The 62,797-nt window shown below is 37.0% G+C and overlaps 2 long non-coding RNA genes across 2 annotated transcripts; both read left to right on the top strand.

The window, feature by feature from the left end:
* The first annotated feature begins 12,549 nt into the window (after positions 1–12,549).
* Positions 12,550–14,493, top strand: LOC122015975. Its single transcript, XR_006121029.1, has 2 exons — positions 12,550–12,683; positions 13,934–14,493. It is a non-coding gene; the product is annotated as an uncharacterized LOC122015975 (long non-coding RNA).
* Positions 14,494–24,841: 10,348 nt separating this feature from the next.
* LOC122014932 lies at positions 24,842–32,742 on the top strand. The gene is made up of 2 exons (XR_006120794.1): positions 24,842–25,366; positions 32,269–32,742. It is a non-coding gene; the product is annotated as an uncharacterized LOC122014932 (long non-coding RNA).
* The last annotated feature ends 30,055 nt before the right edge of the window (positions 32,743–62,797 follow it).

Here is a 62,797-nt window from a genome sequence, read left to right as displayed (position 1 = left end):
GATGATGATGGTGCTCGTATCATGATTATATATATATATATATATATATATATATATATATATATATATATATATATAATCATGATACGAGCACCATCATCATCTATGCAAACTCTAAATCCGCCTAAGTACCTATATATATCATGTTCATCATTCATTGCATACTGACAATTATCGTCTCCCTCGTGGTTGAGAGGGTTGTCAGTCTTTTATGTTAGGACCAAAAGTAGCTAGAGGGGGGGGTGAATAGCTCGTCGCGTGCTCGTTGCTCGGTGTTGCTTGTTTCTTCAAGAATGTGCAGCGGAAATACAGAGAAACAATCACACAACGCTAACACGGTTGGTTTACTTGGTATCCACCTCACAAGAGGTGACTAATCCAAGGATCCACACCAACACACACACCCTCCACTAATAAAACTCTCCTTTATGGTAACTACCAAGGGCGGAGAAGCCCTACAAGACTCAATACAAGAAGAGAGGGAAAGGATACAAGAAATACAAGCTTACAAGCTTACAATGAGTATAAACCCTAACCCTAGCTTCCCTTCTTGGCTTTGATCCGCCTCTTGACTTGGAGAACTTCCAAGATCCTTCAAGAACTGGCGATCTGAGCTTTGTGAGTGCTGTGGAGGAGCTGTCGAGAAATCTGGAGTGAATCGAAGAAGAGATGCCGCAGCCATCGCACGCCTGCAGCTTAAATCGACGCCAACGGTCGGAACCCGATCGATTCAAATGTTCCCAATCGATCGGGGAGGCTTTGGATCAATCCACGGATCGATCTAGAGCGCCTCTGTGCTCTAGGAAAAACGCCTGGATCGATCCACGGATTGATCCAGCGCTTATCGCGCGAAGCAGCCGCGTCCCAATCGATCCACTGATCGATTGGGACATCTGGATCGATCCAGAGGCTTTCTGTTCGCTGGGAAAAGCCTGGATCGATCCACTGATCGATCCAGATCCTGGATCGATCCCCTGATCGATCCAGAACTTGGTTTTTGCCCAAAACCAAGTTCCAAGACTCCCAAACCAACATCCGGTCATCCTTGACCTGTTGGTACATCATGCCTAGCATCTAGTCACTCCCTTGACCTGCCAGGACTTCCCACCAAGTGTCTGGTCAATTCTTTGACCCACTTGAACTTTTCTCGTCATGCCAAGTATCTGGTCACTCCCTTGACCTACTTGGACTTTTCTATATTTCCTCGTGCCAAGTATCCAGTCAATCCTTTGACCTACTTGGACTTCCCAACACCAGATGTCCGATCATCCTTGATCCATCTGGATTTTCCCTTGCCTGGCTTCACTCACCAGGACTTTCACCTAGCTTCACTCACTAGGGTTTTCCATCTGCCTAGCTTCACTCACTAGGGCTTTCACCTGGCTTCACTCACCAGGACTTTCACCTAGCTTCACTCACTAGGGTTTTCAATCTGCCTAGCTTCACTCACTAGGACTTTCATTCTACCTAACATCCCAGTTAGGACTTCCCAGTCAAGTATCCGGTCAACCTTGACCTACTTGACTTCTTCTTCAATCAATATCTTATTGTCAAACATCTAAACTCAAACCAAGACTCAGCTTGGTCAACCAGGTCAACCTTGACCTGAGGGATGTTGCACCAACAATCTCCCCCTTTCTGATGTTTGACAATACCACAATAACACTTACAATACCACATGTAAGTTAGGCTAATCCCATAGCCTCATTCTTCATGCCACTAGGTAATGAAAGCATAAGTTAAGCTCTTCATTCTCCCCCTAAGAGGGCAAGCTCCCTCTTAGATAATGAAAGCCTAACTTACTCCCTTTCACTAGTCTTTTCATTCTCCCCCTATTGGCACACATCAAACTCCCCTGTAGGGCACACTCAACCCATCTTTAGGCACACATCAACCCATGCCTCAATTTCGGGTATACTTCAACAAATCCATTGTTGAAAGACTCTCCCCCTGAAGAGTTGCTCATCGTTGTTCACAACATCACTCGTTGTGATCAACACGATAAAGAAGATCCCATACCCTTCATTTATCCTTAACTTCTCCCTCATTGTAGACAAATACTCAACCCTGAGTATTTTCTAACCACGTGAGTTCCCACTTGAACTAATGAGGATATCCACTCCCCATTTCAAGTTCAAAAGCTCATACATGAGCATTTTCTTTAAAAGAAGGTTAACCACCTTCCAAGGTTCATGAAAAAATAATTTTTCATGTCTTTAAAGAGTCCCTCCCCCTAAAGACATGGTGGTAACTTCTGTCATTGCACCAACAATGACTTGGAATCCCTAAACCTTTAGGAAACCCAAATTTAGAAGTTTTGAGGTTCAAATATTCAAAATTTGAAACAAACCTCAACCTAAACTTCAACTTAGCCTTCCTTAACCAATCCATCCTTGTTTTCCACACGAAAACACCTGTTTTATGTATACAAATGTATTTTTAGGGGTTTGAAATGGTTACCTAGACTCAATTAGGTTTAGAGTGCTGAAATCAGACCTTCCTAGCCAAAATCAGCATCCTGGATCGATTGGAGTTGGGTTCCAATCGATTCAACCTATTTGAATCGATCCACTGATCGATTCAGGATGTGTGGATCGATCGGCTGATCGATCCAGCGAGCTTCTGCTCGCAAGAGTTGCCTTCTGAATCGATCCACGGATCGATTCAGGAACTCCAATCGATCCACGGATCGATCGGAGCCTCTGATAGTTGCTGAATTTCAAATTCAGCCAACTTCAGAAACCCCTAGAAAATTCTACAAAAATCCAAAAATCATGAAATTTTGTGTAGACATTATTTAGGGCATACTTAATCATGAAAAAAATAGTTTTCTATGAAAATACATCATATTTTCAAAGATTGACACAAACTTGAAAACTTACAAAAACTTTAGTGTTTTCTTCAAGTTTGTGTCTAACTATTCAATGGTGATTACTATCAAAAGACAGCCTTCACCAAGGTTTTCCAAAAACATTTAAAAACATTTTCAAAACCAATATCCCATCATGTTCCTTGGGCATAATGCACATGACTTGTACATTAGCTTTCCCAATGATGGGAAAACACATAACTATGTGTTTTGATGAAACTAAAACTCAAAAGAATGCACTAAATCAACATCTTGAGTTTTGTTCATCTTCCTAACATCTCACTTGTATCTAATGTACACTAAAACACGTACAAGTCACCTTATAGTCCTTGTGAGATGTGAGATTTTGGTTTTGCCCTAATCTAGAGATCATGCATATCTATCTAGGCATTCTAGAGATATTAGACATCCATCTAGGATGTCACTTGTCAATAATTGTTGTTAAATGCCATTTGTCCTTAATTACAAGGAAATAAACTAATGCATGATAATGTTATGGCATACATCAAAATAAAATAACTTTCAAAAGAAAGATTCCTATAACTACATGATGTATGAATGTCATGACATGGTATTTTTGGATTTTGCATAATAAAACATGAATGCAAAAATAGACATGATGTCATGGCATATGATGGGCAAACAATCATGGCAAGATTTAGCATAAATAAAGTATTCCTAGATTAACTATCTAAGTATCCTTAAAATCTTAGCTAAACTTACAACTTAAACCTAGATTACCCTAAAGTGCTTCAAGAAAATGCCAAAGCCTAAATTGGCATTTCTAATTCCCTTGATTAATGTATGCCAATTGAAAGTAAGCATATCCTCAAATGTTGGCATATTTCATTTTTCCACAAGAGTAGCACTTTTAAATTAAGGCCCGGATTGCCTTAAATTTCCTAAGAACATACCAAAATCCCAACTTGGTAGTTCTTATGAATTTCCCAATATGTGCCATTTAAGACTAAAATCAATTCTTCCACCATTAGGCACATTTTACTCTTTCAAGGAGTAAATAATAATTCCATTTCATTTTCAAAGGTTAACAAAACCTTGAAAATGCTCCTTGAGTGTCAATTTCCTCAAAGTTGGGTTAACTACCCTTCTAATTGGAGTTGACACTCTCTAACCCATTTATGGGGTAGAGAAAATGCTCCTAGGAACCCAACACCTATTGGTGCTCCTTGGATGCTCTAGGTACTCACTAGGGATAACTTCCCTAGATACCTTCCTAGTGACCTTGTTGGGCTTCTTAGAAGCCTTGGTCACATTTTCTAGGTCAACTCTAGGGATAGCCTCCCTTGTGACCTTGTTTGTGACTTTCTTAGACTTCTTAGAAGCCTTAGTCACATTTGTTGCAAAAACACTCTTAGGGATGACCTCCTTAGTATTTTTGACTTGCCCACTAGACCTAGGGTTTGTTCCATAACTATATGGAACCCTATGATAACTAGGCACATCCTTCTTAGCATTTGGTTTGTATCCCAAACCTCTATTGCTATTGGATGGCTTTGATTTTCCTAACCCTAAGTTATGCTCATTTTGCCCTAATAGGATATTTTTCATCCTTTTTAGGGTCTTTTCCATTTTATCAAGTCTTGACCTTAAGACTTGATTTTCTATCATTAAGTCCTTAGGTCTTGACCCATGAGCATTTTTGTTTCTAGGCTTGTATCTAAAATCCTTAGAATTATTGCCTAGATTTTTACCTACATCCCTCACCTTAGGTGTAGTAGTCTTGGCATGTAGGGCCACATGCTTTTCCTTAAAGCCCTCATGCTTCCTATTCTTATGGTAAATTGCATTAAAATGATAAAACTTAGAACTATCATGCTTTTTACCATAATGTAAAGGGGTAGGCTCAATAAAAGATACCTTCTTCTTTACCTTGGAGGCTCCCCCTTGACTAGTGCCTCCTTGAGCCTTGACCACCTTCTTCCCCTTGGGGCATTGACTTCGGTAATGCCCCTTTTGATTGCAAGAGAAGCATATAATATGCTCCTTGCTCTTCTTTGTGTTAGGGGTGATCTCCTTGGGCTTCACCTTGCCTCTTTGTGCCACTTGGCCCTTCTTCTTGGCCAATTTAGGGCACTTGCTCTTGTAGTGCCCATGTTCCCTATACTCAAAGCATATAATATGATTTTTATTATTAATTGAAATATTTATACCTTTGCTTGTAGGGGTGGCATCTTTTCCTTTGGATCCGGAGGTAGAAGCTTCCTCTTGATCGGACCTTGATTCTCCTCCATTTGATTTTTCTTGACTTGTGGAGGTAGAATCTTCTTCCTCCTCTTCGTCTCTTGACCCGGATGTAGAAGCTTCTCCTTCTTCTTGATCCGGCGTCACCAAGGATTGCTCCCCCTCAATCCTAGAGGTGGAGGCTTCATCATCTTGAACATGAAACAAGGAGTATGCTCCCTCCTTGTTCCCTTCGTTGCATTCCCTTGAGGATGAAGCTTCTTGGATTTCCTCTTCTTCGGAGGTTGAGCATCTCTCAACCTCGGAGTCCTCCTCTTGGTCTTGCTCCAAAGAGTCACCCTCTCTGGATTCTTCATGATCTTGTACAGTGGAGGGGATCTCTTCATGAAGCTTGGCCAATTTGCTCCATAGCTCCTTTGCATCTTCAAACTCTCCAATTTTGCAAAGGATGGTGCTTGGCAATAAATTGACCAAAAGCTTGGTCACTTTGTCATTGGCCTCGCACCTTTGGACTTGCTCCGGACTCCATTTGCTTTTCTTTAGAACTTTGCCCTTTGAATTTCTTGGAGCCTTGAAGCCTTCCATTAAAGCAAACCATTGCTCTATCTCCATCATAAGAAAATTTTCGATTCTTGATTTCCAAGAATCAAAACTAGTAGAAGTGTATGGTGGAGCCACCCTTGTGTCAAATCCAAGCCCATCTTGGAATTGCATCTTGAAGTTGAGCTTGATAAAGTCTTGAACTTGAAGAATTTGCTCCAACTTCTTCACCCTCTAGCTTTTCTTGATATACTTGACCCTTCCGGCGATGATTCCGGTGAAGAGCGGCCTCGCTCTGATACCACTTGTTAGGACCAAAAGTAGCTAGAGGGGGGGTGAATAGCTCGTCGCGTGCTCGTTGCTCGGTGTTGCTTGTTTCTTCAAGAATGTGCAGCGGAAATACAGAGAAACAATCACACAACGCTAACACGGTTGGTTTACTTGGTATCCACCTCACAAGAGGTGACTAATCCAAGGATCCACACCAACACACACACCCTCCACTAATAAAACTCTCCTTTATGGTAACTACCAAGGGCGGAGAAGCCCTACAAGACTCAATACAAGAAGAGAGGGAAAGGATACAAGAAATACAAGCTTACAAGCTTACAATGAGTATAAACCCTAACCCTAGCTTCCCTTCTTGGCTTTGATCCGCCTCTTGACTTGGAGAACTTCCAAGATCCTTCAAGAACTGGCGATCTGAGCTTTGTGAGTGCTGTGGAGGAGCTGGCGAGAAATCTGGAGTGAATCGAAGAAGAGATGCCGCAGCCATCGCACGCCTGCAGCTTAAATCGACGCCAACGGTCGGAACCCGATCGATTCAAATGTTCCCAATCGATCGGGGAGGCTTTGGATCGATCCACGGATCGATCCAGAGCGCCTCTGTGCTCTAGGAAAAACGCCTGGATCGATCCACGGATCGATCCAGCGCTTATCGCGCGAAGCAGCCGCGTCCCAATCGATCCACTGATCGATTGGGACATCTGGATCGATCTAGAGGCTTTCTGTTCGCTGGGAAAAGCCTGGATCGATCCACTGATCGATCCAGCTCCTGGATCGATCCAGCACTTGGTTTTTGCCCAAAACCAAGTTCCAAGACTCCCAAACCAACATCCGGTCATCCTTGACCTGTTGGTACATCATGCCTAGCATCTAGTCACTCCCTTGACCTGCCAGGACTTCCCACCAAGTGTCTGGTCAATTCTTTGACCCACTTGAACTTTTCTCGTCATGCCAAGTATCTGGTCACTCCCTTGACCTACTTGGACTTTTCTATATTTCCTCGTGCCAAGTATCCAGTCAATCCTTTGACCTACTTGGACTTCCCAACACCAGATGTCCGATCATCCTTGATCCATCTGGATTTTCCCTTGCCTGGCTTCACTCACCAGGACTTTCACCTAGCTTCACTCACTAGGGTTTTCCATCTGCCTAGCTTCACTCACTAGGGCTTTCACCTGGCTTCACTCACCAGGACTTTCACCTAGCTTCACTCACTAGGGTTTTCAATCTGCCTAGCTTCACTCACTAGGACTTTCATTCTACCTAACATCCCAGTTAGGACTTCCCAGTCAAGTATCCGGTCAACCTTGACCTACTTGACTTCTTCTTCAATCAATATCTTATTGTCAAACATCTAAACTCAAACCAAGACTCAGCTTGGTCAACCAGGTCAACCTTGACCTGAGGGATGTTGCACCAACATTTTATAGTTGTCCATTCGGCCACTATTGAAGAGTGGTAGCTTGGAGCTAGTCCTGTCGCGCTTACTCAGCCGCTCAGTGTTCTATCAGTCTCGACCACTCTGGAGTAGTGAGTCTTGAGGGTACAGTAGTCAGAGGGCTAGAGATGTGAGTGGTCAGGGACCCTTAGCTATGTAGTTAGATAACTACTTAGCTGACCATCCGCTTCTGCCACCTATAGCGGTGCATGTATTGGAGGCTAGTACGGTTTGTCACGGACCCAAGCCTCTCGGCCATACAGGGGTCGTGGTGTCTAGAGAAGTGGCGGGGTGACCATGGAGTATGCATACACATTTTTACATATGATGCGTAGTGCATCTTTGGAGATATTTTTGCATACATGTCTAGTAGATACTAGATGCATGTGATTGTGGGTGTTGCACTTGTTTTAGATATGCTTGTTGCATATGGTTGTCATGCTGCATACATGTCATTTATTTTACATGTATATGTAGTTGTATTTATATTGCACAGGTGTCATGAGTGAGGTTGTTGCAGATCCGATGAGTTTACTGTTCATTGTATCATGTGTCGATTCCAGATTGAGTATGTATCTATCATTGTGTTAGTTGTGGTTTGTACAGTTTATATGTCAGGTTATTATGTCAGATATGTTTAGGTGTATTGATTATGATAGTATGATCAGTTCTTTATTCCCTATTGAGACTGTATACTTGTGATCTCCATGTTTGTTTATGGACCATGCACTATCTTGTCTATTACCCGTTGAGTTACCTATACTCACCACCGCATGTATATATTTATGTTTTCAGGTAGCTTGTAGATGGTTGGTGTCGCTCGGAGTATCTTGTCTACCGGGTCCTACGTCACATCCGAAGACAGTTTCACCTAATGTTTATTTTCTTTTGTATATCCTTTTATTATTTTTGGCATTGTATTTGTGTTTAGCCATGTGACTATCTTATGATTTTGGTGTTGTATTTGTGTTTAATCCGTGCCGGCATGCATTGTATTTATTTGGTTTGTGTGGGCTTTCCTTCATTTTTCCGCTGTGATTTTAGTACAGCCGTGTAGGCTGCTTTGTATATAACTGCGTGGTTGTGATTGTTTCATTCTAGCCGAGTGAACTATGATTATAACTGCGTGGTTGTGTACATATTCCAGTCGTATGTGACTGATGTATATTTTGTATGTATTTATGTTTCAAATTGTCACGGTACAGGGGAGGTGCTGCCGAAATTTTTTGGTAGGGACTCCTTTGGGGGCGTGACAATTTAGAGGCGCTCACTTGGCTATCAAGATTCATAAACTCTAGTACTTAGCCTGGAGGTCTAGAGTTTGAATCCCGGGGAAGGTAAAAATCCACTAGCCAGGGGTGGGAAGACCTAGTGAGTAACGGCACGGTCGAGGGTCGTCGGTCGACGACATAAGGGGTCGCCAGTTGGGCCGCCTAAGGAGTCGAGGGGCCGGGTCGTTACAATAAAATACACCTTTTTTATTGTAACGACCCTACCCCTTGGGCGACCCATTTGGCGGTCCCTTGGGCGGCCAGTTGGGCCACCCAAGACCCTCAAGCGTTACTCACAGGTCTTGCTGGATTTTTGCCTTCCACAGGATTCGAATTCTAGACCTCAAGGATAATACTAGAGTTTATGAATCCTGGTAGCCAAGTGAGTGTATCTCACTTGGCTACCAGGATTCATAAACTCTAGTACTTATCCCGGAGGTCTAGAGTTCGAATCTTGGGGAAGGCAAAAATCCACTGGCCAGGGGCGGGAAGACCTTGTGAGTAACGACACATGCCCAAGGGTCGTCCGTCGACGACATAAGGAGTCGCCAGTTGGGCCGCCCAAGAGACCTCCAAGGGGCCGCCAAATGGGCCGGGTCGTTACAGTGGAAGTCCCGATGAGTGAAGTCGGGCTCTAGTGAGTGAAGTTAGGTGGAGGAAGTCTTGGTGAGTGAAGTTAGGTAGAGGAAGTCCTGGTGAGTGAAGTCAGGCAATGGAAGTCCCAGTGAGTGAAGCTATGCAACCCTGGGTTATACTTGAATTCTGTTAATACTGTGCTAACTTAGTGTTGCAGGGAAGCTCAGCTAGGTCGACGGGCTGACTAGGTAGCTGACACGAAGTCCAGATGGGTCGAAGGGCTGACCGAACATCTGGCAGGTAAGTTAAGGTAAGCCACTAAAGGGGAGTGACTATGAGGACGCATTCCTGAGAAGGAAACATTAGGCGACGATCCGACTTAGATCCATTTCGGATATCTAAGTCAAGATCGTGACTAGATTCCGGTCTCGAGGAGACGGAATCTAATTACTATTATGTTTTATTATAAACTATGCTAACATTCTGTTTTGTAGGATATATAATTTACATTGCCTCGGACTAACGTTTTCTTGCAGGAAGGAGATTTCTGGAAAACAAGGGTCCGGGCGTCCAGAGGTAAGTTTTATCCCTAAACTAGCTTCGCCACATGAAACACCCTGGTTGACTTGACTACGTCACATTCAGGGCGCCCTGAAGGTATACAGGCGCCCCAAACCTCCTATATAAAGAGGGTGAAGGTTGAAGCAAAAGAACAACTCACGATCTACGCTTCTATACTCCTGCGACGTTGCGAAGGCTCTCCGACAAATTTCTTTTCTGTCTTATTCTCTTATTGTCGGGTTTTCTTTTACTAAATAATTCCTGTACTGCATTTGTAAAAAGCTTTCGAATTATTAGTGATTGCCCAACGAAAGCACTCAACGAGTGCGGACCTTGGAGTAGGAGTCGATAAAGGCTCCGAATCAAGTAAAACGACTTTGTTAGCATTGTGTTTTCATTTTTCCACTGCCTACTCTATACGCCGATATTTTTAAATCGTTATTCCCCCCCCCCCCCCCCCCTCCTCCCCTCTAGCGAATTCTCGATTTAACAACTTTTGACCTGTTTAGGGCCTCCCCTCGAGCATCAGGTCACTCTTGACCTGCTCAGGGCCTCTCCTCAAGTATCGAGCCACTCTTGACCTACTCAGGACTTTCCTTACTTTGTTCAATGTTTCACCCACATGGTTTAATCTTAGATCATGGCTCTGACTCGTGCTTCTTCCGGCGGTTAGTCCGGTGAAGAGCGACCTCGCTCTGATACCAATTGTTAGATCAAAAAGGATTTAGATATCTCTACAATGGTATGATATTATCCACTTTGGGCCTAAGCCCTCATAGTTTTGCTCTTGGGCTCTCTCCAAAAGGTCTTATGCCAATGGAGATATCTTTTTCTTATAAACCCATGATATTTCCCATGTGTTTTCAATGTGGGAATATGTTTGCAACCTTGCAACCCCAACACTACGTTCCCACAGACAGCACCAAAATGATTCTGTCCGAAAGCGTGAAGCTGGAAAGTCGGGGAGGTGACAGTTCCGCTGACTGGATGATGACCTCGCTCTTCTCTATAAAACAAAACCAAAACCAATGAAGGGGGTCCCTGGCGTTGACCCTCCGACGCTCTAAATTAGAAACAGAGGAAGGAAAGTGGAAAATGATAGAGACCGAGACTTATTTTTCTTGTCTTTTCCTCATACATGACATGTCATTTTATACCTTTCTTAGTGACCTTCTATCTTCCTCGATTTAATGATATTGATTATCTATAGAAGATATTTTTGTCTTGACTTCTATACATTTAATGACAGATGTAGTGTTCTCCTTTACTTTCTCTTTCTCAAGACCTTTAGTCTTCTCCTTTATTACTTCGCCTAACTGATGCTGGTGCCATATCCGACTGGACGGGTGGTCCGCTCGGACTGATTTCCTGCTCGACCAGGCAACATCATTCTGATCGGCTGATGTAGTCACTCCTGCTCGGATTAGCCTTGCTTGAACCCTGATGTTGATCACTTGGACTTTAACCTACACCGTTGCTATTGACTTGTGCCACGTAAACTCTTATCTCCACATCAATGCTATCCCCATTTCCAAATTTGCAATAATAATAATAATAATAATAATAATAGAATTTAATCTTTATATTTACTAAATATGGATTATTAATATTATTATATATGTATTAATTAATATTAATATTTATATGTTATTGGATTTTTAATTAATGTTTTTCTAAAAAGTGTGTGGGGGGGGGGGGGGTAAATTAATGATAATGATGATTTTGAATTGGGATGAGGATTAGGGAGGTAAACGAGTCGAACCGAGCCGAACAATATTAGGCTCGAGCTCGAATCGAGTTTTTATCACAAGGCTCGAGCTCGGTTCGTTTTAGAATTATCAAGCTCGCGAACAGTTCGAGCTTGCTCGTTATTAGCTCGATTATCAAAGTTAACGAGACTAACTCGTTAAGCAAGCTCGGGCTCGTTTTCGGACTCGTTTAGAGCTCGTTTTCGGACTCGTTTAGAGTTCGTTTTTGGCTCGTTTTAGAATTCATTTTTTGGCTCATTTTAGAATTCATTTTTTGGCTCATTTTAAAGCTCATTTTAAGACTCGTTTTAGAGCTCGTTTTTTTGGCTCGTTTTAGAGCTCGTTTTTTTGACTCGTTTCAGAACTCGTTTTTTGGCTCGGTTTAAGACTCGTTTTAGAGCTCGTTTTTTGGCTTGGTTTAAGGCTCGTTTTTTTTGGCTCGCGAGCCTATAAACGAACATATTCGTGAACTCACGAGCCGAATATCTTTAAGCTTGAGCTCGACTCGATAAAACTGTCGAGCTCGAGCTCGGCTCGATAAGATTAACGAATGAACTCGAATGAGTTTTTTTATTGAATCGAGATTCGAATAGCTCGCGAACCGTTTGATTCATTTACATCCCTGATGAGGATGAAGATGAAAATTTAATTCTTTCAGGATTGGGATGAGGATTTTTAATTAGATATAATCAGAGATAGGAACGGGATTGGGATGATAAATCTCTCCCTACTCGGTTCTATTATCATCTCTGACTAATCCAATAATATATTTTTTCTCAATTTAATAGAATTCACTCGTTCCAATATCTCTTTCATTCGAGACACTATTAGATGGAATATTTGAGGAACTTGAAGACAACCCAACCGAGTTGGGTTAATTAACGGACAGAGTCGATTTCTAATAATTATTCAGAGTCAATTTTATTTCTCTGCGGTTTTTTATTCTTTCTTCCGTTTTTACCATCCTCTCTTTTAAATCAACGGACAGGATTAGTTAGGTCAACTCTGGGATTATCCCAACTACTAATAATTATTAATAAAAAAATAGATTACATATTTCTTAACTCCTTCCGCCCTTTCGGCGTTTTGGGCACCGCTCGCTCTCGCGAGGGCAAATCCGGCGATTGATCGGAGAACGATCGAGCTTACGGTACCTTCCTCGTCTCACTGCCTCTCTTCTTCCGCTCTTCGAGGTGATGGATCCCTTCTCTATTTTCTGTTCACTGGTTTCGTCGCAAAAGAATTTGTTCTTCATTGGATGATAAATGAGATTGTTTACCTTTTTATGTAGTCCTAATATCGGAATCTGGACTTGGTTTGTTGAATGTCTGGGTGAGCTCACGATCTGGATCGAGCTCCCCAGTGAAGCTTATGCTTCTGGATCAACCTCAATGACATGAAATTGTCCACATTGTCAACTGCAAACTTTTGTTGTTGTTGTTGTTGTTCTGCAATATGTCAAGAAAAACCTTGTATACGGTATTATTCATTTAGAGAAGTTGCTTTAACTCATTTTAAATGAAGCATTTTGATTTTATGGAAATTATATTGTGGCTGGAATCAAACTCTTTCTTTGTTCTGAACTTTTGAATACCTTTTCTCTCTGCTAATCCAATGGTATAGTTTTGTTTGACAATATCATGTTGTCTCTTTCAATATGTTGACATGTGGGTCTTTTGGTTTTTCTTTTTCTCTCTTGGAAATGTAGAGGACATCCGGCTTGTTATTAATGTCTGTGCTCTTCATATTTTGTATGTATCACCTTGAATTGAAACTGATACAGATAATGATGATTCATTGTTGTCTTGGTTGCTACATATATATGACTTGTAGAAACTTTATGTTATTTGACATGTTGGTCCATCATCATTATTTTCCTTTCCTTTTCCTAATCACAATTAAAAAATGACCTTTGAGTGTGATATGTTATGTTCTACTGCTGTGGCCAGAAAGACTTGAGATTATAATTTATAGGATGTCAGTACTTGTATGTTCTGATAATTCCTTGTTCATAATTGCAATCACAAGGCTAACATGCTCTGAAACAAAAAAGGAACAATACACAATGAAAGTGCTATTTGAATTTGTGATCAAATGTCAATGCCTGGATTCTGGAATATGTGAATTGTTTACTACCGAATGGTAATATGGATCTATATTTTATGTGAGAATTTGATGATAATTTTATGTCTAAGAAAATGTTAAACTACTAAAAGTCGTATTCTTTTGATGAACTTAATTAGAAATTATATTGCTTGTGAAATTAAATCCATTAAAATATGTTTTATTACATTGATTAGTATTCCCTTGGTTTTTTCTCTTACATTTGCCACTCTAATTGTTTTTTACTTACAAAATCTATTGTGTGCTTTTAAATATATGAATAACATCTCAATTTATTTTTCTCATTAATTAGTATCTCAATTTATTTTTTTTGTTTTAGGTTGACATGTTGCCCGCTCGTTGTTGTGTTCCGTCGCCTCCTTGGCTCGTAGTCATAGCCCTTAGCTAACATCACCAATCCATTCTTGTTTTTCGCCCAAGGCATTAGGCGCAGAAAGCATGAGGTGATCCTCGCCACGGTATGACTACCACCTTTACATCCTTCTCCTAATTCAAATGATATGGCTCAATCCATTAGTGTGATTCTGTGTCCATCAAACAATCGACAAGTTGGGGAAAACTAGGTACGGTGAAGGTGGCGCCAGGGCATTTCCGTAACCACCTGATGCCTGGTTACTTGATGCCTAAGCTGCTTGCGGTCACAAACATAGAGAAGTATGCTTTCCTCATGCGGGAGCAACGTGAGGTTTGCTCCTTGTCTTTCTCTTTTGTGTTCTCTGATTGAATATCCGTTGACTATGTAGGAGTTTAAGGTACAATATCAATTCCTTTGGTTGTGACATAAGCATGTTGCCTTTGGTCAATTAATGTAAGAAAACCTAACCATGATGATGTTTCCATCCTCCCATCTAACATTGGTGAACATTCAATATTTCGATCTGTGTGGTAGGAAGAATAATCTTAAAATAAAAATACAACAACAACTATAGCTATGTATTTATAAAAAATCAACAAAACATACATGTTGTTTGTCGGTGCTACGAACTATTGATGGCGTTGGTGCTACAAATTGTTACACCGTGAAGATTTCTAAATTTTTTTGGCAGGAAAGACATAGACGGTGATGCTACAGAAATTGTCCTAAGGAGAAAATTTTTGCGGTTAGAATAAGATATAGGGCGAAAAAGTAGTAATGGTTGCATGTTTACCAAAAACTTTTTGGGATGTGTGTATACTTTCGATCAAAATTAAGTGTCACTAGGATGCAAGCGATGGTTCAGATAATACGTGTTTTATGCGTGTACAGGATCCATGGTATTATGGGAATGTGATCTGCGAATTGATAAATACAAAAGTAAGATGCACGTTTTAAGTTTTTTTTCGTTAATCCAGGTATCCAACTCTCTCAAGAAATTAATTTAGAATGATCAGTTCAGCCTCAAGAAACTTTTTCACCGACCATTGAAATAAATTCAAAATATACAAATAGATTCTTGGTGGAGGATCTAGCATAGTAGTTTGAACACCGCGGGCGTATGATATACATTGCAAGAAAATTAAATTCTCGTTGCATGAGAATCCGTCCTATCATTTATCATCACATCGTGCTTCGGGGGATGTATTAGATAATCTTAAAACTTGAATACGTTGAGTAAAAATTATTATTATTAAATTAATATGAATCTACCGAGTTGAAAAGATGACCTTCTAACAAAGTTGTAAGAGAACATCTCTTTATTTAGGAAAAGAATAATCTCTTGCCTCCTAAGCAGTTGACTTATCAAAAAATTAATAAATGTTTCAAAGTCAGATAGATAGTTGACCGAAGTCAACTGTGCTATAAAGAGTTGCTCAATTGAATTTGGCTTCTCAAGCCATAACCATGGTTGAACAAACCACAACAATCCAATTCTCATTAGTGTTCATATCAATTATATTCGTGTACTATAATATTTTAAAAGATATATTATTTACATATCAGATTGCAGTATTAATCAACTATAATGGAAGCCTAACGCCGCCCTTTGAAAATAACTATTTAGTTCGGCCACAAAACAATTACGGTCAACCAAACACACACTTATCAGCGAGGTAGGCAACAATAATAGATCACAACTCAAGTTACTAGAATTGGTCGATAAAATATCATTGATGAATAGTAATTGTTGATCAAGATTGCTCGATTAGTAGAATGACAAGACCAAGAGGAATAGTCACCGATAAGATACACCTTAGGAGTTATCCAGGATAGTCAACCATATGAATAGTACACCACATAATGAGTCAATAGCAAAAAGATAAATTGTTCAATAAATTATATCTGAATTGGTCCACTGAAATATGTAAGATGGTCGATAAGAGTTTAGTTAACTACCTTAACGAATAATACTAATGATCTTGGGATAGGCTGGTGGACCACATGAATAATAGTGGCTAATGAGATCATACAAAATCAAGACTTTAAATAAAGGTCGACATTGTTGTTTGTCTAGAATATCAATAACAATCAAGAATGAAAAGGCATTCATACAAGCTCCCTTTCTTTGCGCTCAAAAGTTCCTAGTCAATAAAGTGCTAGAACAGCTCGGTATTCTTATTTCTAGCATAATTTTCTTAAGTTATCATTATTACTGATTGCTTGCCTTTCTTATTATTCTGGCGCTCTATACATCATTTGACCTATCAATTGTTTGATCTTTTTCCGCTAGTCGACCGATCCAACACAAATATCCCAACCAAACTCAGCTTAGGTATTATATCATTTGTTGCTGATCCCAATTCATAAAATCCAAAAACACATGGGGTATTGAATCTCAGTCACTAGTAGTGACCGATATTAATCGATTAGTCAAATCATAAAACCTCTTATGTACTCGGGGTGTGGTTTTCGCAGTCATTAGTCGATTGGTTCCCCTAACTTGGACAACATCTAAGGTTGAGTTCGATTAAGTTGTTGTCTACCTTCGTCTCCAGTATACAAGTCACTCCATTCATATCTTGTGAGCTTTTTTCCAAGCTTGTATTAAGACCAAAAGAATTCACATATCTCCACAATGGTATGGTATTGTCCATTTTATGTTTAAGTCCTCATGGATTTGCTTTTTAGCTCTATCCAAAATGCCTTATACCAATGGAGATATTTTCATTTTTTTTAAACCCATAATCTTTTGCATGAATTTTCAATGTGAGACTTTAATTATATTCCCAACAATCCTCCCCTCAAATGAAGGACCACCATTACTCTCATGTTTCGGGCCTCTCTACTGGCATCCAATCACTCTTGACCTACTTCCGACCTTCCCTCAATTTTGTTTAAGTCCACTCCACATGGCGTCTGGACCATGACTCTGGCTTATGCTTCATCCGGTGGTTAGTTCGGTGAAGAGCAACCTTGTTCTGATACCACTTGCTAGGACTTGTGCGAGCTAGAGGGGAGTGAATAACCTCGATCGCTTCTCATCGTTGAATGTGCAGCGAAAACCTTGCTTCAATCTATACTCCACAAGCATAATACCTTGGTTTATTTGGTATCTACTTCCTTGAGGTGATTAATCCAAGGGTCCACACTAGCAAACACAGCTTCTACTATTAACTCTCTCCTTTTTAGAAACTTTCCGGAGGCATAAAACTCTCTCCTTGATGTGACTAATCCAAGGGTTGACACTAGGGCATTTCCGCAACCACCTGATGCCTAAGCTGCTTGCCATCCCAGACATAGAGAAGTATGCTTTCCTCATGTGGGAGCAATGCAAGGTTTTCTCCTTGTCTTTCTTTTTTGTGTTCTCGGATGAAATATCCTTTGACTATGTAGGAGCTTAAGGTACAATATCAATTCCTTTGGTTGCGACATAAGCATGTTGCCTTTGGTCAATTAATGTAAGAAAATCTAACCATGATGATGTTTCCATCCTCCCATCTCACACCGGTGAACATTAAATATTTCGATCCGTGTGGTACGAAGAATAATCTTAAAATAAAAATATAACAACAACTATAGTTATATATTTATAAAAAATCAACAAAACATACATATTGTCTGTTGATGCTATGAACTATTGATGGCATTGGTGCTACAGATTGTTACACTCTGTGAAGATTGCTAAACTTTTTTGGCAGGAAAGATATAGATGATGATGTTATAGAATTGTCCTTGGGAGAAAATTTTAGCAGTTATAATAAGATATGGGGCCAAAAATAGTAATGATTGCATGTTTACCAAATTTTTTTTTTGATGTGTGTATACTTTCTGTCAAAATTAATGTCACTAAGATGCACAATACGTCTAGTTGCTCATGACGATGTGCGTTCCCACTACTTACATAAATATACTTTCAAACTGTCTATGCTTTTCTATCTACAATGTTATTGCCTAGTAACATCAAGATAGTATGGATGAAATTTAAAAGGATGCATAAAGCATCAACAAATGAAACCTTTAATGCTTATACAAAATATGAAAAAAAAAATTCAATTAGGATGGTTTAGAGCATCCCTCCTCCTTACGTGCCATAAAAAAAATTGAGAGTGCTCCAATATTTTTTTTTTTAAAAAAATAAAAATCTTGATGGCAATGGTGAGGTCCATAAAAATCTTAAGCATGGTTTCCCACTAAATTTGCAATAGGAAAAATCTTGCTTTGTATAACATGACATCTATCGTACCCGAGGCATGGTTTCCCGCTCGGTTTGCTTCTTCATACCACACGGATCAAAATTTCAATGTCCACCAGTGGTAAGAGGGGAGGATGGAAAATTTTAATAATTTTCTAATAACGTCTCATCATATATGCTCAGGCCATCTAAACATTAAATACTGACGAACATACGTGTTAGATGCGTTCCAGAGATAGCATGTATTAATTGCCAAAGCGATGTCCATGGTCTTTCATGCTTCCTTCTTCTCTACTTACCTTCTTCCATCTGCGATGTCTCTTTGTGCTGTTGGACGAAGGTGAAGGGACGATGACAGACCTCCACTGTCAGTACTTCGATGACGGAGGAAAGGGAGATGAAAGAGGAGCATAAGGAGATTATTTTAAAAAAAAAATAAAAAAGGAGGTTATTATAGGAAAGAAAATGAGGAGCTACGTGATTTAGACAATTTAAAAAAAATGGACTGTGGACAATATGCAAAACGACAACACTATTGTTTTTTAAAAAAATGTATAAAAACAAACGCTTTTTTATATATAACAATGTATTTTCATGGGTATTTATTAATTGTAATTGTTCACTGTCCTTGTTTTTTTTATACATGATTACTCTATTAAATTATTACCAAAAAGAATTAAGGATGACAACATATAAAACATGTATTGTACATATCCGTATCACATTTATTAATCGTATTTATTTGATACTCGAGCATATCCAACTAGATAGAATGAATATCACGTCAAGAACAATTAAAATTTTGATGAAAAGACATTTTATCCTCTAATCCACAAAACTTCCTCGACAAATATCTATTTTCCAAGTATGAACATTCATACTTTTATTTGTTTCAATACTCCATGTCCAAGTAAACATGATGAATAGTATATAAGAAAAACCTAGACCTTGATAAATTACCTTTCTAACCATTCACCTACAACATTCATATTTGCAACAGTGAAATTTGTCACCTTGGCGGCCTCCCATGATTGTTCCACACCATTGGGAGAAAATAAATAAGGTACCAAACAAACCCCCATGTGGGAGGGTATTTTCATGGCTTTGCCGGGATTCGACCCTTGCTCAATTTTACAAATCTACTACATAATTATTGGTTCGGTTACATCATGGGAGCACCTAGAGCATTCATATTGCAAATATATTAGAAGATTAAGGGGTTAATTTATGATTATATTTTCTTTTAATCTAAAGACAAATACATTAAAGGGTTGACTTGAGGGATTAATTCATAGTTATTTTTTTTTTAATTTAAAGAAAATTATCATTTTATCCTCTCATAAATAAAAGGAATAAGTAAGGATTCGACACTTGTCAAATTTTTCATATTTATAGCATAGTCATTCACAAGGTCAAACCTTCACTTTGGTTCCTCGCACCTTAGCTTTCTTGATCAAAATTTATGTATATTTGGATCAGTTTTTGAGTTCTTGCTCTTCAATAAAGTCGGATCATGGAAAAATAAATCGGTAGTTAATTTGAATGTCAACAATTACATCGAGTTGCTCCCTAATCCTAAAATCTAAAATATAGGTAACAAAATATATTTAATGAGAAGGTAGGAATACAAACATCAGGTGAAATATACGGTGACTCTAAGACGACATGTGAAAAGATGGTATCAAAGTTGAAAATAGTAGCTAAAAATATACTTGGTAAGTCAAAGGGACATGCACCACTAAATAAGGAATCTTGGCGGTGGAATGAGAAATACAAAAGAAAGTGAAGGAAAAACATACAACTTATAAAACACTATATATTTATAAAAATGAGGAAAATTTTAAAAAATATATAATAGTTAAGAAAGAGACTAAGAAAGTAGTGAATAAAAAAAAATAAAACTTTTGAATGATTATATAAAAAATTAGATACAAAAGAAGGGGAAAAAGACATTTTAAAGTGAGAGAAAGAAAGATAAAAGATCTTATCCAAATAAAATGTATTAAAGATGAATGCAATAGGGTACTAGTAAACGATGGAGAAACAAAAGAGCGGTGGAAGAGGTATTTTTATTAACTTTTTAATAAAGACTTAGGTGACCAACTTAAGTTAGGTAATTTAAGTTGGTCAAATGAGTATAGATTTTTTTTTTTTTTGTAGAATTCAAACTAGAACAAGCTTAAATGGGATGCACAATGGAAACGCCGTTGAATCAGATGATATTCCAATAAAGGTATGGAAGTACTTAGGAAAACAAGGTATTGAATGACTTATAAAATTATTTAACATGATATTGAAAATGAAAAAATACCATATCAATGGAGGGTAATTACTCTAGTTCCCTTATATAAGAACAACAGAGATGTACAAAATTGTACAAACTATATGAATATTAAACTAATGAGTCATACCATAAAAATTTGAGAAAGAGTAATAGGAAAAATATTAAGGAAGGAAATTATGGTAACCGAAAATTAATTTGAATTCATGCTTGGAAAGTTGATAATAGAAGCTATACATCTTCTTAGATAATTAATTGAAAAATATCGGGAGTAAAAATAAGATCTACACATGATATTCATTGAATTAGAAAAGGCTTATATTAGAGTTTCAAGAGAAATTATATGGAAAATTCTAAAAAAAGGTGTTAGCGTAATATATATTAAACTAATTAAGGATACGTATGATGATATAACGACTAGAGTGAAGACTTTAGGTGGAGTAATTGAAACATTTCAATAAAGATAGGGTATATCAAAAATCAACTCTAAATCCCTATCATTTTATACTAATTATGGACGAACTCACTGCATACATTCAAGAACAGTATCGTTGTGCATGTTGTTTGCAGATGATATTGTTTTGATAGATGAATCACGTGAAGGAGCAAATACTAAACTAGAATCTTTACGGGAAACACTAGAAAGGAAAAGTTTTAGGCTTAAGTAGAATAAAGACAAAATATATTAAATTTAAGTTTAACAATATTAGACGTAATGAGACAATTATTAAGATAGGAGACGACGAGTTGCCTGGAACTAAGAGTTTTAAATATTTAGGATCATTTTTACAAAATGATGGAGAGATTGAGTGGGATGTCTTACTTAGAATATAAGCAAGATGGTTGAAATGAAGAAAAGCGTCGAATGTTTTATGAGATTGTAAAATACCTCAAAAACTTAAAGGAAAGTTTCACAAAACTGTATTTAGACTTGTTATGTTATATGGAGCTGAATGTTGGATTATGACTCGAGCACATAAGCAGAAGATGAGAGTTGCAAAGATGAGGATGTTAAGGTGGATGTGTGGACATATGAGAATGGACAAAATAAGAAATGAGAGCATTAGAAAGAAAGTCGGAGTTGCATCTATTGAGGGAAAACCCCGAGTCACAATTGTGTATCCTCTTGTGATCTCAGAAGCTGCTCCTACCAATATCAAAATCATAATCTCACATTCTCTCACGATCTCAAAGATGTCGCATGAGGTCTTGGGGTCGAAACTCGGCATGTCTGAGCATCTCTTTCCTCATGTCTTGGTCACCTGCAGTAATAGCTAGTAGTCACCTGTGATTTACCTCCTCTGTGTTGGCCTAGGGACGGGTTGGTGGAGGTGCTAGGGGGAGCGATTCGCCTTTTTTGCTACACGATCTCAAAGGTGTTGCGCCTACCAATAACATGGGATAGGGAAGAAGAATAAAGACTAAGGGTCTATTTGTGTCACATAAAATATTTTTGGTGTTGTAGTGTTTATGGAAAATCACTATAGATGTAAAAATGTTTGCATTTTGGGAAGAATGCAATATCCTCTAGAAATGATGTTTACCTTTATGTCACAATATTTGATAAGGTAGAATTAATATATATGTTTCGTTTTTTGTTTGGTTGTGCCTATACTAGATCTGATCATTGCAATCATTTGTTTTCTTTCTGTTTTTTCTTATTATTTATGTCATAAGTGACATACTTCAAGGAAATGTTCTATGAAGACTTGGTTGTGTTGCTAATTCGAAGGAAACCTTTGTAATCTAGATGATCAAGTTGTTTGCAGATTTAGATCATGTATTTCTCAGTTACTTTTTAGCATAGTTATGGCATCTTTATTTGCTGTAATAAATCACAACCAACACCATCTCTGACTTTGACTCATTTGGTGGGTGTATGGTTTTAGAATATACTCTCTGGTATAATATGCTATACCGGCATCTGTATTATGGATGCGACTTGCTATAATGTGTATTCTAATGGAGATTTCTCTTGTTAAATATTTTTAAATTTATTATTTATGATTATATAGTAGGGAATAGAGCGCAATGACATAGAATGATTCATATAGCCGACTCCATCTGGTGAAATAAAGTTTGGTTGTTGTTATTTATAATTATAACTTTCTGAATTATATTCCTTGTGAACTGGTGCTGAGCTACTATATCTTAGTATATTTAGAAAAATAGTCTAACTATCAGTTTACATGTCTTGTTCTTATGCCAAGCCCAGAAAATTGTATATAAAACTCCTCGTTCTTATGAATCACTTACCATCTATCTCAATGCAAGTGCAGTCCATAAGCTTTGTCGTACAATATTCCAATCTTTTAAAATTTCTCTATGCATATATTTCAATAGGCAAAGCAAGAAAAAATGAAAGAATATCAGGCAGCAGCAAGGCGTCTTGATAATGCTCACCTTGTGAGTGCAATCTGCTGATGTTTGTAGCTCCATCAAATGAAGTATTTGTATGATTTATTTATGTGGACTTTATTAAGAGTTAATTCTATGAAAGAATTTTGAATGATTAGTGTATATTTCAAATACACAAGCTTATAATCCTTAAGCCTTTGAGTTATTTGCCTTAATCGACGTGTAGATGCTCACAAGACAAGATTGATGAGAGAAACCTATATGTTTATATTCTTTTTTACTAATGACATCTCCAAGAATATTGCTATATTTTTCTTTGTAAAATCATTGACTAAGAGTATCCCCATCAGTTTCTCTATAATATCCTAAGGCAAACCACCCACTTTATTAAATTTAGACAATTATTATTCACTCTACACTACATCAGCTATTTTAAAATTTTTATTATCTTTATTTTTTTATTGTTTGCTTCTCTCTCTTTTATTTTTTATTATTTTTTCTTCTCTGACTATGTAATATCTACTTTTTATTTCTCAATCTATTCCCTTTATTTATTTCTCTCTCCTAAATTAAATGATATTTTAATATTTAGGGAATGAATTTCATTCCCTAAATTTAAAGAAGTACTATTTATGAAATTTAAATTTAGGAAATGGATAAGGTAGTTCATGCAAAGGTTGTTTTACAAAAATGTAAAATTCAAGGTAGATTTTGTGTTTAGGGAAGCTGATGTGAATGCTCTAACATGGAGCTCATAGTTCAAAATATCTAAAATTTCAAATACAAAGATATCACAGTACATTTTAGAGCAGCCTACATTGAGATAGTTGTAGCCAATTGGATTGCCTTTTAACTAGCAAACTTCTCCTACACACGCAAGTCGTATTAGGGTATTGTCGCTTCTCACATGGACAAGCTTATCATCCTCTTGGGCAAGATTTACCAGGATAGTATTCCTCCTGTAAAATCTTTTGGATTCTTCAGATACTAGTTAATACATGCAAATTGTTAACTGTATTAACTGTCTCAAGTTCATCTTATCATTTTGTTTGATGAAAACTAATGGTAGTTTTGCTGATGGAGATAATTCCTGTGAATACTAGTACACTTATTTTTCTTTACTGATTGTCTGATTTCCATTTGGGCTGCTATGTATAATGTATTACATTATTACACATGCTAAATTTACATGGTCAAATATTGCCTGTAGACCGTGTGGAGGTACATCAAAGTTGACAATGAGATCCGAACACCTGTAACCAAGGATGAATTTGTAGCTGAGGTACAACAAATTTAACTCACTTTTTTTGTGTTTATATTAGCTCACTTGTTTGTGTGTATATTCTTCATATCTGTGCATATCCATGTGATCCAGGCTAGCGTGCACATCTGGAAATCAGCACACTGCCAAGTTCCTTTGGGTTGAATGTGTGCATATACACTAGTTTCTGTTAGGAAAAATGATAGTTATTACCCATTGATTCTGCTAGATATTCTTCAAATACAGAAGTAAAATGCCGGGTACTCAATTTGTTGTTTGTTGCAAAGATGAAGTTCATGTCTTAGAGCATCCACATCAATTACCCTAAATTAAATTTTTACCTTAAATTTTACATTTTGCATTAAAAAAACATTCGCATCAGGTACCCTACTCATTCCCTAAATATACATTTTATGAATAGTAGTTCTTTAAATTTAGGGAATGGAATCCATTCCCTAAACATTAAAATACTATTTCTCTCTCCTCCCTTTAATAATAAAAAATTTCTCTCCCCTTCCTCTAATAATAAAAAATTTCTCTCCCCTTCCTCTAATAATAAAAAATTTCTCTCTCCTTTATCTCTTTCCTCCATCTAATAATAAAAAATATGAAGGAAAGAGAAAAATAATAAAAAAATAAATATATGGTAAATTATAGGGAAACTGATGTATCATGTGGTGAAAAATATATATATAAATTTAATAAAGTAGTTTTTTTACCCTAAATTTTAGATTTTTGATGAGGATATCGATGTGGATGCTCTTAGTGGCCAATCCTTTTATCAGTATGCATTTTCGACAAATGTGAATCTAGAAATGTGAATAACCTTGTTGAAATTCTGAAAGGAAAGCATACTCAACTTACAACGAATCCATGAAAACCAACTCTTCTTCCTCCCAGCTCTCTCGTTTTGGGCGATTTCAAGGTGATTTGGGCAGCGGCCCGCTCATCTGCGGCGCTGGCCGCCGGCGATTTGGGCGGCGGACCTCTCAAAACCGAAAACTCTCCCCTCTCTCCCCCTGTCTCTCTCTTTTTGGGCGATTTCAAGGTGATTTGGGCGGCAGCCCTCTCATCTGCGACGCTGGCTGTTGGCGTTGGCATGCCGCCGGCTCTGGATCTGTCACACTTCCCCCCTCTTCCTATCTCCACCTCTAAAGCTACTAGGGAGGAAGCGGAAATGGAGTCAGTCCCTTTCAAGGTTTCCTATGTGGCGACTTTGAGGCCACAGTCTCCACGCACCTCGAAGAAGTGCTTCGTTGACCTTGGGGAGGAGTGCATGCCTGATCTACAACAATAAACCAGGTATATTTTACTCTGAGGATGAGATCGTTAGTATGGCTAAACCTTATGAATTCGCATTAATCGGAAAGTTTTCTGGCTGGAGGCCAAATAATATGGTTGTTTTTCAAGCTTTTGAGAATTTGGAATTATCTAGCTTCTAAAATGTTCGGTTTTTGCATTCGGGATACATTTTATTGCGTCTTACTTCAAATGAAGATATGGCTCGTATTTGGGCTCGTGGTGTTTGGTACATTGGAGGTGTTCCTTTGAGAATTTTTAAGTGGTCTCCTCATTTTTCCTATGAGGTAGAATCCTCTGTTGTTCCTGTTTTGATTCAGCTTCCAGATCTGCCAATTCATATGTTTGACAAGAGGTGTTTGTTTTCAATTGCTCGCATTATTGGGTAACCGATTAAAATCGATGAAGCAACTTCTGATGGAACCAGATTGTATATGGCTCGGGTATGTGTGGAGATAGATCTCTTAAAACCAAAGGTAGAAGATTTTTGGATTGGCATTGGTGAGGAAAAGAGGCTGCAAAAAGTGGTGTTTGAAAAACACCCTAAGTACTGTATTGATTCTTTGCATCTGGGTCATTCTGTAGATGATTGTTATGCTAATGGCAAGAAGCCGAAACCTATGTGGAGGTCTGATAAGATGGAGACTAATGCTGATAATGAGGATTTAAGAATGATTATAAATCAAAGGAGGAATGCTGGGAAAGAAAAAGAGAATTCTGCTGATTTGAAGGAGACACATCTTGATGCTTTGAATAATAAAGATGTGGCAAATCAGGTTTGGATTTAGAAAAAGGTGAGTTCCATTAGAATGGAAATGGCTGCCGAAGAAGATAATGAAGGTGGAAACAGATTCCAACCTCTTTGTGCTTTGGAGGAAGTTGAGCAAGGTACCATGCATGAAGAAGCAAAACTGAACAGGGATGAGGTGATTATTAGACAGATGGTATTGCTCAAGAAAGGAATAAAAATAGAATTTTGGATGGGCAGACAAGCAGTGACCAGATGGAGGGAGAAGAGAAGTCTTTGAGATTGGAGATTTAGCTGGAATTTTGGATTCTAATTCTGATTTAAATGTGGCTGGTGGGCTTCATAGTCAGAAGGAAATAAATTTAATTGAAGATGGTGGTATTTTGCGTGTTGGATCAGAGCAAACAGTGGCTGGCCAGAATGAAAAGGTGGAGAATTCCATTCGGGCAGAGGTGTTTACAGTGGAAAAGGCTGGCTCAGTTTCTGAACACAGAATTGTCAAAGATGGGGCTTCTAGCTGTGTCAACCTTGTCATTGAAGAATGCAGAATTACCTACAGCATGTGTTTCATCTATGGGAAAGCGTTTAGCAGTTTGTCAATTGAATCAAATGGCTGATAATGTAGAGCAATCAGGAGGTTCTTCTTCCTTTTTAGAGATGCAGGTAGGGAATGTTGGTGTTGGAATGTCCAAATCTTTCATGGATACAGATGAGTCTGATACATCTGTTTCTGTGCATTTACAAAGAAGCTCTTCTCTTTCAGATTTTTCAAGTGTGATCCTTGAGAAATTGATGTCTTGCATAAGGAGTTGGTCATCCAACAACCTCCGATTGTTAATCAAAGGGTAACTCGAAGCAAAGCAAATGCTCAAAGAGCTTCTTCAAAAAAAATTAAATGTCTGGGATAATATGGAACATAAGAGGCATAGGAAATACCGCCTCTCTTAGGAGAGCACTGTTTCTGAAAAAAATATCACCATGCTAATTTTATGGGCATCCTTGAGCCTTTTGTTTCTTTTGATGAATCTTTTATCACTAGGAGGTTGGGTTTAAATCATGGTGTGACAAACTGTTCTGAGTAAATTTGGTTTCTTTATGATAAGAATGTTGATTGTACTGTGTTGATGGATCATGAACAATTTTTACATCTTAAATTACAATCTCATATTTTCCCTATTAGTATGTTGGTGACTGTGGTTTATGCTAAATGTATGAGAATTGAAAGAAATGTTCTTTGGGAAAACTTTTTAGATATCAAGCTTGATGTTGATGATTTCTGGTTAGTGGGTGGAGATTTATATGTCATAACTGGACCAGTGAGCATTCTGTAGGAATTCTTTCTAAGTTGGGTGTAGTGGATGATTTCAATAATTTTTTGATGATAATTAGTTTATTGGATGCTGATTTTGTGGGAGACAGGTTTAAGTGGACTAATAATAAAATTTGGAAGTGTTTGGATAGAATAGTTATTTCTCCATCATGGAATAATCATATGTTTTCAGTTCGGGTGGAGCATTTAAGTAGGATTGCTTCTGATCACGGCCCTCTATTCATTTCATTTCATGGTTTTTCTCAGTCGGTGCCATCATTTCAATTTCAAAATATGTGGATTAAACATCACAATTTTTTTGCTCATGGTTAGGCTGAATTGGATGTTGCCTTGTGATGGCTTTGGACTTCATAAATTGCAATTTAAACTTAAGAGGTTAAAAGCTCATTTGAAATGGTGGAACACAGGTGTGTTTGGGAACATTCATGACAAGGTCAAGCAAGCTGAGGAGGAATTTTCTATTGCTCAAAAGTCTTTTGATTTGGATCCCAATGAAGTGAATAAATTGAATATGGCCAAGAAGCAAGCATCTCTGTTTCAAACTTTATATATGGAGGAGACTTTTTGGAAGCAAAAGGCAGCTGTTAGGTGGATGGGTGAAGGTGACCGAAACACTAAATTTTTCCATAGTATGGTACAAAAAAGGAGAATGGCAAATAGGATCTTTCGGATATGGAATGAGGGGATTTGCTTGGACAAGCCGGAGCTTATTCAAGTTTCGGGTGCAGATTTTTTTAAGGACTTGTTTACTGGAGAGGAATTTGATTGCACCGAAATAGATATGGAGCATATTCCTTCTTTAATTAGTGCTAATGATAATTCTGTTTTATGTGCATTACCTTCTGTGGAGTAGATTAAGCAGATTATTTTCAATATGTGTGAAGATAGTGCAGTTGTTTTGGATGGTTTTTCTGTGCCCTTTTATGTTGCTTGTTCGGAGATTATTAAGGAAGATGTATATCAAGCTGTTTTGGATTTTTTCAGAGGGGGTCATCTTCCAAAGGGAATGGCTGCCACTACCATTGTCCTTTTACCGAAAATTGATAGTCCACTACAATGGCAAGATTTCAGGACAATTAGTTTGTAATGTCTCGAGCAAGATTATTTCTAAATTGATTTCTATTAGATTGAGACAAACACTAGAGAAAATTATATCTCCCTTGCAAAGTGGCTTTGTGTTAGGGCATTTAATATCAAATAATATTCTTTTGGCTCAGGAGCTTAATCACAAATTGAATTATCATGTGAGAGGTGGTAATTTAATTCTAAAGCTTGATATGGCTAAGGCTTATGATAGGGTTCAATGGTGTTTCTTATTTAAAGTAATGACAACTTTTGAGTTTTCTGATTCAGTGATTGATCTTATTGGAAGATGTGTTGATGCATGTTGGTTTTCGATGCGTATTAATGGTCATTTGTCTGGTTTCTTTCATGCAAAACGAGGCCTTCAACAAGGGGACCCTATTTCCCCACCGTTATTTATTATTGCTGCTGAATTTCTTTCTAGGGGATTTGATTCTCTTTTTAATAAATGTTCTTTGAATCTGGATGTGGGGTTAAGATATCACATCTTGCATATGCTGATGATATTATGATCTTAATGAATGGATCTATTAATGGTGTGAAAAGAGTTAAAGATTTTTTGAGGACGTATGAAACTTGTTCGGGTCAATTGATTAATGAGGTTAAGAGTCAGTTTTTTCTTCTAAAGGAATATGTGTTGTGTTGGGCGTAGAAAGTTGATTGCTACCATTTCTGGATTTTACGAAGGGCAGTTCTCAATTATTTATTTGGGGGTTCCTATTTTTTCTGGAAATAGAAAGTCGGTTTATTTTCAGTCTCTTTTAGAAAAAGTAAGGAAAAAGCTTCTTGGATGGAATATCTCGCGACTCTACTGCAGATTAGACTTCCTCCTTTATGCTATGGTTACTCTAAAGTATGGATGAGGAAGGGAAAGGAATCTATGGTAGAAAATTATCCTCAGAGGAAGAGAAGAGAAAGGGTGAAGAAATCCCTTCCTTTACATGCTTGTTTATCTTGATAGAGGAAGATGGATACATGCAATGTAATTTTGTAAATAAAAAAGGGTACATGCGTAATTTTTTTAGGTACATGGTATAATTTTGTGAGTTAAAAAAGGGTACATGCGTCATTTTTTTTAATATATGATATAATTTTGTAAATGAAAAGGGGGTACATGTGTCATTTTTTTTTCCATCCGCTGCTTTCCGTCCGATTTTGAGGTGATCAATTTTGGCTCCAAAACCATCCGCTGATGGATTGTGTTTTTTTTTCATCTGAAAATTTTAATGAAGTAAACTGCGGAAACTTTTCCACTGCGGAAACTTTTCCTTAGTTTTGGTTTCCGCTCTCCCAAGTAAACTGACTATTAGTAATCCTCCATCAAATTGAAATGATGTTTGCTAATTTTTTTTGGGGGATCTTTGGGTTTAAAAAAGAAGACGCATTGGATTTCTTGGTCCAAGATTTGTAGACCAAAATTAGGAGGATTGGGGGTAAGGAGACTTTCAGATGTGGCTACTACATTATCAATTAAATTGTGGTATCGTTTTAGAGAGCAGAAGACTCCATGTTAAATCTCCTGTTTTAGTTGAGTTAAAATGTAATGCTTTTCCATATTGGCGACTGACTTATTAAAATTCGCAGCATTGCAGAACAGCATATTAGGTGGATTATAGGCAATGGAAAACCAAAATTTTGGAATGATTGTTGGCTTGATAGTGGTCCATTATTTAGGTCTTATGCTGTTTTGGGGATTCCAGATGTTTTGGTTTCAAATTTTATTGATGAGCAGGGTTGGAATCTGGTTAAACCTCGGGGAGCCATCTGGATGTTATTGTGAAAGAGATTGGTGAGTTGCCTATTTTGATGAAAGAACCGGATAGATTAGCATGGAGACCTTCTAAAGATGGCCAATTCTCTCTAAAATCTGCATGGAATTGTGTTAGAACTCCACATCAGTCCTATTTAATTTGGAGGGCTTGTTGGAGTAAATTGTTGATTCCGAATATCTCTATATTTATTTCGAGATTTTTATGACGAAGATTGTCAGTTGACGGTATTTTAAAGCAAAGGGGGGCCTGTTTGTCTTCTAAATGCCAATGTTGTGAATCCATGGAATCTTGGGATCATCTTTCTTTCAATGGGACAATTGCTCTGAGGTATAGGCCTACTTTGTTCATCTTTTTCAGGTTAGAAAAGAGTTGGATGGTTGGAACTGGATGGTCTCATCAAGGCCATGTCCGTGAGGTGATACCTTTCCTTATTATTTGGTTTTTGTGGGTGGCTTGTAATGATGCTAAGCATCGTGGTATTATCCCATTGGTGCAAAAAATTATTAGGAATTTTATGCAATATATCTGTCATAGTAGTGCTGTTGGGTTTATTAAGAATTGTCATTGGAAAGGTTACATTTTGGTAGCTAAGTTGCTTGGGATACATGCTGAGATTAAGTCAATCAATATAGTTGCTATGGTGAAGTGGCAAAAGCCCTAAGTGGGGTTCTATAAGCTCAACACTGATGGGTACTCAAAAGGTAACCCAGGGCCCTCTTCTTATGGGTTTATTGTTAGAGATTCTAATGGATTGGTTATTAGAGTTATGCAGGCATCTATTGGTTTGGGAACAAATGTTAGAGCAGAATTATTTGCCATTTGGAAAGGTTTGCAATTTTGTATTGATAATTTTTACTTTCCTTTATGGCTTGAATCTGATTCCATGGTTGCTTTACAAATTATTCGGTCTCCTTTTGTATGCTGGGAGTTTAGACATTTGGTACTGAAAATTAAGAACCTGATTGGTAACTATAATGTTCATTGAATTTGTAAATTGGAGAGGATTGGTCTTCCTTATGTGAGACTTTCATGTAAACCTGATAAATAGGGGAGTGTGGAATTTCTGGAAAATCTCAAGGGGGAGGTACTGGACATGAAAACAGCTTATATTTTGTTGAAATGTGATGTTATCAGAAAAGTAGATTTTGTGGTGTTCCTTGAAGATTGGTTTCTCTGATATGGGTTTCTGAATTTTGATGGATCTGTTCTGGTGTTTATATGGAGTTCCTGATATGGCTATTTCATGGAAAACCTCAAAGGGTGCATGTCTAGCTTTTGAAGGCATGGATTTTGAGATTTCTGGTCCGTGTCACAAGCATAGGGGTTTTGTATTTTGCTACAAGGTTTCCTTCTTTTCATATTGTGAAGAACTTGTGAAATGTTCTTCTTGGTGTTTTACTAGATGGAGGTTCCCAAAATGTGGGGGTTTTGCTGGTTATTGGTGCAAGATCTTTGTGATTTGGTGGCTTCTTTGTGTTGTGGATTGGTGGTTATAGTAAAAGGTTTTCCTGTGCCGGGAATTCAAACTTTCTCTTTGCAATGGTGTATTTTGGTTTGGATTGGAGAAATACCCTGAGGCTATGATTTGTTTTGATCAGAAGTTAATGAGGTTTTATTGGTGATGTTGGTATGCTTGTTTTGATAGCTTTGCTATTTAATGAATCCAGCATCTGTTTAGTGCAGCTTCATTATTACCATGGAATTTTGATTCTCAATTTCTGCTATGTGGTAATTGATTAATGAGTGTAAGTTTAAGCCTGCTAAAATGATGATGATTGTTAATGCTATTGTTTGTTTTTGGAATGGGGGAGGGCTGCTGTTATTCTAGTTGTTTTGGTAAATTTGTGGAGCTGCAATTTTTTAAACGTGGTTTTCTTCTTGTAATGTTGTAAGGAGCTGATGTAATTATATTGGTGGTTTTGATATGGAAGCTGGTGTTTTTTCTGATGTTTTTTTTTTATATTGGTGAAAGCTTATGGATGAAGAAGCTTGTTTGGTGTAGCTTATGGATGAAGAAGCTTGTTTGGTGTTGGATGTATATTTTATTGATGTGAGATGGTATCACAAATCTGAAGTGTGTTTAGATGTCTATTGGTGATTCGGTGATGTGATAGTCACTTGTATTTCTTGCACTGTGTGCAAGAATTAGATTTCATTTCTTTTTTGAGTAGTCTGTTTGGAGATCATGGTATGTGACTTATTTTTGTGAGCTTAGAGGCATATTCTCGTCCGTTCATTGTTGGTGGTTATTTTGGAGATATAAGTCTTCAAGGAAGTGGCAGAAACATCTTTGGTATGTTGTTGTTATTTTGTTATAGAGTTTGTAAGTAAAGTCTTTGTGTTTTGTGATCTTGGAATGTAAGTATGGAGAGGAGCTATCTTAGTTTGAATACACATGTAAATCTTTGGAGTCTTTGTAAATTGTAATATGAGGTCAGGTTTACTATGGTTTTCTTTTCATATATGAAATTTCTTTTTGAATTAGAAAAAAAAAAATCTATAGCGAACTTTGTGTACGCTTTTAGTATGATCACGATCATAGTTAGCTTGTAAATTTACAGACTCGAATGTCACAGTATACATCTTAACCATTATTTGTAATTGTGATACTCCCTTCACATTCATTCTTTTCACTGTCTTTTTTATCTTCCTCTTCTATTATATGAAACAAAGAGGACTCAAGAATAGCGCAATGGCGATAATGCCTCTCGCATTGTCTCTTGTCAACCACGACGAGTAGGATTGTCCCTTTGAGCTCCTTGCGCTATCTATTGTGCCCCCCAATTAGTAGTCCTTTACAACTAATTGCTCCCTTGGCGGACAACTCCTAGGGCTAAGCTACAACTATGAGTGTTTAGAGTACGTAAACGATCACAAGACAAACTAGTGCATCAACTATATGTTTACTAGTTGGTATATTGCACGTACGTGTATAGTTTCACTTAATAAAATCCAATTTGTTTATATAATGTTTACCTACATGACGTCAACATTTAATTTGAATACTTCTAGTTTTTTACATTTTGTTTGCAAATCTTCAACATTGTACTATACCAAAGAATAATACTTAACTATATTGTTCCCTCTTTGCAACAAATCTTTTGTTTGTTGCAAAGCACTAATTTTTTAGAGGATATATTAACATTTTACATGATTCCCCAATGTCTATATAATCTAGTTACTTCTGGCTCATTTTTAAAATATTTATTTTTAAAAATTATATATAGAAATTGAATAATATTAATTATAGAGCGTCCGTAAAAAAAGCATGAATGCTTTGCATCATAAAAAAAATATAATCATTCCATTTTATTTAAATTTATGGGACGTATTTTATCGTCGTGAAATTTATTAAATTTTTGTTACTTGGTCAACTTTAGAAAAGAAAAAAAGAGAAGAATTTATCAAAGAGTACAATTTATTCATTTTTATTATAATTTAATTTAACATTGTTTATATATTGATTTTATTAAATATATTTTTAAAAATATTAAAGGAAATTAAGAAAAACATCTATATTGCACGGATTATATTGGTAATAGATATTGAAGTGTTATCTACATGCTCTAGATATTAAGTAAGAACATCCTCACTAAAAAGTATTTGGAGAAGATATTTTTTTAAATACCCTCACAAAATCTTCTTTATTGTGGCAGCTGAAAACGGGGATATTAGAAATCACCGGGCATAATTTTGCGCCCGGTGATTTCTAATTTTTTTTAAAAATATAATCAAAAAATTAAAAAGAGGAGTTGAAGTAAATGTTGTCAAAATTGTACTGTTTCAACTGACACAATCAGAACCGTGTGAAATAACCCTTCAAACAAAACAACATAATTAAGATACCGCACTGGAATTTGCATCGCTGGGTTTCGACCGATTCGGTTTGGAATATCCGAAACATCGCTTTTAGATGAAATTTCGGAACCAGACCAGCACATGCACTCAAAAAGTAGGGAGAGAGAGAAAAGCAAACCAAACTTTCAACGGCTCGCTGAGCAAGGCACCCTTCGAATTATGTTTTTCATATCTATCTTGATCTCGTAAAAATTAATTAAACCGTCCATCAAATTGGTGTTAAGACTTGAGAATCAAACTTCAAAGACAAGGAGAGAGAAAAGTAGATCAAACCAATGTTGTCAAAATCATTTCGTGCATTCTTTTATTTTTCTTACTAAAACGGTATATTTTAGCACCGGCTTATTTCGGTGCACCATTTCGGAATGCACCGTTATAAATAAAATATCTATAATTATAATCCATACACACAAAATATACATATTTTCCATACATTCCATTGACAATAATATTTAACAACACTACTTATATTGTTCATACATTTCACACAATAATGTTTATATTGTTCATGCATTCCACATAGTAGTAATATTATCCAAGCATTTATAAAAACTACTAATTGTTAAAAGTTCAATATGTAGACAAATAAACTACTGATCATCATCAAATACATAAATAAAATGATCAAAATCTTGTATAGGTGCAATAACATCATCTCCTACATTATCATCTTCATCATTAAAAATAGGAGCTTCTTCATCATCATCCAAGCTCAATGAAGCAAATGGTGCATCAACCATCTCCCAACTAAAAAATGAAGCAAATGGTGCATCAACCATCTCCCAACTCAAATCTTCTCCATCAAGAAGGCTTGGTTCTTCACTTATCCAATCTTCCAACAAGTCAATATTATCAAGACTAATTGGATCCAAAGAGCTCTTTGTCTTGCTTAAATTCCTATAGTTAAAACATTGGCATACTAAATAAACCAATTTTAACTATAAATTGACAAATAATATCATTTCGCCTTTCTTGAAGCTTGAGATTATAACGAGCAAATACCAAGTTATTTAGCCTTTTATGCTAAGTCTATTTCGTTTCTTAGAATAAATGAACTCAAAAATGCTCCAATTTCTTTTGCATCCAGTGACACTACAACATTGGCTAAGAACTCGAATAGCAAACTTTTGAAGCTCTGAAGCATCATTGCCAAATTGAGCCCACCATGCAACTAATAAAACATAAATTTAATTTAAAGAAGTAGTTCATGAAACATGTACAATCTATATAGTTTTGTAAGACTAACATAATAAATGAAATATTGCTATTATATATGGGAGAAATGATATGCTCAAGGAATATGGAGCACAAAATGTTTAAGGAATGACTCAACACTTCCTACGTGGAAAAAAAAGAAAATAAAAAAAGGAATATGGAGTGAACAACCAAGCTTTTGCCCTAAATCCCGTGGCTTCTCGCTTCTCCTCCACCTGCAACGTGACTTCTCCCTTCTCCTCCACCTGCAATGTGACTTCTCCCTTCTCCTCCATCCACATCCGCGACGCGGCTCGACTTCGCCTTTCTCCTCCACCCACGGCCGCGGGAATCATCCATGAAACTAACCTAAAATCTATGTCTCTCCCTTCTCCTCCACTGTCGTCGCTTCTCCCTCATCCTCCACCCACGACGACGGTCTAAGACACCACCCCAGCAAAGCTACGAAGCTCGTCCTCCACGGCCTAAGCCATAAAGCTCCTCCACCAGCAAAGCTACTCTTGGAAGCGAAGCTCCTCCACCAGTGAAGCTTCTCCAAGCCCAAAAGCTACTCCACACGACGAAGCTCCAAGCTACTCTTGGTAGCGAAGCTCCTCCGCCAGTGAAGCTCCTCCGCCAGTGAAGCTCCACCACCCAACATCCACCAACGAAGCTACTCTTGGCAGTATCTCGTTCTTCCTCCTGCCCTTTCCATTTTGGTAATTCACTGCATCTTCTCTTGTGTTGTAGTTAAATGTCATGGTGATGATTGAACAATTCATGAATTTTCTTGTCTATTTTTGATGAACCAACATGGATGGTTAGACATAGCAGAATCTATTACCTTTAAGATTTCTTCCTATGCAAAGAGTTTCCAATGTATAGGAAGTGGATTCACTCACTGTATCTTCTCCTGTATTTTAATTAAATTTCATGATTCATTATTCTACATAAAGGGGTACCTTGATTGATGCTTTGTTGTTTCTTCACAATTCTGACATCAATAATACGTGTTGTTTGTTCCTTGCTATTTTGTAAGTTATGTGTATTCATAACAACAAAAGAAACATATTGAATTATTTATTTATGTATGTTCCTTGTTATGTTCTCATTTCAGTTTTTTTCCTAATGATGTTCTTAAATATTTATTTGTGCTATTATTTATTTATGTTTGCCAATAATTATTTTGTTTGAATTTAGGTTGTAAAATTGTTATGGAGCAAGAACTATTAATTGAGGATGATGTGCAAGTGTTGGGTGATTTGTCAAGCTCAAATACACTTGATACTCCACAAGTTGGGATGTATTTTTCATCTAAAGAAGAAGTCCGTACTTTTTATAAATCATATGCCCAAGGTCTTGGTTTTGGTATTTCAAAATTGGGTTCCAAAAAAAGAGATGATGGTCAGATAAAGTATTTTTCATTTGGATGCTTTAAAAATGGTAAGACCATTCCTAGAGTGAAAAATTCCTTTTATCCTAGAGCTTGTAGCAAAACGGATTGCAAAGCAAAGATTAATATTACAGTTCAGAATGATGAATTATATGTCATTACTAGTATTCAACTAGAACATAATCATGCATTAAGTCCAAGGAAGTCAAGACATTTCAGATGCAATAAAGTATTAGATTTCCAAACTAAGAGGAAATTAGAGTTGAATGATCAAGCGGGAATAACTTTGAGTAAAAGTTTTCAATCATTTGTTATTAAAGATGGTGGTTATGAAAATTTATCGTTTGATGAGAGAAAGTGTAGAAATTATGTGGCTGAAGTACGGAGATTAAGGCTTGGGAATGGTGATGCAGAAACCTTGAATAATTACTTTTGTCGTATGCAAAGTAGAAATTCAAATTCCTTTTTATGTAATTGATGTAGATGAAGATTCTCGCATAAGAAATATATTTTGGGCTGATACAAGATGTAGGGCTGCATGTGATTCTTTTTCTGATGTCGTTACATTTGATACCACATATCTTACCAATAGTTATGATATGTCATTTGCTCCGTTTGTTGGAGTAAATCATCATGGTGAATCCATATTACTTGGCTGTGATTTGATATCTAAAGAAGATTCAGAAACTTTCATTCGATTATTTAAATCATGGTTGGCATGCATGAGAGGAAGAGCTCCACGAGCTATTATTACGGATCAATGCAAAGTCATGGAAATTGCACTTCTTGAGGTATTTCCGAACTCTCATCATCGTTTATGTCTTTGGTATATTATGAAAAAACTTCCAACTAAGTTTAGTAGTCATGCAACTATAAGTTGATAAAGAGAAACTTGAAGAATATTGTTTATAATTCTTTGACATCTACAGAATGTGATAACAACTAGAAAAAATTTATCAAAGAATTTAACTTGGAGAAAAATAATTGGTTGAATTCTTTATATGAAATTCGTCATAAGTGGATGCCTGTGTATGTGAAAGACAAATTTTGGGCAGGGATGTCGACATGTCAAAGAAGTGAAAGTATGAATGTTTTTTTTGATGATTATGTCATTCAAAAACAACTTTGAAGCAGTTTGTTGAACAATATGATAATGCTTTGAAAAACAAGATTGAAAAGGAAGATAATTTTGATTTTACGTCTTTTAATTCAATAATTTCGGTCATCAGTGGCAATCCAATTGAAAAGCAGTTTCAAAGTGTTTACACTGACAAGATATTTAAGTTGTTTCAAAATGAACTACGAGGTTTGATGTTTTGTAATACTTCATTTGTGAAGGAAGAAGGATCAACATTGTTTTTTGAGGTGATGGAAACTGTATATGGAAAAGATGGAGCAACTCTAAAAGAGATTTCCTTTTGGGTACAATATAGTAAGTTACAATGTCAGATGAAGTGTTTGTGTCGTCTCTTTGAGTTTCATGGAATTGTGTGTAGACATTTGATGTTTGTTCTGGTAAAATGAAAAATCACTACAGTTCCAGAAAATTATATTTTGGAATGATGGAGTAAAGACATTAAATGTGGATATCAAAGAATCACCAATATTTATGATGATTTTTGTCAGTATGCAGAGGAAAGATGAAGATATAATAATCTTCAACCATTGTTATAGGAAGTGGGGCAACTTGGGTCAAAAAATGATGAGAGGTGTTTTGTTTTAATAGAGATATTAAAAGAAGTAAAAAAAAAGGTTTATGGATACCAATATTTGTGATTCATTGGATGGTGATCAGGATAGCAACATAATACATGAGAGCAAAAAGTTTCACAGTCCACTGAAAGTAAGGTCTCGTGGACGCCCACCGACGAAAAGAAAATAATCCAAAATTGAGCAAATTGAGAAAAGGACAAAGGCAAAGTCTCGAAAAAAAGATTTGGTTTGTATATTTGGGTGTAATTTGTTACTTTGGTGTTATGTTATGTTGATAATTTGTATAAGTACATTTGTCTACAGGGTTCTACAATTGATAGAAAGCAAGATGAGTTATCAAACATTGAACGAATTGATAAATTTTCAGGTTTGATTATAGATTCTTCATTTATTGTATTTCCAGCTTTTTTGTTAAATCTAAATGGCGATTCTATTCTTATAGAGAGTCAGAGATTGTTTAGATTGGATAAAGAACTGTTGGTTCCTAATGTTGCTGTTCAGGTATCATTATTGCTTCTTTCATTGTAAACTTTCTAATGTTTGACATATTACCATCATGTAGCCCTTCTATTATCGGTAACTATCATGTAGCCTCATTCTTTGTATCAAAATTCTGTGTTTTCTATGTAACATTTGGTTTGTAAAGAAAATGGTCAAGTGTGTGGACATATGTACAGACAATGGAGAGAACAAGGTCTTTTGAGAAGCCTATTGATTTGTTACAAATGCATGCTGATTTGTTCAATGTATATTCTCTTATCTAGAAAGACACAAATTTTAAAAAGAATTTTTCACAATCCTTGGCTTGATGGTAGATGCTCATGATTCTTTGTTTGTTTCAGGAAGGCGAAAGTGTAAAGATGAATTTTGAGATTAATGATTATCTAGGATCAGGTGGGAAATGATCGCTATACTTCCAAACCACTAGATTATGAATGGAGATGAAGTATTCCATGAAGGCAAGAGTTAAAATGCTGCTACTGGAATGTAATAGAAGATTGTAATGCAATTGAACTTCTAAATTTTGTGTATTACTGGAATGTGTTGTCTTGTTACTGAACTTCAAACACTTTGTTCCTTCTGAGATTATTAATCCAATCTTGCTTGTTCTGGTTTTACATACTGGTCACTTTGTTCCTTCAAACACTTTGTTTTTTTGTATCTTCGGAGTTGGACTGCTGTTGGTCACCCTCCCTTGGAGCAATTGTAGAAGTTATATTGGATAACTTCAGGTTGCTCTATTGGTTACATGTTTGATCTTTTATGTATTGTAATGTTTTTTTGCCTGTTTAATTCATTGGTAATAGTTCATATCTTTGTGGTGATTCCTTTGCTATACTATTTACGTGCATAATTTGGTTGTGTTGTTTATAGAATCACATAACGAGTAAATTAGTGTGATCTGGATAAGGCAAATGATTGATTGATGCAATATGCAACCACATGGATAGCAGGTAATATTCTATAGAGATATGTAGAAGTAGTAAGAAAATGGAATTTACCAGTACCCAGACTTTGTACCAGAGTCTATACTATGTAAACACAAAAGAGAGGGACAAACTCGTAGTACAGAAAATTTAACTCCCAATACAAGAATTTTTCTGCAGTGTTGTGCATTTAGGTCTGTAAGTTAAAAATATTTACACAAACAGGACTATAAATTCGTGATCCAGAAATCTATCAAATAGGTCCATTGTCAAACCAATGTCAATGCACAGTATCTGGTAAATCTTCAGATTGCTTGAAGAGCAGCTAACAAGTAAAGATTATAACTTAGGTAGACTTCTATATGAGAAGCAACAGTAAGAAACTATTGCTCAGAGAGACGCTGACTTGTGCTCTTGCAAGTCAATCAAAGAAATAATACCTTGATATCAAAGACAATTTGTCAAGACTGAGAAATATTTTCCAATAAAACATATCATGCAAAACACTTCGAGAGAGAGACACTAAGGATAACAACTACATTTCATCAACATATACAACTCATCTATCGAACGAATTTCTCGATACAGAAACTATGTCAATAACCACCAAACGCACAAACCCATAACACTACAGGATCAAGGGTATGTTTAATGTGCAACACTTTTCTTTTGCAGCTTTACTTATAAAGAAACCATTGTAAGTCAACATAACTGAGAAGGTACATTAAATCATAAAACACTGATAAGGTACATTAAAAACCTAGAAACATCTTTCATTACATCTAAAGTTATTTTCTTATAGTAAATTACATCAACCACCTCAAAATCATCACAATCCAAGTAAATACAACTACAACGATAGCAACTCTAAACTTCCTATTCAGTGAACATATTTTATCACTCAACTTTATAGTAACAGAGTTGTTCACATCCTACAAGAGATCATTGCAATCAATTGCACCGTTGTAACTTTTATATTTCTTCAATTCACTAATCTCCATCTGTAATTTTTTGTTATCCATCTTTAAATGATTAATAATTTTCTTAGTTCTCTCTAAAAATTTAGGGTCATGCCATAAGAAGAAGTCGCATCCCCTATCTTGAATATCGAATAAATTTAATGAAAACCCAATAGTTAAATAACATATAAGAAATCTCAATATATAAATAAATTTGATTTTGAAACAATTTTATATAAATAAAACTTACTCTAAATTTTGGACATGAAAAAAAATGTCTTCTTGGATTAGTTTCCTTCCATGATGCTCAGAGGGTAGCTCTTAACCCACAATAACATAATATATTGGGAGTTTCACCTTGTTCATTGATCCTGTATGAGAGTTTGCAAGACGAAGCGCTGGGCGACGATGAACGGTGACGAATAATGACTCCGATGCCGACAAATAGGGGAGGATCCGAGAAAACCATGGCGGACCTCACAAGAGCCTAAATGCAGAATGATAGATCCGAGAAAATCAAAGCGGACCTATGAATAATACCTCGCAAAGATGAGCTCCGGTGAGATGATTCCGTGGATCGACCAAGTCTAGGCAACCCAATGGATGATCTCCTCTTCTTGCACACAATGAGACCAACCAACAAAATATTAGTGACCTAAGACCGGGGTGGGAATCCTTGGCTAGGCCCTCCGACGCTCAAGTTAGTCTCTTGGAGAGAAGAAGAAGAAGAAGTGCAGCAAAGATGAAAATTAGGGTTTGATTCTGATGCAATGCGTATGTTTGCGTACCTGGCTAGTGGAGAGGATTCCCCTTTTTATTCCACCTCATCTAACCTCCACAGTCATGAGGTGGACCCCGGTTTGTTAAAGTTTGTTAAGAGATGACGTAAGCCAGAACTACAATAATTGTTTAAGGAATCTTTTTCTTACCCCAGATGTACCTTCTTTATTGTTTAGCATACTTGTGGAGCCTTCTAGAAGGTACTTGTCGCCAAATTAATTAAGCTGTCATATGATCACATATTATTATGGTTCACCTGTTATATACACTTGGCTAATCACATAAGCCCATTCTGTATATATGAGAAATATCTTCTGTTTGTACTAGTCTCGACCGGTATTCTATACTCGATCGGTTATTTATACTCGACCAGGACTTTACTATTATAAATATGTCAGAAACTGTGCAAGGTTAAAGATCTTTATGCTCGATCTACTTTTCATACTCGGCCGGTCTATTAAGCCCGATCGGACCTTATCGACTGAGATTAACCAGTCGGGCGTATAAAAGCACTATTGCCCGGTAGCCCTTCCTTCGGTCGGCCGTATGCTAAGGATCATGCGAGACTAATTGCCTCTGTGCTCGACCGGTCTATTAAGCATGACCGATCCTACCTTATCGATCGAGATCAACCAGTCGGGCGTATAAGTTCAACTCTTCAAATTTTGACTCAATTTTTCTTAAGTGTGCCAATTTAGATTAAGTTCAACTCTTCAAATTTTGGCACATATACTGCTCTTTCAAGGAGTAACACGAATAATCATTTTCATTTTCATTTTCAAAGGTTAACAATAACCTTGAAAATGCTCTCAAATGTCAACTTTAACAAGGTTGAGTTAACTACCCTTCCGATTCGAGTTGACACTCTCTAAACCCATCTAGGGTGTAGAGAATATGCTCCTAGGAACCCAAAACCTATTGGTGTTCCTTGGATGCTCTAGGTACTCACTAGGGATAACTTCCCTAGATACCTTCCTAAGGACCTTTCTATGCTTCTTAGAAGCCTTGGTCACTTCTATTAGGTCAACTCTAGGGATTGCTTCCATTGTAACCTTCTTTGTGACTTTACTAGGCCTTTTTGGAGCCTTAGTCACCTTGGTCTTGACAAAAGTGCTCTTAGGGATGACTTCCCTAGTATTTTTGGCTTGACCACTAGACCTAGGTTTGGTTTCATAGCTATATGAAACCCTATGATAAGAAGGAACATTCTTCTTAGTTTTAGGTTTGTATCCCAAACATTTATGGTTACTAGATTTAGGTTTGTATCCCAAACCCATCTTACCATTTGATGTTTCTTGGTTCCTTAAACCTAGGTTATGCTCATTTTGACCCTTAAGCATATTTTTCATTCTTGCTAGGGTTCTTTCTAAGTTATCAAGTCTTGACCTCAAGACTTGGTTCTCCGTCATTAAATCCATAGGTTTGGATTTTTCTTGACCCCTATGAGCATTTATATTTTTAGGCATATATCTAAAGTCCTTAGAGTTATTGCCTAAATGGTTATCTATCTTTCTAACTTTAGGTGTGGTAGTTCTAGCATGAGGAGGAATGTATTTACCATTAGTGACATCATGCTTCCTACTTTCATGATAATTAGCATTAAAATAATAAGAATTATTTCTAAAATGCTTATTATCATGTGTCAAAGGAATAGGTTTATTAAATGATACCTTAGTTTTTACCTTGGAAACTCCCCCTAGACTTGTGCTTCCTCCTTTGACCTTGATTGACTTCTTCTCCTTTGGACATTGACTTCGATAATGTCCATTTTGATTACACAAGAAACACACAATGTGTTCCTTGCTCCTTTTTGTTGTGGGGGATTGTCTCCTTGGGCTTCTCCTTGCCCTTGAGTACTACTTGGCTCTTCTTTTTGGCCAACTTGGGACACTTGCTCTTGTAGTGCCCATGCTCTCTACAATCAAAGGAAATGATATGATTTTTGTTATTTACAATTGGAGTTCCTATACCTTTGCTTGTAGGGATGATGCTTGATTCTCCATTTGATGTAGCTTGCATTGTGGAGGTTGCATCATCATCTTCTTCTTCTTCTCTTGAGGGTGTGGGCATTTCCACCTCTTCAACTCTTGAGGATGTGGATGCTTCCACCTCTTCCTCTCATGATGATGTAGAGGATCTCTCATCTTCTTCCTTCTCCTCTTCTTTTTCTTCCTTGAATGTTGCACTCGTGTCAACATCCGATTGGTCCTTCTCTTCTTGGACCAATGAGCCCTTCTCCTTGGGCTCCTCCACTCCTTGGAGTTGTGTAGGGGTCTCATGATAAGCAATGATCTTTTTCCAAAGATCACTTGCACTTGTGTATTCACCTACACTCACAATGATATTAGAAGATAATAAATTTAACAATATATTCGTTACCTCCTTATCCGCCTCCGCTTGCTCCTTTTGTTCCTCGGTCCAATGTCGAGGTCGGAGGTGCTTCCCCTTCTTGTCCGTTGGAGTTTAAAATTGGTCCTCCAAGACCATTCATTGGTTCCAATCCATTTGGAACCATGTCTCCAGCCGATTCCTCCAAAAGGCGAAGTCTTCCTTGTCATATGGCGGAGGAATCCGGATGTCCCATCCAAGTGGACCTCCTAAGTCCATCTTCTTCTTCCTCTAGCTTCTTGCTCTCTTGGTGATTAGTCCGTAGAAGAGTGACCTCACTCTGATACCAATTGTTGGGATCGATATGCCCGCTAGAGGGGGTGAATAGAGTCTCGTCGCGCGCTTGTGCTTGCTTAGTCTTGATATGCAGCGGAAAATACAATACAAACACAAACACCGTTAACTCTAGGGATTTACTTGGTATCCACCTCAAGAAGAGAACTAATCCAAGGATCCATATACTCACACACCCTCCACTATGAAATCACTCCTTTACGGTAACTACCGAAGGCGGAGAAACCTTACAAGCTCACAATACAACACAAATACAAAGAGAAGTAGATACAAAGGAAATTTTACAAGATTTGTACACCAAACCCTAACCCTACCTTCTTCTTCTTGTTGTAACTCGCCTCTTGACTTGGACGTGCCTCCAAGAACCTTCAAGAACTGGCGTTGCAAGTTTGGAGAAGATCGCTGTGAATGTCGTAGAAGAGTCACAGGAAAGAACGCAAAGTTTTAGCGAAGAAAACGCTCTGCCCAGGCTTTATACAGTGCTCCCAATCGATCCAAATTAGTCCCAATCGATTGCCACGTCACATCTGCACAATCCCAGCCGTCCATTGCTCATTTCCTGCTCAACGGTCACTTCCCAATCGATCTACCGATCGATTGGGACCATCTGAATTGATCGACCGATCGATTCAAACCCATTCTGTGCTCTCGCGTCCGCGCTAGAGCTTCTTCTCCCCAATCGATCGACCGATTGATTGGTAGATCCCAATCGATGGCCCGATCGATTGGGAAAGCTTCTATGCTTGCGAATAATGCTCCCAATCGATCGGTCGATTGATTAAAGTCATCCCATACTCGCAGCACACTCCAATCGATCAGTTGATCGATTGGAGCTTGTTCAATCGATCGCCCGATCGATTGAACACCCTGGACTTGACTCAAACTCAAGTCCAGCTTCCCAAACCCAACTCTTGGTCAACCGTGACCTATTGGGTTTGCACGCCTAGCATTTGGCTACTCCCGACCAACCTCGAACTAGCCTTCTAGCCTCCTCCATCAACCTTGCGTCCCTCGGATATCTCCCCATCTTTCACGCCTTGCCTTCTGGAGCTTCCATCGGCCTCACACTTGGACTTTCCAATTGCCTGGCTCCTCACCAGGACTTTCTCTTTGCCAAGATCACACTTGGACTTTCCAATTGCATGTCTCCTCACTAGGACTTTCCTTTTGCCAATATCACACTTGGACTTTCCAGTTGCCTGGCTCCTCACCAGGACTTTCCCTTTGCCTAGCTATACTAGGACTTTCCAATTGCCTGATCCACTTATCAGGACTTTCGCCACCAAGTCTGGTCAACATTGACCTTCTTGGATTTTCACTCTTGCCAACCTTCCTGTTGGACTTACCTTTGCATAATCTCCAATTAGGACTTTCCCAGTCAAGTCTCCTATCAACCTTGACCTACTTGACTTTTCTCTTGCCTAACCTCTAGTTAGGACTTTCCCAGATGCCTAAACTCTAGTTAGGACTTACCCGGTCAAGTATTCGGTCAACACTGACCCACTTGACTTGTCTTCTCATCAACCTAGTCAATCCCTTGACCATCTCCACAATCGGACGATTACTCCAGCAATCTCCATATATTGTCAAACATCAAAACTCAATTCCCGACTCAAGTTTGACTCAACTCAAGCTTAGTCAAACTGGTCAAACATGACCTAGGAAAATTGCCCCAATAATTCATGCATCTTCGAGTCAAAGATGTTGCTGATGAAAATTTGGCTTCCATGGATATTTGTTCCTTTGTCCTGTAATTTTTTTCATATCAATAGTTGTCCTTAGTTAACTAGATACATACTCTAATAATTTCTCACAAATAATTCACATGCATCTCTTAGTTTCTAAACCAGACTCCAGTGTTGTGTTAACACTGACTGATCCCAATTAAAATAGGTATTGGTTGGTTTATCTTTCTACTTGTGCCTAGCATAAAAGAAATAGGAACATAGTTTCCTTTGATACAAGTGCCTAGCATAAAAGAAAGAAATAATCCTATAGAAGAACAACTCATCAATCATGACCAGAACATGTAATAGGAAAAAATACCGCAATATAAGAAGAAATGCCAGCAACTGAAAAAAAAAAGAAAAGAAGAGAAAACGAATACAAATTAGAAAGATCACCTAATTACCAAATTGTTTGCAGCTATATGATATAACAATACTTCACCCATAACATCATATATGGCAAAAGGGAAGCATATTTGCTTACGCAGCCTAAAATCCTTCTAAAATCTAAAGTCAATCATTCAAACGAACAAAGAATCTCAAATTCCCCAAACGACTCCTAAATCCAGCAGAGACAGTAACATCGATGATCAAAGAGTGGCATTTCCGTGCCAAAATGAGCACTAGAAACATATTCCTCCAATTAATCAACCAATAAAAATCCTCCAAAGGAACTACAAGGAAGAAAATAACTCTTACCTTCCCTCCGAACGAGATCCTCTCCACATCGACCAAGTTAGTGTGGCGTTAGGGCATGGAGGAGCTTCGACAGAATTACCGTGGAGGAGTTTTGCTGGTGGAGGAGTTTTAGGTCCGGGGGAAGTATGGCATTAGGGTGTGGAGGAGCTTTAGGGCTTGGAGAAGCTTCGAGGAGCTTCACAGTGTGGAGGAGCTTTAGGGCTTTCACTGGCGGAGGAGCTTCGCTGCCAGGAGTAGCTTGAAGCTTCGCCGCATGGAGTAGCTTTTGGGCTTGGAGAAGCTTCGCTGATGGAGGAGCTTCGCTAGTGGAGGAGCTTTAGGGCTTAGGCCGTGGAGGACGAGCTTCGTAGCTTTGCTGGGGTGGCGTCTTAGGGTTTGGTTGGTCGTCATCGTGGGTGGAGGATGAGGGAGAAGTGGCAACAGTGGAGGAGAAGGGAGAGACCGCGGGATTTAGGGCAAAAGCTTGGTTGTTCACTCCGTATTCTTTTTTTTTTTTTTCCACGTAGGAAGTGCTGAGTCATTCCTTGAGCATTTCGTGCTCCATATTCCTTGAGCATATCATTTCTCTATATCTGGATTTAACTTCTCACATTGACGAATAACTATAGACAAGCCAAAGTCACTAATTGAGGCCTTGTACTCTTCAAGTTGTGCACTAATCTTATCTTGAACATCATCATCAGGAATAAGCCTAGTAATTGTTATAAGCAATCCTCGAGCAACCTCTTTTTGTTTTGTGAATGATGGACAAAAATAAATTACAGGATTAAGAAAGCAATTGGCTGCATGCAATGGACTATGAAGTTGTTTATCCCATCTTGCATCAATCACCCTAATGTAAGGGTCGTATTATGTAATATTATTCCTTAACCTTACTTTAATTGCTTCTTCAGCTTTTTCTATTGCCTCAAATAGATATCTCATTGCTGGTTTCTCTTCACTGTCCACCAATCGAAGAACTGGCACCAAATGTTCGGTGACCTTAATTATATGTTAACATTGCACCCAAAACTCTTTGTCTTGCAAAATAATTGTAGTTATTTCTTTCCCAATACTACCTTTAGCATAGTTTGATCCCACCTATTTATCACAAGTGAACATTTGGTGAAGTTCTTTCTTGTATTTAAGCAAATATTGAAGACTCAAAAAGTGAGTTGCAAATCTTGTAATACCAGGACGACATAAATCTCTACTATTAGTGAAATCCTTTCTCATCAAAGATAGAATCCAAGCATGATTATATATAAACTTTATAATTTTTCTTGCTTTCTTAATGGTCTCATCAATTAAAGGAAAATATTGAGCATCTGAAATATTCTCCAACATCAAATCAATACAATGTGGAGCACAATGTGACCAAAAGAAAGTCTCATATCTTTGTTGTATTGCTTTCCCAACAACTTTGTAACTTGCATCATTATCAGTAATGAATTGAACCACATTTTATACCCCCACCTCATGAACAACTTGATCAAAGATCTCAAGTAAAGTGTCTTTGTCCTTCCTAAGGCCTGATGTGTCAATAGATTTTAGGAACATTGTACCTTTTGGACAATACATTAAGAAGTTTATAATTGACTCTTGCCTTTGATTTGTTCACCCATCAGCTATAATGGAGCATCCATAAACCTCCTATTCTTTCTTAATCCCTAAGAGATAAACATTGACATCATGAACCACCTCCCTCAAAAGATTGTACCTCAAATCATAATAAGACGGTGCTTTAATCCCAGGCCCAATTGAAGTGATAGCTTCCACCATTGGTTGATAATAATTTGATTTTGCTACATTGAATGGAATATTAGCATCATACCACCATCTTACCACAACCATGGTTGCATTATGAACTGATTCTTTTATGGCAAGTGCACTTCTAATCCTAGGTTGTCCCCCTTGTGTTATTTTAGGAGGAAAAAAGCTTTAAGGCTTTGCTTTTGATCCACTTTGACTGCTATATCTTGCATTTAGGTTAGAACTTCCTCCAAGAGTAGAAGAAGGAATATCCATTCAGGTTCTTCCCGATCATTGACAGATGCACTACTAAAACCTCTAATTTCATTTCTCAATCGATTCCTTTGCTCTTGTTTTTTATTCAAGCTATTAATTAGTTGCTTCATTTTCCACTTCACATCATCAGAAACTTTCTTCCAAGCTTCAACATTTCCTTCTATTCCAGCTAGATGATATTTGAGGCGTGTAATACCTCCTCCTCTGATTGTTTTGTTGCAAAGGACACAAATGATAGTATTGCGGTGTCCTTCCACTGCTATCCCATATTGCCAGGCTGGATCACTCGATCTTGCAGGAATAGAGCTTATGGATAAATAACCACTACTTGAAACATTAGTCATATCTGCATTCATCAAATACATATACAAGGTTAAAATTACAATGTCATTCAAGTAATATTTGTATTCATCAAATATATGCAAGATTAAAATTACAATGTCATTCCACTAAAATTGCAATGTCCAATTAATACAATCATCTATTGTTGTATGTTATCACTACAAGATAATAATAAATACCTAAAATCAGAACTGCAAAACAAAATCAAAAATAGGTGAGACTGATAGTCACAAAAATCACATGCATTGCCTGAAATTTTATTGGATTTACTTAATCCTGGAAATTAAAACAAACCTATGGTAATATTAAATTATTGATACCTTGATAATCAATCAAAACAGAGAACATCAACTGGAATTTCAGGTTCACGATTTGAGAGAAAATCCAACTAAAATTTCATCAGCCAAACAAAAACAAAGCTACGGTATCTCGATTTCAATTTCACAAAAAGCTGAACAAACAATGAATTACTAAAATATGATTTTATTTCTAATTTTGAACAAACATTTAATTGTCAACAAAATCAAAGCAATGAAATTCTCATACCTGTATTTTTTGAGCTCATCTATCTTCCTACGATTTTTGAGCTCGTGAACATCTCTGTCTTCCGTCTTTGATCTTATCCCTATCTTCCGTCTTTGTTCCATGTAGATCTCCTCATCCAAAGTTCCATTAAGGAAATTTGTCTTAAGTCCATCTGGTGTAACTCTAGATCTAAACTTGCAATAATCGGTAAAAGTAAATGGATCGATGTAAACTTGACTACTAGGGAGAAAGTCTTCTCATAGTCAATGTCCTTTGTCTGTGTGTAACCCTTGGCTAAAATATGAGCTTTATATCTCTCGATCGATTCATCAGCCTTCCTCTTGATTTTTTGAGAACCCACTTGTTCACAATGACTTTTTTTACCCTCAGGTAAGTCAACTAAGTTCTAGACCTTGTTGACTTTCATTGATTCAATTTCTTCCTACATAACGATTAACCATTGGTCCTTTTCAGAATCCTTGAGAGTCTCTCCAAATGCCCTCAATTCATCATCATCTTCTGGAGTCACAATGAGAATCTTATTTTCAATCAGAAAATGATGACGAGATATATTTTCCTAACCACTCCTACAAGGAGAGAGAGTCTCCCTACCTTCAGATGGATCACTCTCATTAGGACCAAGATTCATAACCAGAGCTTGAAACCCGTTATTGGGCTCGATTGTACCACTAGGATCATCCATCTCATAGAAAGTGTAGTCTCGATCGATTTCTCCTCTCTTAAGAAAATCATTCTTGAGAAACATGGCATTATGAGATTCAATTTTAGTTATTGTGTCGTCCATATGTTCTCCTAGGAATACATATCCTTTGGAGTATTTGAAGTATCTGATGAAGATACACTCCTTTTCTCGCGGTCCTAATTTGTCGTACTTGTGCGAGGAATCTCTAACATACACAGCACAATCCCATGGCCTAAGATGGTTAAGGATAGACTGTCTCCCTGTCCAAAGTTTATATGGGGTGCTAACCACAGACTTTGTTGGAACATAATTAAGGACATAGATTGCAGTCAACAACGCATCCCCCCAATAAGAGATTAGTAAATTGGCCTGCGCCATCATAAACCTTACCATCTCTAATAGAGTCATATCCTTTCTCTCAATGACTCCATTCTACTGAGGAGTAGTAAGAATAGTCGGTTGTCTTATAATGTCTTTTTTTAAAATAGAGCTCTCTAAACTGCTTAGACAGATACTCGCGCCTTTGATTGGTTTTGAGAGTTTTCACTCTCATGTCTAGTTGATTTTCTACCTCGCTAATAAACCTTTTGAAGCACTTTAGCGCCTTAGACTTGATCGAGATCTGGTAGACATAACTAAAATGTGTGAAATTATCTATAAACATAATAAAATACTTTGCTCCATTTAGAACTCTCACATTCGTGGGTCCACAAATGTCAGAATGAAACAACTACAATGGAGTCTCAGCCCTCATTACTTTTCCAAATAGTTTTCTTGTAGTTTTTCCTTCTAGACAAAACTCACATAAGGGAAACTCGTCCTTGGTTAGCTAGCCTAACGCGCCACATATTGCTAACCGGCCCATCCTCTGTTACCCTATATGACCAAATCTGCAATGTCAAACATTCACATCATCCACTACACCATCAGATGTAATGGCAATGGTAGATATAGGATAAAACTCATGAAAAGAAATCAAATTCAGTGTATATAGTCCCTCATGGACTAAATCAGAACATATTAAAGTACTATCATATGAGATAGAAATTTTATAGTTTTAAATTACAACACAATATCCAAATCAGTCTAGACTACGGATAGAAACTAGATTCCACTTAATTTCCAAAGTATATAACACGTCATGAAGACACAGGACTTGATTACTTTACAACAACAACTTGCAAGTATCAATCCTTCTCACCTCCATGAATGTCTCATTCCCCACATATAGTCTTCTTGCATGCGGGCTTAAACGACAAAATTCCACATATGCACTCCTATCACGAGCTATATAGTCTGTGGCTCTTGATTTGATCCATAAATGAGATGAGTTAGCGAATATCACACTAGATGACACATAACTGATACCATGTAAAGAAGAAGGATATACCTTTCACTACACTCATGTGTGAATGCCCTGGCTTACCACATACATAGCATTGAACATTGCTCTTTACGAGCTCCTTCTTGCTTTTTTATCCCAATCCTTTTTTGTCGGTTTTTACAAATGACTTCTTCTTACCATGACCTTTGGTCTTCTTCTCATGCTTGCACCACTTGTGCTTTGTATCCCGGGAGCCCTTACTCGATTACGTAAAGTTATCATAACCTAAAGTAGACCTAGTCACCTCCTGACATTCCCCCTCGAGCTCACAATGCCTACTCACATCCATAAAAGTATGGATACTTTTAGTATGTGTGAGATAGGTCTTTACAGTATCCCAGGATTCAAGCAAGGACTGAATCACTCTAATACTTGAAGCCTATTTGACATAAGCTCCCCCACATTCTTCAAAGAGGCAATCATGCTTAACATATGCATTAAATGCTACTTCATAGTATGATCATCCTCTTCTTATGAGTTATGGACTTATAGATTAGTATCTTCAACTTAGGAGCTGATGGGGTGTCATAATGCTCTTTAAGAGCATGTCAGACTGACACAGCAGTAGGATGTTGCTTATAAATTGGGAGTAGTTCATCGTGCATGCTACTGAGAAGAATTACCCTAGCTTGGTCATCCTTCTTTTTCCAAGCATGATATACTCCTTGTTCCCATCTTACCTATATTATGGTACCTTCCCTCCGGGCTACCATCTCATGCTTAAGAACCTCCCCGAGTTCTTGTTCCTTGAAAATAAATTGAACCTTTCAGTGCTAAATTTCATAGTTGTTATCATTCAGTTTGTCTCCCTTCATAAGATCTAATATGATATTTTTTGTTGTAGTCATATTTCTGTTACACAGAATAGAGAGATGTTAGTAGAATTTGATGCTTAATATCTCAACTTTGTGTACCCTACAGATAATCTTAATTTAAATGACTTGAAGATAAATTCCAATATGAGAGTATGAGTCAACAAACGTTATACATCATAATCTGAAATTGTCTCTTACCATTCGGATTAAGATGTTATACACAAGTAGTTACATTATACTCTCAAGGCTAAGTTATGTGCCACTGTGAGTCCACACACCGCCAAACACTAACAATGTTATGTCAAATATCTTAGAATTGAACCTCTTCGTCATACCTTGAGACACTCGGTTCAAGCCAAGGTCAAGTGGTTGTCTCCCACTCTGAGTCATAAATTGAGTGTAATTCGGACAAGTGCAAAGAAAAATGCATGCCGTAAAGCACTTCGTGTTGAGCACCTCTACATGCCAAGAACAGCGGACCTCTACTCCTAGGAACCTCACTCATGTGCCAAAAATCCGAGCACCACAGTTTTTCCCTAGTTCTTCCTGAGCATAGCAACTCAGTTGCATTCTTGAGCACCTGTTTTGAGAGTACGGTTGAGAAGTTTTGTGCACGGCTCAACACGAATGTCGAGCATTTCTTCTTAGTCTTCCCAAGCATCTCTACATGCCCGAACGTCCTAAGAAAACTCTGCACATGCAATTTTTAGCCAAGTTTGCAAGTTTCTCACTCGTAAATTCGTTAATCACTTGGTCAATGAAGTGCATCAAACCAACTTTGCTCTGATACCAATGTTGAATGTTGATAAAAGTAAAACACATAATTACTTCTACTTTGTAGAAATTAAATTTATACCTTGGTTGGTGATATACTAATTTTTGACACTGTAAACCTTCGAAATTGATGTGAACTCTAGCCACAGACTGTTCGAAGTAGAGATGATAGTCACTTATCTCGAACTATCAACATTATGTTACAATGCTTCAACCCTTAACCGGTGATGTGTGACGATAACCTTCTTTTTGTTTTTCTCAATAAGATATAGACTATAACTCTCTTCCTTATTTAATACCCTTCTTTTTACCGCTCTTATACTTTACACAAGAAGTATGAATTTGTAGGAGAAGATAAGAATATAGATAGTCATTCCATTAGGGGAGTTACCAACATTTACTTATATTAGTGGAATCATTTATGTTAATGGAATAATGAGATGAAGTTAATTACATTTACTTATGTTAGTGGAGTCATAAGATAACCCCATTATCCCATTTAAATGCCTCATAGTGGCCATACGTTACTAACACCATATTAATGTCTCATAGTGAGCATAAGTTAGTAATAGATTATCTCTAAAATGAAAAATGACACTTGTGCATGATAACATATCTTGCTATTTGGAAACTATCTAATTGCTTTAGTTAAGATCGCTCACATTAGAAAATTAACTAAATAAAAAAAACTTGAGGTTTTTCAAAAAACTTACCTACTTTTTATGATATACATTTTGCTACCACTCATATTCTTCATGTCACATAATTGCAGTCGAAGATCATGCGTCCAACTTTTTTAAATCTGCTAGTCTCTTGTGCTTCATTCACCATGTTTTATGACATAAAAAAGCTTTAAGAAAAGCACACACACATAATGAGCATGCATATCCAGAATTCAAAAGCACAACTTCAAGCTAGCACAGGTAACGCCTACAAGTAGATTGATCGAAAGAAAACCGCTGCAAAACTTACGATTTCCTATAGATCATAAGACCTAACACCCCTTGTGATATAGTTTCAAAAATACATTTATCACCTTTCTGAAGCTGGGTCTCTCTCACCAGCTGCTTCCATCCTTTGGATATGACGATTTGCTCATTCCGACCAACCCGGACCTAAATCAACCACATCCTTCCAAGACAATCTAAGGAGATTATCTCTAATTTCGCTGTAGATACCAATCTATGGGGCAGATACTACAATGCAACGACATTGCACGAGTTTAATGTTGTCTATTGAATTAATTATATTGATTACTCACAAAGATCGAAGTATCCATGTGAATTTGGAAAGTTGAAAGTTCTCGTCATTCCCATCGATGGGTTGCACAGGAGGAAGCAAGGTGAGAGAGAGCCTTGGAGATCTCGGCGCGCATCCTCACCCAACACGGAGTGTGTATTCGTGCTTACCTCGATAGCTGGGACATGGGCCTGCCCATCATACTAGGCGTCAGAGTGACCTATTTCTATAGAAAATACTATGTTGACTTTATAAAAAAAATAGAACAAAATTGCCTGGTCTGAGACAGTGAGCTCGCACAAACAACTCCCAACCTTTACCAAATTGCATGTCAAGTTCATCATTCTAGTTCAACAGTACCTAAATGCGCCAAGATTTGCCACTTGGTGAAACCAAAGTGGTTGTTTTTAGTGCACTCTTGTTTAGGTATTTGATGAAACTACAAGGAACAACTTGCAAAGAGAGATTGAGATACATACAACAAATGCTTTTGTTAGAGGTGAGCGCAAATGTAGAGTAGGACGCCATATTTACAAGTATAGTCAAGGACTCTAGAGATGATATTTTAATGAAATAAGGGCTCCAGTCAGTAAGATTTGCACATTTCCAACCATAGAACCCCTAGCTAGCAAATGAAGAATTCGAGGATGGGGATGGGCTGGTGGGAAGCAGCGGCACCACTGTGTTCTCTAGATGGTGAGGAAGTGTTTCATAGAACTTGTGTTTTCTCCTAACCGCATGAATTCTAGGAATGAAATAAGAACTCTAACAAAGAAAACACAAGACATGATCTAGTTTCATTGAAAACATGTCATAAGTAAATACATAAATTGTAAATTACAAAAAAACTTGAATGCAGCGGAATTTTCATTATTCTTTGTATAGTGATCGTCAATTCGATAATCTTACGAAAGAAGAAGAAGAAGAAGAAGTAGAAGGTTGATCTTTCGAAGGAGTTAGGGCTGACAGCGCCGAAAACTCTCTTGTTAATAGGGAACAAGGAGTCTGTCAAGATTATCCTAATTCTCTAGGGACCAATCTATTATATAGTGCACATCTATTATCAAGTCATAGATGATAATGGATGTGGGTAATGGGCCTTATACATATGAGATTCACATCCAATAACCTGATATGCAATAACGTTAAGTTAGATCACTTAATGAGTTTCGATATTACAAGTCTTAAATCATATGTTAGTCCACCTTAAGGGATATTAAATCCAACAATCTCTCACTTGGACTTTATGTGGTTGTAGATAATATGTGACTATAACTTTAGTTGATATCATACTTAATGGGTACAAAATACCCTTTAAATAATTTAGTACATTAACTTCTTTGGTATAGGATTAAAGAAGTCATAGTTACTATATATGATCAAACAAGTCCCAACAGTAATTCAAATACCAATATCATTAACGACATAATCAAGATGTGGGTGTGTATATGGTCCTAAGTGACTCAAAAGGGTCTGATCATATTTGTACATACGTTATGCTAAATGCAATAGTAAATCATGATATAAATCTTATGGTTCCTAAATAGAATCTATATTATATGTACAAACACCAAATGCTAAATAGCAGCTATAAATCATGATATTGTATTTCAAAATGTCTAACAAACAAATAAGATTCCATTAATATTTTGAACTTTAAGTACATATAATAATCAAAATAAAAATGTTTATCTCTATTATCAAATATAGAGCCATAAAATAAATACAGATTCCTACTAGATGAGTTCTTCTTATATAAGATTCTCATATTCACAACATGTGCATAAAACACCTTAGGCACCAATTCTTTGGTAAGTAGATCGACCAACATGGAATCTATGCTGTTGTGTTTTATCATGACATGACGACTCTGAACTCTTTCTTTAATAGCTAGAAACTTGATGTCGATGTGCTTAGATTTTGACGGACTGTGGTTATTTTTGGCATAAAGTTCTATGACTTTATTATCACAGTAAATTCTCAGTGGCCTATCAATGTCATCAACGATCTATAATGTTATGATGAAGTTCTGTAGTCAAATGCAATGATTGGATGATTCATAGTATGCTACCAACTTTACTTTCATAATAGAAGTGGCTATTAGCGTCTATTTGAACTCTTCCAAGATATAGCCCCTCCAGCAAGTATGAAGATATAGCCCGAAGTGAACCTCTTGTGATCCAAATACCTAGCAAAATTAGAGTCTGAATATCTAATCACCTCCATATGATTTGACCTCTGATACGTAACATATGCCCTTTAGTTCTTTGCAACTATCTAATCACTCTCTTAATCACTTTCCAGTTTGACGATCCTGAATTACTAACATATCTGCCTAACATCCCATTATAAAAACTATATTTGGTTAAGTATAAACTTGTGCATACATGAGACTTTCCACTGCTGACGCATATAAGAATTATTCCATTTCTTTTATTTCAAGTTCAAGCTATGAATACTGCTACAAATTGAACTTGTTACCTCTTGACATAGGTGTATCACTAGGTGTACAATTCTGTATATTATACCTTATAAGCACATTTTTAATATAGACCTATTGTAAAAGTACCAAGAATGCCTTTTGAACGATCACGATAGATCTATATACCTAAAAGAAAAGATGTTTCACCAAGATCTTTCATTTTAAAATTATCAAATAAAAATGACTTGGTTTCATGCAGCAAACCTCTATTAATTATTACTCACAAGCAATATATTGTCCAATACAAAATAAGTATAACAAACTTACTTTCACTGAATTTAACATATATTCACTGATCAATAAAGTTTCTTTAAATCCAAATGAGATTACTAGTTAATCAAATTTTCGGTACCACTGATGGGATGTCTATTTTAAACCATAAATAAACTTCTTTAATCTACATACAAAGTGTTTTGAGTCCTTAGACTTAAAGTTCTCTAGTCACACCATATATATATTTCTCTATGTCTACATTGAGGAATACAGTCTTTACCATTTGATATAGCTTCAAATTATAATGAGCTACAAGTGTCATGATTACCTTAAGGGAGCCTTTCGTCAATACAGATGAGAAAGTCTCCTTATAATCAATGTCTTCCTTTTGAGTGAATCCCTTGACAATAAGACGAGCCTTATACTTTTCAGCATTACTCCTTGAATTCTGCTTGGTTTTAAATATCCATTTATAACCAACGACCTTCTTACCTTCAGGCAATTCAACAAATTCCCAAATGTTATTATCTGCTATAGACTTCAACTTTTCTTGTATAACATTAATCTAGCTTTCAGGGTTAAAGCAATGTTTGACCTTTTTGGAAATATGTAGGATCACTTTCTAATCCTATGTCAAAACCATACTCTTGGAGATAAACATAATCACGAGAATTTGTGGTTCTTCATTCCCTTATGGTTCACCTTAAAGACACTTGTGTTTGAGATGATTGAGGTACTTGCTCATTAAAATGAGACAATATCTCAATTTCAATGGTAGGCTCCTCTAATTGCATTAGAGATGTCATCAGAATATCTTGGTTCACTACGCTCACTGGATGTGCAATATCCATAGTGTGTGGTATGATAAGCATACCACTGCTAATTACACTAGTAGTGATCACAGGAAGATTGCCAATGATTTCTTCAAATGATATTTCCTTGATTTTATCACTCACACTATCCTCAATGAATTTGACATTTTCCATTTCGAAGAACGATCTCTTAGATAAATCATAAAATTTATACTCCTTTGATTTCGCAGAGTAACCTACAAATTATAACTAACTGTTCTTGAGTGTAGTTTTCTTTCATTAGGCTTGTAAGGCTTAGCCTTAGCTGGATAACCCCAGACATATAAATGTCTAATGCTAGGTTGTTTATCTATCCACATCTTGAATGAGGTTTTAGTTACTGTCTTTCTAGATACTTTATTGAGTAGGTAAACTACAGTCTTGAGTGTCTCACCCTATAAAGACTTTAGTAGAGAAGTGAAGGCAGACATACTTCTCACCATGTCTTTTAGAGTTCAATTACGATGCTCAACTATACCATTCTAATTGGGTGTACCACACATGGTATATTGAGGCACAATCTCACACTCAGTAACTCAATAAGGTAGTTTGTAAAAGATTCCAGATGTTACTTATTTGATCCATCATATCGACCGTAATATTTACCTCCATGGTCTGATCAAACGACTTTAATTTCTTTACCTAGTTGAAGTTCAACTTTAGCTTTGAAAATTTTGAACATATTCAAAGATTGTGACTTCTCATGAATAAGGTATAGATAGTCAAATCTGGAATAGTTGTATATGAAGCTAATAAAATATATATGTATATTCCAAGATGCTTTAGGGAATGATCATAAATATTTGTATGTATTAGCTTCAAAACGTCACTACAATAGCTAATCTCTTTATTCCTTTTGTTAGTGGTCTACCCCTTAACACACTCTATGAAAACATCAAGTATGATATGTTAAGAGAATCAAGAATTCTATGTAACATTAACCTTTCTAGGCATTGTTTGGATATATATCCTAAATGTCTATGTCACAACATGAAAGAATTCTCATCGGTCAATTTATGTTTCGTACCTATACTATGCATTATTACGTTGTCAAATGTAGGAGTAAAGGTTTTAATTTATAAAGATTATCAACAAAGGAATCATTACCAATCAACACTAAATTAAAAAAATTATTTCTAAATGAACAAGAATAACATGATTTGTTCAAACAAGAAATTAAAATTAAATTATGTTGAAAGACGGTACAATAAATATATTTTCTAAATCTATAAAGATATTAGTTTCTAAACAAAGTCTAAAAACACCAATCAACTCGACTTTAATCTTCTTTCCATTTCCCATATAGATGTATCTTTCACCATCAAGTAGAAATTGACTCCTGAGAAAACCCTACTCAGTGATATTTATATGAGTAGTAGCACCGATACCTATCCAACAAGTGTTAGTAGGTACAATGGTTAAATTAATTTCTGAACTAACAAAGTTGAGAAGTTTGTCCTTTACACACTAGTTAGAGTACTTGAGGCAGTCTTTCTTCATATGACTTTTTGATCTTGTTCGAAAGTCGAAGAGACGGAAAGATGGGGATGTGGTGCTCACGCTGACCTCCTGTAGACTCCGCTCAGACCTGCAACACAGACTACGTCAGTGCCGAGACAGGGAAGGGGTCTTCGGCGTTGGCCCTCGACGCACATGTCAGTCACCGGCGCTGAAGAATAAAGCGGAGCAACAAGAAGACTGTAGCACAAACAGTGAATATCGCATACCTCCGCCGATACTTGGACCCCCCCTTTTTATAGAGCTCTGGTAGTGCGCGTGAACGCTTTCCAAGGTAAGCACGCTTCTCAAAGCTTTCTCTGAAAAGACTTGTCAGTAAAGTGTCTCTGACACAGTACCTTAACAGGCCGAGCATATCTCTGAAGTGACAGTGGAAGCTTCCACCGTACGATCTTCTAGCAGTCCTTGCCCGGTGTCGGTGGCACCAACTCCCAAAAGGATATCACTAGATATCATCAGGAGTGTACTGCTAGGCCGAGTAAGTTGGTCGCTCGGCCAGAATTTCGTCGACCTGGTGCCCCATCTGGTTGGCCAGAACCTCGCTGTTCTTCAGTGTGTCTCTTCTCGACTGAAGGTCCACTTTGTATTACTGAAACCTGCTACCAGGCTGAGCAGGGTAGCCGCCCTACCGAAGTTGAACTCTATACACATCAAGCTCTGTTGTCTGACTGAGTGGGGTAGCCGCTCGGCTCGGCTTCTGCACATCGTCTCCTTTGAGCGTCAATTATTTGACTTCTCTTTGTAGCGAAGCAGACGACAGGTCGGAGCCCTCTCCCCGGCCGGGCCATGCTTCGCCTGACCAGCCGATGGCATCTACATGTTGATCGTCTTGACTTTGACCTCCTTTGACCTCCACCGTGGCAGCGGGGTGGGGCCCTTTATCATCACCACATTACTTTTCTTTTTGCAAAAGAAACAAGCGGATTCCTTATCCTGCTTCTTATACTCCTTATGGTCATTGCCTTCATAATCTACCATTTATTTTTCTTTTCTTTTGTTATGAATCCTCTTTCATTTCTTACTCGCACTTTGAGAACCATATGCTAAATAAGTACGCTTAGATGTCTCAATGTTCAGTCTCCTCTCCTCTTGCATGCATTGAGCAATGAACTCATTCAATATCTGCTTTTCCTTTTAAGTATTATACGATATCTTAAAATGAGTGAACCGTGCAAACAAAGACATCAAGTTGAAATGTACTAACATACCATCAGACAATTGAGTTTTAGTGCTTTTAGACTTATCGCTATATTAGATATCTCCATATTATACTCCCTTATATTTCCTTTACCACTGTACTGCATGATTAACAACTTCGTAAGAAGTGTGGTAGTCTTGAACTTTTCATTTGAGGTGAATAGGTATGCCAATTGGTTAAAGAAATTCCTAACAGCTCCTCCCTCTCTTATTGAGTTCTTTATTGGTGTCGGTATGGAAAGCCTCATGATACTCAGATACATGCGATTTGATTTCTCCCACAACTAAAATTCAACCCTCTGCTCTATAATGCTAGCACTAGTCAGAGATGTGGGGTGATCGTTCCTTAATGCATAGTCTAAGTCCATTCAACCTAAGACTATATAATCACTTATTCTTTTCATTCAACAAAATTCGAACAAGTTAATATTGAGATGTTATTAATACTGACAGTTACATATTACACTGAAATTAACATAGTGTAGATTATATAAGTTTACGATTTAATTAAAGCCAAGAATATGAATAAAATTATGCAAATAAAATGAAATTTTAAATGCATATAAATGGACTCTTTATGAGATATCAATTAAATACAACATTACATTTTACTATATAACTCAAACTTTAATTGGCTACATGTGTCTTCCTTTTGGCCGACTCATTGTGCGCATAATATGATACTTTGTATGAGTTATATATTGGTTCATAACTCACAACAACTTTAATCAGTCACATAATATTTTATGCATGATCTGAACAAACTAATATTTTGTTTCATAGTTATAAGTTACCTTGAGCATATATCTAGTATAAAAGTAATTTTTCTTTGAGCTAATTACTATTAACATAGATATATGTCTACCAACACAAAATGCACGAACCTACCAAGGTATCTTCCTTTAGGCCGACACAATAGTTCAACTTAGTAACACGTTGTGTAGATAGATCCAAAAAAAATACTAGAAACTTTAACTTAACAGATAATTACTTAACAACCTTAATAACTCTAAATTATATTTATTAATCGATTGATATGTTATAGTACCTAATCAATTACTATAATTAATTTGAAAATCTACTATATGACTACATTATTATATATAGAAATTATCCTTAAAAAACTAAAAGTTTCTTAAATTTTATAATTTAATCATTATTCAATATTATTTAATCCCATTTCAAGCAACATTCAATCGATTCAATTATGGCCAAGATTATTCAATGCCTTTTAATTGCACATACACTGTTTAACGTAGAAAAAAGTTTTAATCGTTTAGAAATAATTCTAATCGATTAAAAAACTTTTTACTCTATTACTTACTACTTTTAATCGATTGACAATATTCTCCCGAATTTAAGGTTGTTATCAGGATAGCTTTAATATCTATATAAACGAATTGAATAAGTATTCAAATTTATTTATTTAAATTAATGAAATATTTTTGTGCATTTAATTGATCTGGTAAATATCAAATGAATATTTAGACGCCCACCATTATTTAGGGGGTGACTTGTTTGAAGGTAAATTGCGCAAGTTAATAAATTTTTTGAGGACCATACAAAATAACAAAAACTCCTCAAATAAAATAATACAATTTCCGTAAAGTAAAAAAGGAGGATTAACTTTATTTATAACACATCGGAAACCGGAGACGAGCGTGTCGGATCGGCGGAACCGGCAACCGGCAACCGGCTGAACCGGTCCCACAGCTTTTTTTCGACTTGCTGCGTCGTATTAGGTGTCGGGTCCCACTGCGGCAGAGTACAACATCTAATAACGATGCGCGTAGAAGAGTGGGTCATGGATACGGGAAGCCACAGAATATTTTTTTATGTATTTTAGGGAATGATGATAACACCACGCCGTGATTTTAAATTCTGCACGTCGACTTGGCCACGCAAGACAAAAGCCGGGGGAATAAAATGATAAATAAATAATTCGCCATTAAAGTTAGGAAAGGATGAAATGCCCAAATTACCCTTACGCGTAAAATTAATTAAGGCTGAGTTTTTTTT

Source organism: Zingiber officinale, chromosome 8B, assembly GCF_018446385.1.
Source record: "Zingiber officinale cultivar Zhangliang chromosome 8B, Zo_v1.1, whole genome shotgun sequence".
In the NCBI taxonomy this organism is placed as follows: domain Eukaryota; kingdom Viridiplantae; phylum Streptophyta; class Magnoliopsida; order Zingiberales; family Zingiberaceae; genus Zingiber; species Zingiber officinale.
The sequence above is the reverse complement of the archived record's forward strand: the minus strand, read 5'-3'. Positions and strand labels throughout refer to the sequence as shown.